This window comes from Physeter macrocephalus, unplaced genomic scaffold, assembly GCF_002837175.3.
Source record: "Physeter macrocephalus isolate SW-GA unplaced genomic scaffold, ASM283717v5 random_297, whole genome shotgun sequence".
Lineage (NCBI taxonomy): Eukaryota > Metazoa > Chordata > Mammalia > Artiodactyla > Physeteridae > Physeter > Physeter macrocephalus.
Window position 1 is genome coordinate 1 of NW_021145587.1, and position 70,630 is coordinate 70,630.

Sequence of the window (70,630 nt, forward strand, 5' to 3'; positions counted from 1 at the left end):
AGTTTGGGCACACTGCCTAGGCCCTCATACAAAGGTACTGCATGAAGCCTTAAGTCAAAGTAATCAAACACCAGGGAACTGGGTGGGCCAGGACTGGCAGGTGACAGAGGTATTGCGGGGCAGGGAGTGGGGAACAATGGCCTTCTGGAGGAGGGGGTATCACAGTGTAGAGGTACTTGTTTCAAGACCCAAAACCACCTTGTAGTTGAGTATCGGGCTTGTGCTGCAGAAGTTCTGACTCTGCCTAGAATATAGCCTATGGAACAATGCAGGGCAGTACAGCTAGTCTCACAGGGGACACTGTGAGCACAGGATCCATTTCACTATTTCATATTATGTTATTTTCTTTTATCCCACCAGAACTCTGTAAGGCAGGCCTTATTATCCCCATTTACAGATGAAGAAACTGAGGCTCAGAAAATTTACTCTACCCAAGAGCACTCAGTTAGAATGTGGTTGAGCCGGGATTTGAACCCAGGTGCCATCTTACTCTGACGCCCTTCCTCTTTTCTCTGTACCTCCCTGCCCTTTGCCTCAAGTATAGTCCTTCTACCCGTGGCTCCTCCCTGTGATCCTGGAGGGCACTGTGAGGTGGCCGTGTGTGGCCTCAGGGTCTGTGGTCACGCTCCAGATGAGTTCTGAAAGGGCCATGTTCTCTGACTAGACAGTGGAAGTTGTCTCCACCATGGCCGGCCACAGGGCCTGGGATCCTCCCAGTCTGATTCATGGAAGACCCCTGGGTGGAAGTTAGGAGCCCTACATTCTCATCTCATCTTTGCTGCCAGCTAGCTCTGTGACCTTCCATCTCTGCTGTCTCTTGAAATAATGCCCACAGGTTTGTGGGTGCAGTCACACACATATGCACACGCATATACACACACATGCAGGACTTTTCCTCTGGGCAAGTTGGGGTTGTCATTTCTTTAGCTGCACACACTGGGATCCACTATGTGGCAAAGAAGTGGTCTTTGGCACCAAAGGACCCCTCCCAGATCCAGAAGTCTCAGCCCTGTGTGACTGCAGGTAGAGTGCACCCAGGGAAGGCCAAGGCCTGGGCCGGAGATTGTCACAGGTTCTGGAAAGTTCATGTCTCTCAAACCAGTCCTGAACAGCCAATCCTGAACCGGCGACCTTCACCTCTTTCCTTCCTTCGTGGACGATTTCCTGAGCATCTACTACACCCAAGGCTGCAGGAAGGCAGGCAGAGGAGCACAGTCAGGGCTCTGTCTCACGGGGGGAGTGGGAGCCACATCAGAGGAGTTGGGGCGGGGGGGCGGGTAGCCAGATCACCTCTTTAAAAAGGCTTTAAAGCCCAGCTTTGCAGGACCTGGGCAGATCACCTAACTCCACTGGGCTACAGTTTCCTCATCTGTGACACTAATACTAATATAATATTTACTTCATTTTAGATTTAAATGGTTTCGAAAGATGAAATGAGATAATGAACATAAAGTATTTTGCACCAGACTTGGTGCATAGTAAGGGGTCAATAAAAGTCGGTCATTAGTAGGTGATCACAGCTTATGAGCGGCCCTTTGCCCAGCCATGCCTCAGGGCCACCAGAGGCAGGGACAGGGCTGGAAGGACCCTGGTAACTGTGGTGTGCGCTGAGTCAGGCCCACCCCGTGGGGTATGCGGGGAAAGACACGGCCTGGGGATCCGGCCTGTCAGCCCACACTCCCTGAAGCACACGCTGATGTTCAGGTCCCCCATCTGGACCCACAGGCTCAGGCCCCAGAGCTCCCTGGGGCTCTCTCCGGGCTGCTTTCCCCTCAGGGGCACGCCTGGACCTCACCTCGCCAGACTCTTAGAGTGAGAGGCAGACACACACAAACAGGGCCTGCGCCCTGTGGAGAGGTGGGCCCTCATCTTGGCAGGTGTGTGCGCGGCCTCATCCATGGGATGGGGCAGATGCCAGGATGGTCATGGTGGAGGGTAAGAACACATTTCCAGACGGCGCTGCCAGCCTCACCATGTTCCAGCTTGTTGACACGGTGATGGCATAATTACAGTTTCAATCACAGATTAATAATAAGTCATTTTTGCAAATGAGGAGGCAGGTCTGCACTGGAAAGGGCCCCATAGGGCCTGTCGCCTCTGCTATCTGAGGCTGCTGGCCTCTCTTTGATGTTTTCTGCCGAGCTGAGACTTTTCTAAGGACGATCATAATAACAACAACCACCCAGGTAATAATATCCCTGCCTGCTCATTGGCCTCTGGATGGAAGGAGATGATAATGGAATTTGCTTTGGAAGAGGCATCTGCCTGTGTGTGTGTGTGTGCGTGTGTGTGCGTGCGTGTGTGTGCGTGTGTGTGTGTGTGTGTGTGTGAAGAGCTGGGGGTGAATGCTCATGGGTGCTGGTGTGTGTGTGTTGATGTGTCCGTGTGAGCATGTGTGTATATTTGGGAGTGTGTGTGTCCATGTGACATTAGCAGTGCCCAGAGGGACCAGTCCCCGCGCAGGCAGGCTGAGGCCCCTCTCGCCTCCCTCGTCCACCCACAGCAGGGCTGTGCAGAGGACTGGGAGGGACAGAGGAGGCTCTGGACCCCCCCAAGGTGCCCCCCCGGAGAGAGCTTTGGGTGTGGCAGGGCCCAGGCCAGTCTGACACCCCGTGGGGCTCCCAGGTAGGGCTGAGAAGCTGCTGGATGGCTCAGGGGCTGGCGAGGAGCTAATAATAACAACAGTGACAATAACAACCACTTATGTGTGTTCCGAGCTTTCTTCTCTTCTCTTCTGTTGTCTTTGTGATCTCATTTGATCCTCACGACCACCCTGAAGGGAAGGAGGACAAACCTCATGACTCCCACTGGCCCCAGTGGAAATGGGCTCAAGAAGAAGGAAGGCCTGCCCGGGTGACACAGTGGCGGGTGACAGAGCTGCAGACAGTTCTGTGTGCTGGGCTGGAATCCTGGCCTCCACCAGGCCCTCCACCCTCTCCGGGGCAGCTTGTGACCCGGGCCAAGGGGCAGGCAAGGTTCAGAAGCCCAATTCCCATTTGCCAAGTTCTCTTTGGAGGCAAAGGGATGCTGTGCCCCTGGGGATGACTCTGTGGACTGGGCTCCCGAGAGCGGAACAATCCGGGGCCGGCCTCGGGCCAGCCTCTGCGAGCCTGACTCTGCACCTGGCTGAGTCTCACACCAGCCCAGCTGTGCCACCTGAACCTGGCCCCTCACAGGACAGCGACATGGTGAGCTCATTCATTCCCCACGGCCAGGCGGGGCCCAGGTGGTTTTAACAACCCTGTGGGTGTGGCCCCGCCCAGGTGGCTGCCCCCCCTGGTGCCTTAGGCGAGAGCACAGCGCCCCAGAGGAGGCAGGGGCCAAAATGGAGGCACTCACACAGGCTTGGCTTCCTGCTGTCCAGCCCTGCCCACTCCCCAAGGGGCCCTTGGCTCTTCCTGGTGCCCCTAGTTCCCGTGTACCCCTGAAGGTCAGGCCTGGTGTCTGCTCCACTAGCAAATGTCGGACTGCCATGGAGTTCAAAGTGCTTGGAGGCAACATTCAGTTATGCTCAGGTGGAGGGAGGGTCCAGGGAGGCAGGTGGACACTTCCATTCCTCAGCCGGAGAGACAGGTGGAGCATCGCTCAGAGGCAGCGAATGAGTCAGGCCAGGGCCCAGCCTGGGCAGCCTGACGGGGCTCTGTTCAGGGCCATACCCTGGGGCTGGGGTAGGAGTGGGAATCCAAGCCCAAGCCCTGCCTGAAGGGCCCACCCCAGAGCCCCTGCCTGGGGAGGCCCGTGGGGCTGGGACATAACCAAGTCCCTTCTCTCCCAGGAGCAGACCTGGGGTTCCCCAGATCTCTGCCTCAAGGACTCCGGAATAAAGAGCTAGTGTGTCGCTACCCTGGTACTCAGGGCTCCTCACAAACTGATCCCCATCCACCCCTCTGACCACACGACGCTTCCAGAAATTCACCTTCTCAGGGCCTTTGCCTGATCAGCTCCTACCACCACCATCGCCCCATCCACGGTCAATAACATTCTTCCTCCTCCTCTCCTTCTGTGTGACTCTTGGCCAACTTTCAGACCACTGCTCAAATTCCCGCTTCCTTCCAATGTACCAGCACAGTGTCTGGCTCGGAGGGGCCTCAATGAGCATTTCCCAAATGAACCAATGAGTGAGTAGCCAGAGAACAAGAGCCTGGCCAGTCGGCCCTGGCGTTACCTGGTTGCTCTGTCCTCTGAACCCTTGAAGAGAAATGTAAAGTATCTGGACTATTACTCAGCCATAAAAAGAAATAAAATTGAGTTATTTGTAGTGAGGTGTCTGTCACACAGAGTGAAGTAAGTCGGAAAGAGAAAAAGAAATACCGTATGCTAACGCATATATATGGAATCTAAGAGAAAAAAAAAAAGGTCATGAAGAACCTAGGGGCAGGACAGGAATAAAGACGCAGACCTACTAGAGCATGGACTTGAGGATACGGGGAGGGGGAAGGGTAAGCTGGGACGAAGTGAGAGAGTGGCATGGACATATATACACTACCGAACGATGTATAACTGATTCACTTTGTTATAAAGCAGAGACTAACACACCATTGTAAAGCAATTATACTCCAATAAAGATGTTAAAAATAAATACATAAATAAATAAAAATAATAAAGTATCTGGGCTTTTCTCTGAGTGGAGTTAAGCCCCAGAAGCCAGGCGGGGCTGAGTCTCCCTCTCCCTGCGTCACTGGGGGCCCCAGCACACCCAGATCCAGATCCACATTCTGGTGAACGGACCCAGTAATGGGAGGAGCTGGGCAAGCCAATGGTGGAGTTTTTTAAAAAAATACAGTCTCTTCCCCTCTTCATCACAGGCACTACTCTCCAGTCACTAAGGGTATTAGATATGTTCTTCTGTGCTTGACTTCTGTTTTCTGTTTTCCATTTTGTTTTTGCCTCTGTTCCCTGCCTGTAATAATGACAGTAGATAAGCATTACTGAGTGATTCCTCTGGGCCAGGCACTGTTCTAAGAGCATCGTGTATATTAACTCACTTAAGTCCTATATAAGCCAGTAGTTCTCAATCGGGGTCGATTTTGCCCCCAGGCGACATGTGGCAACGTCTGGAGACATTTTTGGTTGTCATGACTGGGGGCAGCAAGTGCTAGCGGGACCCAGTGCTTAGGGGGATAACGGTGCACACAGGACAGCCTCTCACAGCAAAGAATCACCCCGCCCCAGATATCAACAGCATCGAGGCTGAGAAACCTTGCTCTAATCCTTAGAGTCTAAGATATCGTCTGTGATTATCATCTTATTTTCCCCCTGAGAAAACTGGGGCCCGGAGAAGTTAAGTAAATTTCCCAAGGTCAGTCAGCTAGTCAGCAGTTTGCTGTAACCCAAGCCGTCTGGGGCCACCGTCTTGGCCTCACTTTGTGGCATCTCACGTCTGCCCTGTGGCCAGGATCCCCTTCCTTGTGGGCAGCCCTATCTGCTCACCCACTGACACCACCTCTCAGTTAGAGGGAGGAACAGTCCCATCGGGGCCCGGCTGAGGGACCCAGAGTGTTTTGCCACATTCCACGACCCCTGAGAACCTGGGACGTCCTGTGTCAAGCCTGCCCCAGCCCCGCAGCCCACGCTGACCTCCCTTCTCTGAACTGGGTCACAGCCCCATGCATGATGCCTGGCCATCTTATGTGCAGGGATCTTACGGAGGCCAGAAAGATGCTGGGGGCAGAGACCACACCTCCTCCTGCATCCCCACGCCTCCAGGTGCAAGGCCCTGTGCCCACACTTGGGCCTTACTCAGCCCACCGTGGTTTGACATATGACATGAGGGTGTGGGTATGGAGGTTCCAGCACAGACGAGGATAGGGATGACTGGTGAACAGACGTGAGGGCATCCATCAGACCACCTCCAGGCGCCATGGGGCCTGGGCTGGAGAGGAAACGGCGGTTGAAATGAGGAACCTGCCAGGCCTTTCCAGACAGCAGGCAGGAGGAAGAGGCCCTGTGCAGAGGGAAGGAGAGGCCAGGACTGACACCATCCGTCTCAGGACGCAGGCCCCCGTTTGGCCAGGCCTCCAGCTACTCTCCCACTTGTGAGACAGTTGGCCAGGGTGAGGGGTGCAGGCTGCAGCTGCACACGGGAAGGAGCCAGCTGGTGTGGTGGGAAATCTCCCCAGTTGCTAGCCCATTGCTTCTGGGGGGGATGGCAGGGAGGGAGGCACCCTTCCTTCTCCCCACCCAACCTGATGGGCAGGACATTACACAATCCAAGTGCTCCCAGCAGATCCTGCGGCCCATCCCCTGCCTGCTAGAGAAACATCAGAGGAGACTCAGGCCAAAACCAAGAAAAGATCCTCAAGGGGATGTGAGAATGAGGGGAAGCCCACAAGATGAAAGATGAAAACCCCTAGAGGAGGAAGCCCAGCCCAGGTGTGGGAGTAAGTCGCTTCCTGCAGGAACCCCTTACAGGCAGCAAGGGCCTCTGCTGGGCCCCTCACCGTGGCTGCTCCCAGACCTCCCAAGGATGCCCATTTCCTGGGAGCAGCACCCTTGGCCTCCCTGGAGTCTTGCTGTGGCCTCACAGCCACCCAGGAGTGAGCAGGTCTTCTCCCCTTGTCAATGGTCAGGTCCTCCAGCTGCTCCCAGATACATCAGCTCTTCTCTTCCTGCAGTTTAACAGCTCCCTCCTGCCTCTGCAGGAGACCTTCTTAAGACATACTTAAAGAAAGGGGAGAGACAGGAAAAGCAATAATAAAAAGTACCTTAGGGCTTCCCTGGTGGCGCAGTGGTTGAGAGTCCGCCTGCCGATGCAGGGGACACAGATTCGTGCCCCGGTCCGGGAAGATCCCACATGCCGCGGAGCGGCTAGGCCCGTGAGCCACAACTACTGAGCCTGCGCGTCCGGAGCCTGTGCCCCGCAGAAGGAGAGGCCACAACAGTGAAAGGCCCGCGTACCGCAAAAGAAAAAAGAAAACAGTGCCATTTACGATAGCATCAAAAAGAATGAAATACTTAGAAATAAATTTAAGAAAAGAAGTACAACTTATACCCTGAAAATTACAAAACTTTAAAAGAAATGAAAGAGGATCTAGATAATTGGAAAAACATCCCACGTTTATGGATCAGGAGACTTAACAATGTTCAGATGGCACCACTCCTCAAATTGATCTACAGATGCAGTGCAATCCCAGCTGACGTCTTTGTGGAAACTGGAAAGCTGATTCTAAAATTCAGATAGAATTGCAAGAGACCCAGAATAGCCAAGATAATCCAGAAAAAGAAGAACAAAGTAGGAGGACTCACTCTTCCTGATTTATAAACTTACTACAAAACAGCTGTAATCAAGACAGTGTGGTACTGGCACAAAGAGAAACATATAAATCAATGGAATAGAATTGAGAGTCCAGAAATAAACCCATACATCTATAGTCAACTGATTTTCGACAAGGGTGCCAAGACCATCCAAGTGGGGGAAATAGTTTTTTCAACAGATAGTGCTGGGACAACTGGATTTCCACACACAAAAGAATAAAGTTGGACCCTTACCTCATACCATATATAAAAACTAAGTCAAAATGGATCAAAGACCTAATGTAAGAGTTAAAACTATGAAACTCTTAGGAGAAACATAGGGGTAAGCCTTCATGACCTTGGATCTGGCAAAGAATTCTTACATATGACACTAAAAGCATGAGCAACAAAAGAAAAAATAGATATGTTGGACTTCAACAGAATAAAAAACTTTTGTGCATCAAAGGACACCACCAAGAAACTGAAAAGACGACCCACAGAATCAGAGAAAATATTTGCAAACGATATATCTGATAAGAGACTTGCATCCAGAATATATAAAAACTCTTACAACTCAACAATAAAAGGACAAATAATCCAATTTAAAAATGGGCAAAGGAGATGAATAGACATTTCTCCAAGACACGCAAATGGCCAATAAGCACATAAGATATTTGACATCATTAGTCATCAGAGGAATGTAGATCAAAACCACTTCATACCCACTAGGATATCTAGACTCAAAAAGTCCGATAATAGCAATTATTGGCAAGAATGTGGAGAAATCAGAACTCTCATACATTGCTGGTGGGAATGTAAAATGGTGCAGCCACTTTGGAAATTAATCTGGGAACTCTTCAAAATATTAAAGATAGAGTTACCATATGACCCAGCAATTCCACTAGTAAGTATATACAGGCATACCTTGTTTTATCACACTTTGCCTCACTGGGCTTCACAGATATTGTGTTTTTTACAAGTCAAAGTTTTGTGGCAACCCTACATCGAGCAAGTCTATCAGCTCCGTTTTTCCAACTGCATTTGCTCATTTTGTGTCTCTGTGTCACATTTCGGTAATTCTCAAAATAGTTCAAACTTTTTCATTACTATTATATTTGTTATGGTGATCTGTGATCAGTGATCTTTGATGTTTACTACTGCAAAAAGATTACAACTCACTGAAGGCTCAGGTGATGGTTAGCATTTTTTAGCAATAAAGTGTTTTTTATTTAAGGTATGCACATTGTTTTTAGACATGATGCTGTTAAACAAGTAATAGACTACAGCATAGCATAAACATAACTTTTGTATGCACTGGGAAACAAAAAAATTGTGTGATTCGTTTTATTTCGATATTCACTTTAGTGCAACGCACTGGAACCGAACCCTCAATATCTCCAAGATAAGCCTATACCCAAGAGAAATGAAAACATATGGTCACACAGAAACTTGTACATGCATGTTTATAGCAGCATTATTCATAAGAAGGAAAAGGTAGAAACAACCCAAGTGCCCATCAACAAGTGAATGGATAAATAAAATGTGGTATATGCAGACAGTGGAATATTTTTCAGCCAAAATTAGCGAACCCTAATGGAAATTATGGACTTTGGTTGAGGATGATGTGCCAACATTGGTTCATTGATTGTAATAATTCGGTGTCACACTGTATCACATGGGACGTTTGGGATGGTAGGGGAGGCTGGGTTTGAGGGTAGGGGTATGTGGGAATTCTGTACTTTCAATTTTGCTGTGAACCTAAAATTGCTCTAAAAATAGTCTATTATTCTGAAAGTAAAAAAAAAGTGTTGCTACATGCTACAACATGGATGAAACTTAAAAACATGATTTTAAGCGAAAGAAGCCAGTCATGAAAGACCATAGTACATAATTCCATTTATATGAACTATCCAGAACAAAGGAAATCTATAAAGACAGAAAATAGATTAGTGATCACCTAGGGCTGGTTGGAGGGAGGGAGTTGGGGGAAGAAAGTGGGTGATAGCTAAAGCATACTGGATTTCTCTTTAGGATGATGAAAATGTTCTAAAATTGACAGTGGTGGTTGAACATATCTTTGAATATTCTAAAAACCATTGAACTGTACACTTTAAATGGGTGAATGGTGTGGTATATGAGCTATATTTCAAAATATAGTTGTTATTTTTAAAAGCTGTTAAGAAAAAGACGTTTTTTAGACAACTGAAACTAAATATAGACCGTGGATTAGAAAATTGGTCAATATTAAAGCTTTCTGACTTGGATAACTGAAAAAAAATTGATGGACAACTCTGTAAAGTAGGCACTATCATTATTCCCATTTTACAGATGCAGAAGCTGAGGCATGGAGACATCAAGTTACTTGCCAAGGATCACACAGCAGTTTAAGAACCCATAGTCTTTACCCTCTCCTTGTTTCTCCTGGTACCCTGATCTTTTCCTTTATAGCACTTGTCACAATTTGTAATTTTATATTTTTTGTTCTACCAGACAATAAGCTCCCCGAGGGCAGAGACAGGTCTCTTCTGTTCATCACTTCTCCACTTTTTTTTTTTTTTTTTTGTGGCTGTGCTGTGCAGCTTGTGGGATCTTAGTTCCCCGACTAGGGATTGAACCCAGGCCCCTGGCAGTGGAAGCACAGAGTCCTAACCACTGGACTGCCAGGGAATTCCCTCCATCAGTTTAAACAAACATTTATGGAGCTTATTTACTATATATAAGTGAAGCCTGTATGTGTAAGAGTCAGTGAAAATATTTAGTACAGGTCTTGGCTCATTGTGGGTGTTCAATAGATATTTGTAGTTTGGATGGATGGAAGGATGGGTGGATGGATGGATGGAGGGATGGATGGATGGATGAATAGATGGATGGATAGATGGGTGGGTGGATGGGTGGGTGGATGGATGGGTGGTTGGATGGGGAGATGGGTGTGTGGATGGGTAAATGTGTAAATGAATGGATGGATGGATGGATGGATGGATGGTTGGTTGGATGGATGGGGATGGATGGGTGTCTAGATGGGTGGAGAGGTGGGTTCTGGACAAAGGCTAACTGGGCCTGCCCAGGACCACTAGTTCCTGACCTTATGCTTCTCACATAGCTACCCTTTTCCTCCTACCCCGACCCTCTACGTCTGCCCCAGTCTTCAGACTCATCCCATCCAGAGACCCACACCAAGTGCACAGCCTCTCCTCTCTTCCTCGGTCAAGGTTATCCAAACCTTCCCCATTTTTCATGGCCTTGTCAGGCCCTACTTCCTCCAGGAAGTCTTCCTAGCCTGCCCCTTTCCTACACTCCTTCTAATGCATAATATTTGATGGACATCCCCTCTCATCCCTGGTCGTTCCCTGTAGATGTCCCTATCCTGAGATGCAGACCTGGAACTCGGGGAGGGTAGAGGCCTTGGCTCTCTCCTCCTCTGCTGTCCCAGGGGCTGGTCAGTGGCAGGCACTGGGTAAAGCCCCTGCATTGGCCACACAGGTAGGAGTCATGGCTTCTCCCTTGGTAGAGAGGGAGTTACTTGCCAAGGACTCCCTCTGGAGGGCGGGAGGAAGGCCCAGGCACTGGACGGAGGAAGGCCCTCAGCAGCACCAGCTCCACAGGGACAGCCAGGCCCAACCCAGGTGGAGGCTGGTCCAGAGCCTGACCCCTGGACCAAGCTGGGGCTGGGCTGGCAGGGGGACATAGGCGAGCTGGCCACAGCAGGGGCCAGGCGTGGGCGCCTGCCTCCCCACCCAAGCCTGAGCTGACCAGCCCCCAGGCAGGCTGGAGGCCTGTTTGCCTTGGCCCTGGGCCAGGGCCGCCCCGCCAATGAGTAATGCGTGAGGACTGCCTGGCTCCAGTTCAAGGGAAATGGGCTGGAGACAGGGCCTCCTCGGCCTGCGCAGGGCTAGGCTCTGGGGGCGGCTTCCCAGAAAGTGTCTGCTGAGGCTGCCTCAGGGCCACTGCTGGGCCTGACACTCCCCCTTCTCCCTCCCCCTCGTCCCCCACCTCCTCCAGAAAGACCACGGAGAGGCAGAGCTTGAGTTCCCAGGAAAAGATCCTTGAGCGTCCTCAAGGACCCCAGCAACCCACCCACCCACACCCCAACAGAGCTGGCCCTTCCCTGGTGCTGTCAGCCCACACTTTTAGAGCACCTACTGTGTGTATGGCAGGGACCTGCTGACAGGGAGTTCATGGGAGTTCAGCGGGTGGGGCAGGGGGCAGGAGGGGAGAGGAGGCCCCAGAGGCTGTGGGTGCCCATACCGGAAGCACGGGTACTAGGGGAGACCTCTCAGTTATCTGCCCGTATCCCAGGCTTCTGGGTGAGGACACTGACACTGAGGCCCAGAGAACAGGAGTGACTTACCCAAGCCACACAGGGAGTTAATTACAGCAAGATAAGAACCCAGGCCTCCTGACCATGGGTGCCCAGCCCCTGGCTGCTCTGAAGGGTGGCCCTGGCTTTAAAACTGCATGGCTCTCATGATGGGAGGGACACTGCCTAGGACATTTCTATTTCAAGGCTGGGTCCTCCTGGGGCTTTCCTAAGGGCTTCCGTAACCTTACAACTCTGCCCCTGCTGAGTGGCCTCTGCTTGCTTAGGATCCTAGGGACCACCCAGGTGGGGAGCGTGCCATGGCCCTCATCATCAGTGTCAGGAGGGGCAGAGATTCCCAGCTCTCCTGTCCCAGTGGGATGGCTTTGCAGCCAACCATGTCCTGTGCCCCTCGCGGCCTCTATCTATGGTCAGTCTTCGGAGCTGCAAACTACAGAAGATCATTCTAGCTGAGTTAAGCACGAACGAAAAGTCCTGACAGGATCCTGGTAGGTCACAGACTCAACAGTGGGCCAGAGAACTTCTCCATAGCAGGGAGGGCTGGCAAAACCCCACCACAGAGCTGCCTCTTGAGATTCCACTGGCCACCCTCACCCTACCCCCGGAGCCCCAGATGACTCTCCTCTCCCCACTGACATCTGCGCTGGACACCAGACACTGGACTGTGCTGTTCCCCAGAAATGGGATGTGGCCACTGCCCACCCCTAGAATCATCTCCTGCCTCCTGCTCCTCTGTTCCCTCATTCTGACCCCAGCACCAGAGCAGGGGCATCTGATTGGCCAATCCCAGGTCACTTGCCTATACTTGGCCACTAGGGATGCTGGGAAAGCAAGTATCTTGCTCTTTAGTCTCTCAAAGAATTTCCCAAGCCAGGTAGAGAGCCCAGGTGGCATACAGGCAAATCAATAACAGACGTCCTCTTGCTTGCATTCCCCCACCTCCCAGTCTTAGCTTATCCCACTCCCGCCCAGACTGTCAAAAGTGCACACAGGCACAGAAGGGTGTCGCTGAAGGGCTTTGAGTTCAGTGTGCAATTGTCTCATGTACGGAAAATTCTCAGCAGAGGGCGTGGCGCACGGTCCGTGTGGAATACAGTAGGGTTTTTCTCCCCAGGGAGTGTGCAGATGTAGGAGCTGAGGGAAGGTGACCTGTGGTTCAGCTAGCTGGTGTTAGGATCTGGCCCAAGGCAGACAAGGATGGGGCTTATAAGAAAGTGTCATATAAAGTGCTGCAGAATCTGGTTCGTGCCAACAGAAGAGACTGGAAGGCTTCTTGGAGGAGGAGATATTTGAGCTGGACATTGAAAGAAGAGAGTTCATCAGCTAGAGAAGGGTGGAAAGACATTCCAGGCCAAGAGTCTGTGGGAAAGTGTGGAAACGTGAAAGTGCATGGCTTTTACAAATAAAACTCAGATCTGGGTTTACAGAATGCCCTCTGCCATAACCAGGAGTATCGACCAGCAGGGCGACAAGCATGGGTACAGGGAGAACGGCTAGGAGGCCTCTGAATTACTCAGGCCAGAGGCCAGGAGTGCCTAAGTTGAGGTAGTGGCAGGGAAAAGAAAACGATTTGATATCCAGAAACTTCCAGGGAATTCCCTGGCAGCCCAGTGTTTAGGAACCCGCGCTTTCACTGCCAAGGGCGTGGGTTCGATCCCTGGTCAGGGAACTAAGATCCCGCAAGCCGTGCGGCCAAAAACAAACAAACAAAAAACCCAACAAACAAAACAACAACAACAAAAAAAGCAGAAACTTCCAATCCAGGGCAAGAGAAAAACAGATGGGGAGGAGCAGAGGGAAAGGGGAATGAGGTGACGCTGCTTTCTGGCAGGTGGATCTTAGGTCTGAATTCTGCATTCAGGGCCCCTTTATAGGATGGGCTCGAGACAACAGAGCAAAGGCTAAGGCTGCCAGGGAGCCCTTCCCTTTCCTTCTGCCATAGAGTCCTCAGGCATGCTTAGAAGGAGGATGAGGGGAAGAGGAAAGGAAGGGAGGGAGGGAGGGAGGAAAGAAAGAAGGAAAACATGGTACAAACAGTTTTCAAAGAAAATTGGCACCAAAATGAGGGACTAAAGCAAGGAAGATGAACTCATGGGATCCAGGGAACGAGAGACTCAAGCCAACAAAGGGGTGGAGGGAGGCTTCGGGGTGACTGTCCTGCATCAATAAGGTCCATGACGCAACCCGTCCAGAAGTAGCAGAAGGATGGATACTTGAGGAGGAAAAACATTGAACTGACAAATTGTCTGATAGGTTTGACCTTAAGGAAAAGTCAAGAAGTGTTTGAAGTATATTGAGAAGTGCCTGAAGTATATGGAAAGCAAACTACAACTACTAAGGCAATGAAAAGAAGAACCTAGGCAAGTCTTAACTCCAGGAATACCAGAGTGGTGTAAGGAAAGACAGGCAATCATAGCCCACTCCATGGCTCAGCAGTGAACAAGATTGGCATAGTTCCAATAGTGTAAGTATTGGCTCTTGATGAGAAGGGAAGTAGTACGAAGATTCAAGACAGTGATCCCTAACTAGAAAGTTAACCGATAATATTTAAAATTAATGCATTAAGAAATATCAGAGGGGCTCCCCTGGTGGCGCAGTGGCTAAGAGTCCGCGTGCCAGTGCGGGGACGCGGGTTCGTGCCCCGGTCCGGGAGGATCCCACCTGCCGCGGAGCAACTGGGCCCGTGAGCCACGGCTACTGAGCCTGCGCGTCTGGGGCCTGTGCTCCGCAACGCGAGAGGCCGCGACAGCGAGAGGCCCACGCACCGCGATGAAGAGTGGCCCCCGCTCGCCGCAACTGGAGAAAGCCCACGCACAGAAACGAAGACCCAACGCAGCCATAAATAAATAAATAAAATTTAAAAAAAAAAGAAATATCAGAATATTATTTAGAAATATGGTGATATAATCACAGCTGTAATGTAAATTACCCCTGAAAAGTAGCACTGAAGAAATTGAGAAGGGTTTATTAACATTTTTTCTTAACACACTTTTGTAGCTTTTGAATATTTGATAGTGAATATATATTACTTTTACAACATTTTAAACCAATAAAATATGGTTAAATACTAAAGAAAAAAAGGGATATGGTGATAAATACCCAAAGAAACAGCTGGAAGAGTTGAAAAGGTTATTTCTGGGAAACTCAGGGGAAGAAAGAAAGGACAGGGGACTGCTGTATTTCATTGTAACGCTTTCATTTACCTGCTTTTTTTTAAAAATTTTATTTATTTATTTTATTTTTGGCCGCGTTGGGTCTTCGTTGCTGCACACGGGCTTTCTCTAGTTGCAGCGAGCGGGGACTATTCGTTGCAGTGCACGGGCTTCTCACTGCGGTGGCTTCTCTTGTTGAAGAGCACGGGCTCTAGGCGCGTGGGCTTCAGTAGTTGCAGCACACGGGCTCGGAAGGGAAGCCCTTCAATTACCTTTGACTTTTAAAATTTTGTGCATGAACTTGAAAAAAGTTTTTAATTCCTTAAAAATAAATGGCCACGAAAAGAATAACAAATCGAGAGAAAAAATAGGCAAAAGATATAAAGAAATTCACGAAAGAAATGCAAATGTCCCCCAAATACATGGAAAAAAAATTACATCCACACACACCATTCCACTCCCTAATGATGAAAAAAAACATCAGAAGGGGCTTCCCTGGTGCCGCAGTGGTTGAGAGTCCGCCTGCCGATGCAGGGGACACGGGTTCGTGCCCCGGCCCGGGAAGATCCCACGTGCCGCGGAGCGGCTGGGCCCGTGAGCCGTGGCCGCTGAGCCTGCGCGTCCGGAGCCTGTGCTCCGCAACGGGAGAGGCCACAACAGTGAGAGGCCGGAGTACCGCAAAAAAAAAAAACCACATCAGAAGTAGCTGTGCATTCATGGACCTGAAACATGATCTCATTAGATTATTAAGTGTCTGGAGGACAGTACAGTTTACAAAACAATATTATAGTGTCATTTTTATAACAATTTAACAACTTTTCTTCAAGCACCTACTACTAACTATGGTAGGCACATAAGAATGTATTTTTTAAAAAGTCTAAAAGGGATGTGCTCAGATGTCAGCAGGTTCAATGTGATTGTGGAACTAAAGGTAATTTTTAAAGTTATTTTCCCTTTTTCTTAATTTAGTCTAATTTTTAGTGAAGCGAGCTTGCTAAGTTTTGCTGAACAACAAAACAAATGAAATTTTATTTATCCATTTACCTATTTGGGGCACCCTAAAATATGAAATAAAACAATGAACATTGGTTTGGATAAGCACCCAATTACTAACCCGCTCAGACACTGCAGAGAGTGTATCATGCCAATTTGTACACCTCAGGGCTCAGTAGAGTCTGGCACATAGCAGGTCCTCAAACGAACAACTAGACAATCAAAATTAAGCAGGGGCTGGTGGGATATTGTAGGCAGGGGGCTTACTGTACATATGTGAGCCTCCAACATGTATGTGGAACACAAATAACTACATGCTAAAAGGATTAAAAGGAGGGATGTATATAAAACACTTAGCATATAGCACCTGGCGCTTTGTAAGTGCTCAAGAAATATTAGCTGCTATTTGTAATAATAGTTGTAGTAGTAGTTATCATTGTTCTGACAGTACCTAGGACTCCAGAAATTCCACCACTCATGCAGCTGCCCAGCCACAAGGCTCTTTGTCGGAGCCCTAAGCAGTCATGAGGACAGGAACCCCTTTACCTCCTCCCACCACTCTCCCTCCTCCTTCTCCTCCCCCTGCTGCCCACTGCCCACCGCAAGCCTGGGGGGCAGTGCAGCCTGAGTGCTCCCCCCAGGCTGGCCACCGGGTCCCAGGGATCCCACAGCCAGAATGTCCGGCTCATTCTCTCCCTGCCCCACAGGACCAATGAAGACATGCCACACCTGCTGTGTGCCCTCCTTAGGTCCTGGAAGAGAGAGAGAAAGGGACAAACCTAGGGGAAACAGGACTGATTCGGGGGGAAGGGATTGCATGCCATTGATCCTCTTTTTAGAAAATAGACTCTAACTGAAGTATAATACATACAGAAAAGTGCACAAATCGTAAGTGTACAGCTCAATGAATTTCCACAAACGGAACGTCCCATGTAAAGAGCCAGGTGATTAAGAAACACATCATCAGCCCCCAGAAGCTCCTCTCATGCCCCTTCCTGACATCTAACACCGTAGACCCATTTTGACTGACATGGAACTTGATACAAGTGGGATCATACTTGTGTGGGTTTTGTGTGTCTGGCTCCTTCAGTTCAGCACGACGCCTGTGACTTTCGCTCTCTCGTTGTGCGCAGTTGTAGTTCTTTCCTTCCCATGCTGTATGACATCCACTGTATAAATAAACCACATTTTTAAAAAATCCATTCTACTTTTGATGGACATTTGAGTTGTTGCCAGTTTGTGGCTATTCGAACAGTGCTGCAATGAATATTCTAATATTCAAAAGGCTCAGGCGTTTTGGTGAATGTACATATGCATTTCTGATGTGAGTATGATTAGCTTCAGTAGATACTGAGAAGCAGTTTTCCAAAAATGGTTAAACCAATTGATACTCCCACCATCCTCACGAGAGAGTTCCAGTTGCTCCACACCTTCGCTCCTGTTCAGTATCAAGAGGTATATCTTTTAAATGAATACTAGCATCCTTTAAGTTCAGCTCCAATACTAGACCAGCATGAAGATGAATGATCTACAGAAATGTCTGTGATGTATCATTAAGTGACAGAAGCAGGTTGCGGGCCAATATGCATACCTTGACTCCATTCATGACAATTGTGTATGTGCATAGGCAGAAGCAGAGGCCAGGTTCAGAAGGGGATGAAACACAGCCTCCTGTGATCATGATCATTTCTGGGGAGTGGCGCTGGAAGGCATAATTTTAAAGGTTGAGATTGAGGATAATTTTTACTTTTGTGTTTTTCAGTATTTTTGAAGTTTGGAAAAAAAGCTGCATAAATAAAATAAAATTCTCCATCCCCCATGCCCCATGCCCATGACACACCATTCCATTACCTAAGACTGGCAGCCTGACCCTGTCTTTCTTGTTATTCCCAGCATTCTCTCCTGCTCTGGAATTACCCTGGGCAGGGACTCTGGGACAAGTCTCCTGGGCACTGTTATTTCTCAGGCTGCAGTGTGTCATTAGAAGATCTGGTGCTGGTGACATGAGGCCTGGACGCAGCAAAGATTCCAGACCCTGATGGGACAGGACAGCCCAACCACAGAGCAAGTCTCCTGGCAGAGATACCCCTGGAGTCTTGAGCTGCCTCAACAGAACCTGGGCCTCAGGATGTATCTTAACCTCGGAGAAAGAGACCAGAAAAACTGCTCTTTCGAAGCTGCAGCCTCCCATGGGGGCTCAGGACTCAGAACAAGAGCTGTGGAATTAGGCAGACCTGGGTTCCTGCTCTACTCCTCCCTGGGCCTCCATTTCCTCACCTGTAAAATGGGCTAATGAAAAAAAAAAGGGCTAATGACCACCCTTACCTTTGAGACAACACCAGGTGCCTTGCTGGGAGTGCCTGGCACAAACTTTGCCTTCAATAAACACAGGCTGCTGTTATTATTATGATTGCGGTGGCAGCTGTTACCATCACCCCAAGAGGCAAAGTTTTGCACATACCTTTTGGGGGAAAAAATATAAGAATGCACTCTTTCTTTTCACAAATATTATAAAACAAATACAAACCTACTTTTCTCGGGGAAAAACTAAATTCATCTGAAACTTGAATGCATTTATTTCAGTTGGAAAGTTGAGTAGTCATTCAACACTGATTCATCCAAGGAATATTTGTCAAGTGCCTACTATGTCCCAGGCACTGTCCTAGATACTGGGGATATGGCAGTGACCAGCGCTTCCCATCTATCAGGGGAGTCAGACAATAACCAAATCAATAAACAGATTATAATAAAATGCTAAACATGTATATAATACAGTACAAATAATGCCGACCAGTGCTATGGAGAAAAGTAAAGCAGGATAAGAGGAGCTATGTGCTGGGAATGCTATCTGATGTGTTCGGCTGAGCCACGACTCTGCTCTGGAAATTTCTCTCTCCTTGGCTGAGTGAGGAAGCCCAGGAGGCACTGGTCTTGGCCGGGTCTCCACTGACACTGGCCTGGCCTGAAACTGTCTCTTGTCCCTGGGGAGTTGGGTGGGGTTTGAGGAGGAGGGTGAGAGGGGCTGCCAATGGCTTTTAGGAGGTGAAGCTCCAGCAAGGGGGTATTTCCATGTAGCATTGGACCACATGGGGAGACTGTGCCCTTAGAGGGCAACCAGCAGTCCCTCCAGGGACACCAGTGGGGGAGGCCCCTCAGATCGTGTCAACCACAGCAGGTAATTACTAAGCACCTACTATGAGCCCAGAGCTGGGCTTGGTGTGATGAAAGATGTGATTCAAGTAAGTATGCGAAAAAAACAAAACAAAACAAACAAAAAAAGTAAGTAGGCGAGCTGGTGCCTGACCTCAAGGAGCTTCAGTCCTGCTGGAGATACAAGACCGATCTCCACAAAAAGAAGAAAGCAAGACAGATTGGGTCGAGTATGGCAAATCACCCAATCTCAGTCCGTGGCACAATAGAGTTGTACACTCACACAGTCTGCTGCAGGCCCAGTGGCTTTCCAGGGCAGCGATTCAGGGATCCAGGCTGTTCTCATCTCATGCCTCCATCTTCCAGTTCCCTGCAGCAGAGGGAGAGAGGGAGAGCTGGATCACCTCTCACCAGTTCTTTACGAGGCCCCTCCACCTGCAGCCCATCGGCCGGAACTAGTCACATGACCCCAGACAAACTGCAAGGGAGGCTGGGAAATGGGGGCCACATAGCTATGGATGAAATGTCTGAGAATGAAATGTCTCTGGCACAGCTGTTTATTGCTACCAGGACCCAGCAAGCTGGGTGAAGGAAAAGGAGTTTGAAAAGGGCATTGCACAGAGCAGGTGAGTGCCATGCTCCAGGAAAAAAAAAAAAAAAAAGTCTGGGAGAGACTTCAGGAGAACTGCCAGGCGTGACCTTGCCCTTGCCACCTCTTGGCTGGGTCCCGAAGAACTCACCGATCTCTTCCATCCTCAGTTCCTTCTTCTTTTTTTTTTTTTTTGCGGTATGCGGGCCTCTCACTGTTGTGGCCTCTCCGTTACGGAGCACAGGCTCCGGACGCGCAGGCTCAGCGGCCATGGCTCACGGGCCCAGCCGCTCTGAGGCATGTGGGATCCTCCCGGACAGGGGCACGAGCCCGTGTCCCCTGCATTGGCAGGCAGACTCTCAACCACTGCGCCATCAGGGAAGCCCCTCAGTTCCTTCTTCTAAAAGGTCCCATCTGGAATCTTTAAGAGAATGTGTGTGAAGGGCTCTCTGCACTGTTGAGAGCAAATGGAATATCGTTATCTACAAATTAGCCATATTTTCTTTCAGGTTCAGTGCAGCCCTAAGAGACACATTCTGTTTCTACCTCCAGGGCCTCTGTGTCCTGCCTGTAAATCCAGGGCATAGATTCCATCTCATACTTTTCCACCAAACGCCCCGCCTGGGTCTGGGACCACGCCGAAAGCAATACTGGGAGCAAGGACACATCCTCCAAGTGTCTCGTTGTCTCATTCAATAATTCACGTCAAGTTTGCATTCTAGTGCATAACACACATGGGCTTGTCTTAAGATAAGACAATCATATTCTTTCTCCCCCGAAGCTCCTTAAAAAGGCAGCTCCAGGAAAGTCTCCCAGGTTTATTTATCAGCTTCACCCGGCCTGGGGTACGTGTGTCTATGGGATGACCTCGGAGCTGGGGTCTGAGATCCTGCGGCTCTCAAATCCCAAGGAAGTCCCATCATACAGGCTCCCTAGAAAGACGGCCCCAGCTCTCCTCGTCTCTGTGGCTCTAGTGGGCACTAAATAGACCCCAGAGTGAGCCCAGCCTGGCACCCAGGCCAGGCACCCTCGCCCACCCCTCACCCCCAGCCATGAATCGTTCCTGATTAGTCAAAGCACTTGCATTGGTCCGAACTCACCAAGGGCCTCCTGCAGCGGCCACTTCGTGTTCGCTAGATTAATTGCAGCCGGGGGAGGGGAGGGAATCCATTTTTAGAAAATCATTACTTTCAGAAAGAGAGGGGGGCGCTTCTGGTTGGGGAAAACTGCTGAGCTGGCAACTCGGGCCTGCTGCTTCAGCGCCAGGCAACCTGGGGCCGTGCAGGCTGCTCTGCTTGGTGGGCACCGTCCGGGGCCCATGCCCCCTCCTCCCGAGGCCGGGCATCCCAGCCCTCCTGCCCTGGCTCCCACCGGCCTTCGCTTCCTGCTCTGGCCTGGACTCGGCAGTTTGCTGGCGTTCCGAGCAGCAGGGAATCACCCCAATATTGACCACCCGCCCACTGCCTTCTCTCAGCCCCCTTGCCACACAGCCCCTGTCTGTGGCCCCAAGGGAAAAAGAAGGCTGGGGACCCCTAATCACCACCGCCTTGAATTGAGCATCTAGTAGATTAAATGGCATGAAATGGCCATTTTTGTAGGTCTAAACAGTCAGATAGTAGCAACCCCACGTGGTTCAGCCTAACCATGCTGTGCCTGGCTCTTCAATGCATTTCCTCACTAATCCCCCTTTTGGCCCCATGAGGCAGGTATAATGCGCATTTGATGTTTCAGAAATTGAGGTTCAGAGAGGTTAAGTGACTTACCCAAGTGAGCTCTCCAACCTTGGTCTCTCTGACTCCAAAACCCAGCAGGCTGAGTCATATCCCCTGAGTCACCCACCTGCCCCGGCACTCGGCTCTCGAGTGACTAGAGCTGTGCTTCCACGCGGTTGCGTTGACAGCACGCAGACGGACAGAAAGCTCCTGGGGAGGGTGAGTGTGCAGGCCTCACCGTCAGGAAGTCTGTTTGCTGTGGGCTTGGGTGCAATTCCATCCTTCCCTCCTCCAGGCTGTATGTGGGTGTCCTGGGCAAATCACTCACCTGTGGGAGGGCCTCCTCTTCCGGAACTGGCCAAGGCCTGCCTGTGTGGTGCCGCAGTGTGGGCCTGTGGTGGGCATGCGCTGGGAAGACCCTTGGTGCACACAAATCTGTACAAACCTCAGGCGCTGTTTCTACTGTTCAGCAGTCGGATCAGCCTGGTCCTTTCAAACCAGAACTTGTTTTAGAAAGAACATATGCCCGACTCAGTCACCCTTGACCTAGGCCTGCCCATAGAGATGAGATAGCACAGAGGTGATGAAATCTGACACTACCACTTACCAGCGGGGGGGACCTTGGGCAACTCTCTAACCTCAGTTTCTTCATCTGTAGAATGGGGCTCATGATAATGCATCTACTTTTAGGCTAGCTTTAAGGATCATACGGCACAATCCCAATGTAAAATGCTTGGAACACTGCTACCACACAGTCAGAATACAATCAGTGCCGGCCATTATTATTATTATTATTTCCATCGCAAAGCACAATTCTGCATCTCCCTCCCTCATCAGGACAAGCCCTGTCCGAACACTGTACCAGAAATGTTTAAGGTAGTGGATCCTAAGAGGGATCCCAGAGTGCCGAAAGCTTACTGTTCAGTGGGGAAGAGAGAATCCTATACCACTGTTGTCCCTTTAGAGCGGAAATTTTTGAGAGGCTTCCTGGAGGAGGTGTGGTCTGAGTTGCATCCTGAAGGATGAGAAGAAGACAGCCAGTTGAAGAAGGAGCTGGAAAGCGCTTGCTTGGAAACACATAAGCAAGGTGTGTTTGACGAATTGCAAGTTACCCTGCATGCTGGGGACCAAGGTGGGGTGTGTGTGTGTGTGTGTGTGTTGGGGGGTGAGGGGTTAAGGCATGAGGCTGGTGGAGGCAGATGCTGAAAGGCCACCTGGAGTAGCGGAAGGAGGCTCTAGAAGGTCCCAAACTAAATAGTACTAGTGGGGATAGAGCAAGGGAACATACGTGAGAACTGTTTGCATTTTTTACCTATGGATGGAACGAGGCAGGGAGGACAGGATCTGGCTGTTTTTATTTCATGTCGGGGGACAGGGCAGGGGAGATGGGAGAACCCAGGTTTCTGGCTGGGGCAGCTGAGGCACTGCAGGTGAGGAGAGATGAAGGCACCGGAGTGACGTTGCCACCCGGGGACAAGGTGTGGCCCAAGAAGAGAGGGGAGGACAGAACCCTGTGACACACCCCAAAATCTGACTGGTGAGCTGAGAGAGGAAGGAGAACCAGGTGACAGGAAAGGGATGCTCCCTTCCCTCCAAGGGGGCATCTTCTCCTCCTCTCCACGAATCCAAACTCCTTGGCTGGAGGTCCTTGCTCCTCACTCAACACATTCTGCCTGGGCTGCTGGCCACCCTCAGGCGTGGGCGTCTTGTCCTCCAGCACCAGGGAGGACACGTGTCCCCTGCAGCAGTCCTAGCACATGAGAGGCGCCCAGGGGATGTCTGTGGTGATGGCAGCTTTGTGCAGTGTACTGTAAACATGGGGCTTCCCCTAAATGTCTTTCTTTCCCTGACCCAGGGTCAGCCACCTCACGGGGGGTCCACACACCCACAGCCCAGTTCCAACCTTGTGGGGCTGAGAGTCAAGTCCAGGTGGCAGAGGAGGGTATGAAGGTGCTGCTGCCACAGCCCCTGCCTCCTGGACCCGGAGGCCCTGCCCACGTAGCTCACCGGGCAAGCAGCTCGGGGCCCACCTTCCCGCTGATTTGAGGTGGTGGGACTGGAGCCCCAACAGACTCCACCAAATAACATCTCTACAGGGTTTGGACCAAGGAGTAAGGCCAGAGTCAGCCCCTGAACACCACCACCCCCAGCACTTCCTCGCCGAGGGACCTTGGGCAAGTCCTTTAACCTCTCAAAGCCTCCAGTTTTGCAGGGGGTCCTAGGGAGGATTAAATAATTCCCTTAAATGCTTAACATCACGCCTGGCAACTAGCTTAAGCATTCAATAAATGGTAGCTATTATTATTATTAAAGAGCTTCCTGGCATGCTGATGCAAGTTAGAGCAAACGAAAATGCCTTTGACAGCTCCCTAATGTAACACCTTCCACCCCACCCCTCCTCCACCACTACCACCTGGGAATTAATTATAGCCCTCCTTGGGTGTTTTCCAGACGTGGATTTTACACTTATTCTAGGTTGCAGAACTAGAATAAATGGAGGCAGGTTTCAGTTCAACTGATAAAAAGCTGCCTCAAGTGGTAGTGAGCTCCCCATCACCTCATGTGAACAAGCTAGCCCAGATGACCGTTTGGCACTAAAGCTCTAAGTTAACATTCCTTGCTATACAAATGTATTATAATTCCCTCGCATTAGACAGTGGTGCCAATAAGCTGTAATGCTTTGTGTCATTTGGCAAAATGAAAAATTGGCAATCCTACTTTGGCCCTCCAAAAAATTTTTTCTGAAATTGTACCAGTTTGTGATATCTAAAATCTTAACTCCCGCTTCAAAGAGACCCCCTTCCTGGGTCTAAAATTTAAGACCCCCTGACATAAGACACCTAAACAGCCCCATTTGGTGCCCGATTTGAACCTATTTCTTGCGCAAGAGGTCTTGAATCTAAAACGTGGCTCAGGGGGCTTCCCTGGTGGCGCAGTGGTTGCGCGTCCGCCTGCCGATGCAGGGGAGCCGGGTTCGCGCCCCGGTCCGGGAGGATCCCACATGCCGCGGAGCGGCCGGGCCCGTGAGCCATGGCCGCTGAGCCTGCGCGTCCGGAGCCTGTGCTCCGCAACGGGAGAGGCCGCAGCAGAGGGAGGCCCGCATACCAAAAATAAAAATAAAAAATAAAAAATAAAACGTGGCGCAGGGACTTCCCTGGTGGCGCAGTGGTTAAGAATCCGCCTACCGATGCAGGGGACAGGGGTTCGATCCCTGGTCCGGGAAGATCCCACATGCTGCAGAGCAACTAAGCCTGTGCACAACTACTGAGCCTAGAGCCCACGTGCTGCAACTACTGAAGCCTGTGCCCCCTAGAGCCCGTGCTCCGCAACAAGAGAAGCGCCCGCTACCAGCAACTAGGCAAAGCCCGTGTGCAGCAACGAAGACCCAACACAGCCCAAAATTAATTAATTAATTGAAAAACAATAAAATAAAACATGGCTCAGATCAGTGAAAATCCCAGGTGTGGCACCAACAAGTGCCACTGGGGCTAAGCTGGGCGGGGCCAAGGGAATAGAGAACTGGAAGAGTGTTAAGCAGATGCAGAGTAGGATCTGCCCAGACTCCTTTCAGCCTCCTCCGCCTCCCAGAGTGCTCAGTACAGAACTTAGCGGACCCAGATCCCTCCCTCCCACCATCGACACTCAGCCCCAGCCTCATCCCTACTCCAGGGCTTCAGCCCTCAGGGAATCTCTCCTGGAACCCTGTGTGGCAGTGACCTTCCTCTGGGAAAGGTGCAGTCGCCTCAGGACTTAATGTAAAGCAAGGAGTCAGCAAGCAGGAACTGGATGGACCCCAAGTTCTTGGGACTCTACCCTCCCATCCTGTCTCCCAGTGCAACCTCCTTCCCACTCATTCAGAATGATAGTCCCTTTTTTCAACTTTTCAGGCTTTGAAAAATCAGCTGCCTTTGTAACTCAGGGCTCCCCGAGGTTGACCCATTACAAATTCAGGACGCCCACCAGCTGCACCCTAAGGTTCCTGCCTAACAAGAAAGGTGGTATCTGTGTAGGTACGGGTCTTTCTTGGATGCAAGGAAGAGCAAGCTCTTCTGGATGTCTCCCCCTTTTGCGGTCCCACCAACCAGGCTTCCTCCCCAACCAAGCTCTGGGAGACGCCAACTGTCCCGGATTCTGATGGCTACATCCCCGCTGCCCACCCAGCAGAAGAAAAAGGAGGTGGAGGACAACATGGAATCAAGTATACATTTTAAAAATTGTTTAATGGAACATAAACTCCTTTAGAAAAACATTCAGCTAGGTGATAACACCCATAGAAAAAAACACCAATCTTGTGTTTATCTTTTTTAATTTGGCATTTGTTATTTGCATTTATATTAAAGCAAAGTGCATCTTCTTTATTTTTGTTTATACACATTGCACAATACATAAATAATGATGCTTATAAAACGTCTTTATATTTACAAGTAATAATATATTTATATATAACATAAAATACATTTTTTCTTTAATAAATCTCAGGGTTTCTTTTTCAGGAGTCCTTTTTCTCTCAAAGCACTACAATGCTAAATTTCCAATGAGAATGCTTCTCTTGTTCATTTAAACCTTTGTAGTTAGAAAAATAGCTTATGTTAAAGTCTAAACATGCTCATTGAGCTAAGAGCAGTGTCAACGTATCATACGAGTGTATGAGTTGTAGAAGAAACGGAAGAGTTAGGTGTCAGCTCAGGATGGTACCTTGGGTTAAGATGGACCGAATCCTTCTTGGTGGGGAGGGGGGCGGCTCCCCTCGCTGGTCTAACAGCAGAGCTCAACACACAGGCTGCAGAGGGGAGGAAAGTGCTGAGCTGGTTTTCTGAGTCCAGGAATAACCTGATGTAACCAGGGCAGGGGAGAGGCGGAGGGGCCTGAGAGGGCACTGGGTGAGCAATACTGTGACGGGGGCTGCCCCGGCAGCCCTCGGGAAGCCCATCTCAGAGGTATCCAGGAGCAGATGGCCAAAAAGGAAAGACACGACAACGGCAGCAGGGTGGCCGGAGGGGAGTGAGACAGCATGGAAAAACAGGTTCTGGTTCAGCCTCTGGCAGGGTGGCTTCTAAGAAGCCTGCGGACAGGCCAATGTCCTAGAAGGGGAGAGGCGGGATGGGGGCTTCCCCAGGCTGGGGGACAGAGCCTTGCTGCTGGCCGCTGCTGGGACACCCGCTGCCCCACTGTGCAAGTCCAAGGAGCACGAGGGACACGGCCTGGGAGCGCAAACCTCTCGGCGGTCAACATGTAGGAAACACACAGAGCACACCGCTTGCCCCATCTGCGTACACACACACGCGCTCTCTCTCTCTCTCTCTCTCTCGTACACCCTGACGAGGGCAACGAGGACCCCGAAGTCGAGGCCTGCCCCCCATTTATACTGTGTTCTGTGCTACTGATTTTTGCTTCCCCTTTTCATGCCTCGGTGTTCTGCCAACCATACCACCCGCCCCTGCCAAAACCCCGACAATTCTTTTCATAAGCTATTTCTCAAAGAACAAAACAGAACATAAACAAGAACGAAGGGAAGGAGGGGAGAGGGAAAAAAAAAAAAGAAGAAGAAGAAGAAGAAAAAAAAAAAAACGACCAAAGAGTTTGCATGAAAAGCAAGCACTCAGGAGGAAAATATTAGCAGCAAAGTAGTTTGGACTGGGCCCGCTCGGCTCCCGCTCTGTCCTCTCCCCACGTGGCTACCGGCTGTTGAAGATGACCTCCAGCCAGCACGGGCAGCTGCTGATGAACTGGCGGGTGTAGCACTGGCCCCAGCCCTTCACGAAGCTGATCTGCACGGTGAAGCCAGTCCACGGCTGCTGCATGAACTCGTGGTCGTTGGGCCGCTGCAGGCTGTACGCTTTCTCGTAGTCAAAAGCCTTGATGGAGAAACCGGGGAACACTTTGTGTACCAACAGTGTCCTGGAGTCCGGGTTGTCCAGTGTGGCTGACTTGATGAAGATGGGGTAACTGCTGCGGTTATACACCCACACGCCATCCACTTCCCGCGTGAGCTGGATGCCACAGCCGATTTTGCTCCGTACTTTCTGCACCAGCTGACTCTTGTTGTCCGAATTGAGCTGTCCGAGGCAAAAGCCATTCCCCTGAGGTAGATCATAAAAGATATCCAGGGAGGGCTCCTGGACACAGTAGAGCCTCCCCACTCTCGTCTTCTCCTCCCAGTATGCCACCACGCACCAGTGTGACCGATCCCCAGGCTCCAGAAGAAGTTGGGAATCTAGAAAACAAAATGGCGGACAGGGTTGGTGGTGATGGAGACCGGCCTTTTCCTCTTCCTCCCGAAATCAAGATCACACACACCCCCATGAACAGCCTGTCTCTCAGGGCAAGACAGGAGGGGATGGGGTGCTGGATGTGTTGCAGGCCGAACAGTCCTCCTACTGGGGCCTGGAAATCTTGACCCAGTGATGGAAGAGCCTTGCCTCCAAGCATGGGGCTTGCTGGGGAGACTCTTCCTTCCACTCCCCACACCCTGTCAGAGACCCAGGATACCAGCACGTGTGCCCACCTGGCCAAAGGAAAGCCCCGTCGCTGCAGAGCTCAGAAGCCAAGACCACTTAGTAACTTGGCTGGTCCTGGTTTTAGGCCTAGACAAGGCCTTACAGTTGGATGGTCTAGAATTACAGTTCTTTAAACTGGATGGAACCTTGAAGGCCAGCTGCTCATCCTCATGAGAAAACCTGGACTCAGAAAGCTTGTTGCTCAGGCCCCAGGGATGATGGAACCAGACCTAGACCCCAGGACCACCTGCTAAGCAGTCTTTGGGCTTGTTGTCTCCCAGTTCTCAGATCAGTGCCTTGGTCATAAGGAGGCGCTATCTGGCGGGGGGGGGGGGATTTTTTTTTTTTTTTTAAAAGAGGAGCCACTGCAGAGTTTATTCCCCGCCACAAATATTTATTTACTTATTTATTTATTTGGCTGTGCTGGATCTTAGTTGCAGCATGCGGGATCTTCGTTGCTGCGTGTGAACTCTTAGTTGTGACACGTGGGATCCAGTTCCCTGACCAAGGATCGAACCCTGGCTCCCTGCCGCGCTGGGAGTGTGGAGTCAGCCACTGGACCACCAGGAAGTCCCACATCCAGGAAAAATTTTGATGGACGTGGTTTGGGGTAAAAATATCTATCTTCCTAATAGAAAAATAACTCTCAGTGTGTCTGTCAGCGGCAGCTCTGTACACGTGAGTTCAGGTAAAAATGCCAAATCACAACCTGCAAGTTGGTGTCAGCCCAGACTACCTTACCCTCCTCCAGCCCAGACAGAAGACGATGTGTTTAAAGTGGGTACCGCCATGCTTGCAGGGCCCTGCGTGCGCCATCTTCCTCTTCCCCTTCTCTCCCTAGAAGCATCTAAAGTCGCCGCCCTGGAGGGCCCACCCCGGCTTTCCTAAACATGCTACTTCCCACGGGCAGCAGGGGAGACTGGGGTGATTCTGGTAAGGTGACTCCCCAACAGGTGCTCAGAGATCTTTAAAAGGGGGGAGTATATGAAAGGAAAGGGGGCCCTGGAGGCTGGCATTCCGACTCCTCCAACTCCTCCTTTAAGCTGGAGCCGGCGGGGCAGGACTCAGACTGGGAACCTTAAGTCTCCCCAGCCCAGCCGGACTGCGGGAACACTGTGGTTTGTGGTGGCAGGGCGGAGACCGGAAGTCTTGTATTTGTTAACGAAAATGGGGAGAGACAGGGGGAAGGCCTGGCAGGCAGCAGACGCGGCCTCCTGCCCTCCCTGTGTCCCTGCTTCTCGCTTACTGGGGTGGGGGGCTTGGGGCATGAAGCTGGGGGTGGTGTGTGATGTCTTTGGGTTTGACTGGCCTTTCTGATTTTGGAACCACTGGGTTTAGAGCCTGGATGATGATGGGTTATATACAGCACAGCAGCTGGGGGTAAAGGAGGGCTCGGGTCCCTGTCCTGCTGCCCCTCAACCACCACCCCACCAACAATCAACACCAGAAACCTGGCCCATCACCCCTGACCCCAACATTCATCTCTAAAGCACACGTGTGAAAGAGGCTGTGTGCACGGATACGAGCACACTTCGAGTGTGTGTCATGTGAACGTGTGTTTGCGTGCGCATACACGGGAACATATGGAAAAACAGGAGGGGGACAAGAGCTCCAAGCAGAGAGTGAGTCATCAGGCATTAACTTGTTTCTGCAAAGTATCCATCAACTGCTAATAAACTCGTGAGCGCTTGGCAGTCTTTTGAACCCTCTTGCCGAGGGAGTTCAGCTCTGAAGGCTATACCAAAGACCCATAACATCCACGTAAATGAAAATGCTCTGAAGTCCAAGTTTGCCGGGTTGGAGAAAGCCCTCTTCTGGAAGGCACAGGGCGCCCACCTGCCTGCTTGTCTGAGGGGGGAGAGCGTTTCGAAACGTAAGAAGTTCTCACTTATTATCCCAACTCAGGACAACAAACCGGCCTGGAAAGGAAGGCTCAGGAGTCGCTGGGAGGGAGGTTCAGGAGACCCTCAGCGGAGCCTCACAATACTTTGTTTCATGGAGCCCGGCTCCCCTGAAACCTGGCACCCGCCAGAGTATGGGGGTTGGGGGAGGGAGGGGGAGGGGAGGGGAGGAGGAGGAGGAGGAGGAGGAGGAGGAGGAGGGTGGGAGCCTGAAGATCGAGTTGCCCCTGTGCCAGGCCCACCGGCAAGGGGTGGGGGGCCTTGTCTGCCTGGCGGGCTTCAGGGGGCAGAGGAAGCTGGGCGGGGGCTGGGGCCTGAGGTTGGCCAGTAGAGAGGAGGGGGAATGGGGCGGGGGGGCGGGGGGGCGTTCTGGCGGGTTTCTCTTTCATCTGTGCGGCCCGACAATGCGCCCAGCAATTTGCTGCCAGACATCCCCTGGAAAAAGAAAAAGCCTTTTTCTGTTGAGGTTAATGGCCCGGCCCAGATAAATGGCAGCGTGTGGGTGTCCCTGGATGTGAACAAGGCCCCTGAGAGCCCACTAGGTGCCCTAACCTGGGGCAGCAGGGCCCCCACGTGTCCCCCGCAACCATGTCACCCTGCAGTCCCCTAGTGCCCTGATACCTCTTCTCCTTGCTGCTCCTGAACTACACAGCTCTGAGCCCAGAAACAGGCTGTCAGGCAAAGCCATCACTAGAGCGAAGGCCCCTTTCACACAGCACGCTTCTGGGGGCCCAGTACAATGCCCCCAAACTGCCAGTTCAGACTCCGCTCCTCAGCCCTGAAGTACCCGCCATCTGGGCTCATTTCTAGGAAGCGCTCAGGATCATCTTCAGAGAAGCACAGTTCCTGGAATTGGGCCCACAGCCCACAAGCATCTCCCCACAAAGGTCAGGGCAGACGCTTAGCTCCGGGGGGCTTCCCAGGCCTCCAAGTGAGGAGCTGGGAGGACCCTGCACAGAAAAAAAAAAAGGCCCCCTCGTTACAAGGACTGAGGAAGGGTCTTAGTATCCTGGTTGCCGATACTTAACCTCCGAAGGCAAAACTCGCAGTCCCTTGTGAATTTCCCTCAGCTTTTATACCCTTTTCCGGTATTTTCAACTTCTCCCTCCTCAGAAAACTGCACGGGGGCCTGTTTTAAAACTGTATTTGTTCGTTTCAAAGCATCCAAAAGAAAAGCTGTGTCGTCAAAAGCTACCTAATCAGATGCCTGCTCACAATTTTTTCTTTTTATTACAGTTGAGGGAATTTGTGGAGCAACCCCAGAAAAGTGCTGAATCGGCCTAAAATTCCTTTAAGGTTGTTTTTCCCCCCTCCCCTTCCCAATTTCCCTTAAAGCATAAAATCTACCCTTTAAAAGCAAAGCGGGAGGCCGTGTGGAAAAGGAGAAGGATTCTGCCTCGTGTTTGCACTTGCATTAGGGAAGACCACTTAACAAGGAGCTCCCTGCCTCGTACAAAGAGTTATTTAATTACCCTGGTCGTGAATGAACAGACCGGACCCTTCTAGAAGACCAGAGGCTCATGAATGAATCTCATGCCTGGGATCGCAATGGCACAGGGTGACCAGACTCTCAAGGCCACATCCTAGGTAAGAGAGGAATTTCCCCCTTTTAAAATTTTTGATAAAAACTGGAGGGAGGGAGGAAAGGCCAAGTTCAGTGCCTCGATGGTACCATGTCCAGTCTCCAATTTAGGAAGCTGACCATGAGGCCAGAGAGGCAGAACTGTTCCAAAACACCCAGTGGGATTCTGAGAATGCTTGAAGTGAGGCCATCTCACCCTAGCTGTGTCCACACACAGAGGCGGTGCTTATGGGACAGGGGTGGGGAGTCCCCAAGATTCTGACTTTTCAGGACAGGGACATACTTGGGAAACGGAGCAGCACAGAGAAAGCCACAGAAGCAGGCACCCGCTGAGTCCAACGTGCCCACTGCCAGGGCACCAGGGGGCTGGAATAAAAGGCGGGTGGGCGGGGGGCGGGGGGGTGTCTCAACCCACCCTCACTTGGATTATAAAGGGATTATTTCTCTTATTCAACATTCCGGTTATCCCACGGTGGGATGGGTCTGCGAGCCCCCTCCCCAGTGGTCCAGCAGAGCACACAGCTGGGGATGGAACCTGGGCAGAAATGGCTGCCTCACGCGGGCTGAGGAGGGCAAGCAAACGAAGGGCACACATGCAGACCCAGAAGTAAACCCGGCAACGCTAGAACGCAAACGTGGCCACGCCTCACCCTCTCAGGTCCAGGGTCCTCCCTCCTCGGGACTCCGGCGCCACCAAGGGTTGCCTCATCCTGTCCTTCCCCCTACACATCAGTCACCCCAAAGGTTAACAGCTTCATGGGCCCGGCTCCCCACCCTGGTCAGGAAACTGTTCAGAGAGCAAACAGCCCATTTCAGGGACAAGGACTGAGATAAAAGGGGACGTGGTGCCAACCCGGCCCATCCACTCTCGTCCCAAACACAATTAACCAAGTCTCTCGCGGGTCTCTAGTTTTCAGGAAACACATAAAAACTTGCTGCGGTGTCTGGGCTCAGTCTGGGTTCTGGGGTCAGCTCTCATCAGCCATGCTTACAACCTCACCCAGGACACAAAAGATGACGCCAGAGCTGCCCCCTCGGATTCTTGGGGCAGCAAAGACAGCTCTGGGGTTTAGAGCAAGCTACCGTGGAGGTTGAAACGAACTCAAAACGTTTCAGGTTAACTCTCAGTTACCCAGAAAATGCTCAGACCCAACCCATCACCACTACCCCAAGCTCCTACACCAAATGGATCAGAGAATGAACTCTGGCTGGTAGAAGGCAGGATGGAAAAGTTGGATTTTTTTTCAGAGCTCTGCAACGAGGTTCTCCACTGAGGCGGCTGGACCGGGGAAGGGGCGGGGAGGCAGGGGGTGCCACAAGCTCTCCTTCAAAGGCCAGGGTGCTTCTTCAGGTCCCTGGGCCCAACCTCACTCCTCAGCAAGTTCTACCCGCCACGAGCTGACCAGCTATGGAGTCAGACACTCCCCCTTCAATCTGCCTCCCACGTCACCTTGGTGCTGACTTGAGCTCATCTCTAAAATGGAGCTCCCAGTACTGGCCACACTGGCATCGTGACAATTTGATAAATAGCAGCCAGAGGTCAGGGCCTGGCCAGAAGCCACAGCGGAGGGTCTCAGCTCTTAGGGGCACATTATCTCTTAGGTTCTCCAGATGCTCGGAAAATGCTGACAACTCTTAGCACCCCTCGCACCCCCCACAAGGTGGGAGAACAGTTCTGGGCTGATACCTTCACCTAACGAGCATTTAGTATTTATAGTTCTGTTGAAAGGGGCTCACAGAAAGGGGACCCTGTGAGGCTGCACGGTATTACCATCCCTGTGTTAAAGGGGGGGCAACGAGACACACATCACCTGCTGAAAAGCAGAGCTGGGTTCAAGGCCGGAGTATTGGCTGGTGTGAGCTGTGTGTAGGCGGCTACCTCAGGCCTCGAAAGCCACCAGTCCACTCCAAACACTAGAGGGAAAAAAACAAGCGTCCTTCACAGCCCACTGTGGAAATGCTATGCCCACCGTGGCCCCCGAGTATGGGGTCCAGCTCCCTCGCACCAAGCAAGCCAGGAGCGAAACGGCTTCTTTGCCAGCAAGCTGCTGCTCTGTGACCTTGGCCAAGCGGCTCTGCCCCCTCGGAGTCTCAGTCTGACCAGCCCACGGCTGGGGCAAAACAGCCCCATGGGCCCCCTTCTGGCTCTGATGGTCTCTGGCTACACTCTGGGTTTCAGTATTCAACAACACAGGTTCCATTTATTTTTACTACCTTCTGGAGAGTAAGAAAATCACTTTGGGGAGCAGGGCACATTTTTGCATTTCATTTGCAACCATAAAACAAAACAAAATCAAAAGGGAAAGGAGATTTGAGTCAGATTTGGCCGTGTCCATCTCTAAACCAACTTTTTTTTTCATTGCAAAGAGTTACAAACTCGTGTTCTTTCTGTGTCGTCATTCATGGCCCCCAGGAAAAGGTGAGTCCCCAGGGAAGGGTCTCCTGTATCACCATCTTATTTCCAATGCCCACCCACGCTCAGCGCCCTGAAGCTTCTCACCCATCATCACCCTCTTTCCTCTTGCAAACTCCCCTGGGCTGACATATTTGGCAGGTCCTGCTAGTCTAGAAGACTGATTCGTGACTGTGCCTTACAAACTGTGATGAGTAATCAGTTACTAGAGCTAAAATGTACTTACTTCCCTACTCCCCCAGCGGGTCCCAGCCCCACCTCCTAAAGCCCCTCAAACGGCCCAAGTCGGAGGCCCCCGGCCCAGGGGTCCCTCCTAAGAGCAGTGTTTTGCCATCAGAGAATATAATTGAGGGTAGCGCCGGGGAAGGGGGGAAGCCACACAAATCAAAAGCTCCCATCTGTCTCGCCAGCCGGGCTGACGCGGCTTCCTGTGCCCCAGCCTTCAGCCATGCAAATTATAGCGTGTACCCGGCTGCCTGCCTTCTGAGGAGGCCAGCTCTGCCCAACTCCGAGAGGCCTCAGAGGAAGGGTGGGGACTCCCAGCCCAGCCAACTCCATTCATAATATTTACAGTAAATGGGCCTCCCTGGCTGTTGGTTAGTGTGTATCCAGCCTCATCCTTTTCAAGTCTGAATCTCAAGTCTCTTCCACCCCAGGGTGCATCACCAAGTTCCCACCGTCGTGTCCCCCCCCCCCAACTTAACTCAGCAGCTGCCTTCAGAAAGAGGGGTCACACACTTGCACACAGAGCCCCCCAGACCTTCATGCACGGGCATTATCTGCTCACCTGCCTGCCCCCTGGGTAGGATCCTGGCCACTCCCGGGAAGACATAGCAAGGAGGGGAACATCCCACAACAGAAGGGCATGCGAGTCACATCTCTAACCCACCCACCCCCAACCCGGAGGGAGTCCAGAAATCCCCCCAACTTCCACACGTGGATTCCCAACTGGCGGTGCGCGCCTCCCCTCGAAAACACAGATCCAACAAAGGCACCTACTCTTAAGCCACCAGGAAGTCCCTCATTTTCTTCTTTTTACCGATCACTTGTAAGTACGCTGGCTACGCGTTAAACAATCTTAATAAACACAGATGCACAATCAGCCAGCTTTCCGAAAGGACACAACCCCCAGAGGTGCAGGACAGTTTTTGCCTGGTTCTGCAGGTCTGGGGGCTCTGCGGGAGCAGCTCTTGCTGTGGGTCTCAATTTAATAAAGCCCTCGAGAGCTGCACGGACCCTCCAAGCTCCCTGCAAGGTATTCCAGCCCCAGGCGCGGGCCCTGCCCCACCCCGTCCTTCACACAGCTCCAGCTCAACTCTCGTTTTTCCGGAGGGTAGAGAAACCGTCCGAGGAAGAGGAAAAATCCAGTGAGAAACAAAAGTCCTTTTCAACCCTCCCCTCCCCCAGCTCCCCTTGTTCCATAACAATTATGAAAACTGTTGGATGGTATGGCATTTTGAACATTTACTGCATTCCGGCCAATAAATTCCAACGCTGGATCTGATGGAAAAGCCTTCCCTCTCCGGCCAGCTCCCTGGCTCCCCGCCCCCTGTCACTCCCAGCCCTCATTCCTTCTTTCTTTACAACCCAACACCAGGGCCTGGCCAGGGCCGCACTGTACTTACAGGGAAAAACAACAGTACGACAGAGTGGAGACAGTGTGCAGACTGGAAAAGTTAATCATTACTTCTGTCTGCCTCCGTAATCTAATCTCCCTGGCTTTGACACACTCACTGCTCAGCCATCCCAGCCCTTTCACCCCCAAAGCACCCAGGACCTCCTAGGCGCGAGGCCCCCCCCTCTCACGGGCCCTCCCACCCCTTAGCCTCCGGTGAGGAGGCCAGGGGAATGAAAGTCCCCCTACCCTGGACCACCGTCACAAGGCCACCGCTGCTCAGTGCTGTGTGCTCCGCGTTTCAGAGGACTCTGGGCCTCACATAAACGCGGGCTCCAATCTGGCCTGTATTCCTGCAGAGAGCCAGGCCACCCCTCCTCCGCTGTCCTCCTCCCCCCACCCTCAAGTCCACCCAGTTGCCCCATGTGATCTGTGATCCATCTATGCAGACACTCAAGTCAGGATGGCCCTGCCTCAAAAAACTCAACACAGAATTACCACGACCCGGCAATTCCACTTCTGGGTATACACCCAGGAGAACTGAAGCAGGGTCTTGAAGAGATACCTGTTCACCCATGTTCACAGCAGCATTATTCACAACAGCCAAAAGGTGGAAGCAACCCAAGTGTCCACTGAAGGATGAACAGATATCTATACACATTTAAAAAGAAAGGCAAGTCTGACACGTACTACAAAATGGATGAATCTTGAAGGCCTTACACTGAGTGAAATAAACCAAATACAAAAGGACAAAATACTGTATGAATCCACTCATATGAGGTACACCTGGAACAGTCAAATTCATGCCAGGAGCTGGGAGGAAGGGGGACTGCGAAACTAGTGTCTAATGCGCACAGAGTTTCAGTTTCGAAAGGTGAAAAAGTTCTGGGGGTGGATACTGGTAATGTTTGCACAACCACGGGATGGCCTTAATGCCATTGAACGGTACACTTAAGAAGGACTAGAACGGGAAACGTTATGTATATTTTACCACAGAAAGAAAAAGGCCCTGCCTCTCCTAATGCTCTCGTGCACACCCTGCCTCTTGAGTACAAGGGATTCCATGGGATGGGGCTAAAGGACCCCTGGAAATGTATGCAAATATTGGTATGCACGTGCATTTTTCTGGGGAAAGATCTTTCAACTTTCACTCCTTCTTGGAAGAGTCTGCAAACCCAAAAACTTGAAGAACTACGGTCTTTTTCTTCGCCAGTGGAAGAGGCCATTAGCTACCCACCACCTCCGCAAAAGGGGTCTTATTCTCACACACCTTCAAATCCAAGAACCAAAGATCACAGATCACAGGATTTCATTCAGTACTGCAAGGGACTTGGAGACCAGGTCCAACTGCTTATTTTGTAGATGAAAAAACTGAGGGCCAGGACACAAAAATGGCTCAGTGAAGGCCATGCAGCCAGCTGATGACTGTGCCCTCATCCTCAGCCCAGGAAATCAGGCCAGCCCCAGGGGACTGAAACTTGGAGGGTGGGCGCTTTCCCTCCCATTGTCATTCTCTCCAAGCCCCCTCCTCGGGCATCCGAGGACAAACACTTGAAATGGGGGTCTGCTTCTGAATCTTTGCAAGCCCCCCCAAATCCAGGCCTTTTCCCAGGAAATACCGCCCCCGCCCCCCATCCACAGCGGGCCTTTAACGGTGATCCCACTGAGCTGGAGATGAGGCCCATCTGTTTTTAAGAACTGTATACTGTGCACCCAGATGGCAGGAAGAACTCAACTCCTGCTTTTCCCTCTTGGTTACTGATTAATGAGGGGGAGGGGCCGTGCTGGCTACGAGGCTGCCCTGGGGCTGGCAAGGTCCCCAGGCGCTTTCTGAGCAGGGCGGCTCTTCCTGACCCTCTCTAGCCTCAGAAGCTCACTGGGGAAGGAGACCTGCCAACTTCAGCCACAAGGTGGGAAAGGGTGACTGGAGATGGTAATTTAACCCTCCAGGTGGCAAATGCAGAAAGGTGAGTTTACTGACAGTACAGTCTTTTCTTGGCATTGTCTTTTTTTGTTTCTGTTGAACGTCCACCCCAAGTTAAAAAGTAAAAAGGCAACACAGAAATGAGCAAACACGAGAGACACCAACAGTCCCTGGCCTGGTGATCTGAGTGCTCGCGTCTGAATGACAGAAACTCCCCATTTTGCAAGAGGAAAACTGGAGGTGATTGAACTCAGTTCTTCCCTTACTGCCCTGGATCAAACCAAAGGCCAAAAGAGCTCTCCCGACTCCACAGAGGAGCAAGGACGATTAATTAAATTAGTGAGCTCCGAATGAACAGAGCCACCAGCAGGCCTCGGGGGAACAGCCAGGGGCAGGATGCGCAGTGAAAATGAAACCCCTTGGTAACTGGGTATTAGATTACCTCGCATAAACCCACCCACAGGCGGGCCAGAGCTTCACACACTGGCTGGGACCTCAGAAATGAACTTGACCATCAGATTTTAAATTTAAAAGCAAGTGTTGCATCCCCAGATGGTCCTCATGGGAATCAAGCCCACCGGAATTACAAAAGAAAAGTCCAAGTCCTGGGCTTTGAAAATGTCCCACCTCCTCTGTGGCTGTAAAGACATAAATGCTAACATTCCAGATGCCCACCCCACCCCCGCCCTGCACCTGGCTGGTCACCTCCACTCCGCTGGGCTCCCAGGTACCACCAGGGTCTGGATTATAACCCTACCTCCTGCTGTTGCAGCTCTTATCTCACAATCAACAAGTGGGGGGGGCGGGGGGGGGGTGGTGCGGAATAGAAACAGAACCGGAGGAGGCAGACCGCTGTTTATCCACAAGCTTTGCTTTATCTCAACTCTCAACAGACCACACAACCGAAGCAGAGAAGCTGTGCTGGCCCCGCGTGCTCAAACAATCTCCCCAGGGGCCCATCCCTGCACCTCTGCCCTGCCTTACAACACCTCACCCCATGGCTGAGAAGCTGCCCCCTGCCTGACTCCAGACAGAGCCAAATCCTGTTCAAGGACCCTCCATCTCACTGACCCCATAGCACCTTCAGACAGACCATTACATCTGCACAGAGTCCAAGAACTACATCCTCCGTGCCTGGCAAAGCGTGGCACATAGTAGGTGCTCAATAAATAATCGCTAAATGATTGGACCACAGGGACATGCTGGCTTCTCCCAAAGCAGCCGCACCACCGCCGCCCCCCAGGCCCCAGCTTTACACCTGGCAGAGCGAGGCCCGTGTGAACCCACCTGGGAGCGGAGCGTGCCTTCCAGGCAGGGGTCAGCCAGGAAGGCCTAGGCCCGGCCCCACGCTCCCCGTGGAGGCGGGAAAAGAGCCCCTGTCCTCAGCTACTTCCCAGCCAGCTGCGGCTGATCCCGGGAGGTGTTTCCAAGCCAGGCGCCGGCCAGGCAACCTCTGTGGGCTCACCACCTGCCCACAGCATTCTGCCTTGGCGTCCTGCTCTGTTTGGACAAGTTACCCTCACCGAATGTTCAACAATGCTTTTACACACCCCAGGGCTCTTGTTGTGTTATGAAAACAAAACAAAGCCCACTAAGGAAAAAAGCTGGGGGCTGGGGGGAAATGGGGAGCAAGCCAGCCACACACAGATCTCCTTCTTTCTGGTCTCCATCCTAAAGATGGCTCCTTGGCAGCCCGGGTCGGGGCACTGTCCCATGTTATGAGAACAATGACATCTTCCAAGAGGGGACTTAGAAACCCAGAGATGAATAAATGAAAACTGTTTTCACACCCAGCACAGTACCACCTTCTGCACATCACTGTGGGGCTGCACAAGCCCTCTTTCTAAAGGGGGAAGCTTCTGGGTGACTGAGGGCTGAGTTACCCCCATCCCCCAGGGCAAAGCACAGCTGTACCAGGGGAGCTGTCTTCTGTCACCTCTTTACTGCTCACCAGAGTCCTAGCGATAGGCAGTCAGGAAGCTAAAGGAGGGACTCCTTGGGCAAAATGAGGCCCAGTGCTTGTAAATAAAGGCAGCCCCAGCCTGCCAAATGCCAGGCACCTTGATTAGGGGAAGGTCATGCTGGGGTGAAACAGGCTAAGGGTACCAGTAAATTCCCACCCACCCCCTCCCCCAAAAAATGAGATTTTTTTTTTTTTTTTTTGCAAGTTAAAACTGCGCTAATGACACTGGGTGGGGCTCAGTGTCGAAGACGGTGCAGCCAAACCAAAATTCACTTCCAGCCAAGAGCTGCTTGGCCTCACCATTTGGGGAAGGAAGCTGAAACACTCATGAAAGATTCTTTAGTATACTGGGAAATAAGGCTGCAGTTAACATTTCAACTGAATGTGACCCTTCTGGTACAATATTTTTTTAAATAATAAAAATAACATAAAGTTCTCAAACAGCCTCTTTCTTAAAGAAAATGGCCCCAAAGTTCTCATGAGAGTGGAAGGAAAGAAGGGGGAAAAAAACAAAACAAAACCGGGCCGGCCTCCTCTCAGCCACTACCTTTCACGAACAAACTTTTTTTCTGGAGTTCTTCTCATAAAAGGAATGATGCAATTTCCTGTCTTGTCCCAATACTTCCTGTTCACTTACAAGGTGAAAGTTATCACCCTGTTTTAAACAGCTGTCCTGAACTCCACAGAAAGTTCCTTTTTCCATTCAGTGCCCCATCCCTGTCACAAAATCTCCCCGTTTTAGAATATAAACGCTATCATCGTCTACACCTTTAAGGAGTTGGCTTTAAGAAAAAGCCTCGTTCTCTCTATGGTAGATACTGAATCTTCAGTAGCAGCCGCCCCAGAAAGTGGGCTAGGGGCACAGACCCCCATGGGGAGAAGCGAAGGGGGCTGGGGACATCATCCCCAATAAGCCACCGTGTTTAGGTAGAGTTGCCGCCACCAAGGGAATGTTCCTTTCTTGGTGTGTTAGCCACTAAATTGAGAACTGTGCCTCAGCAGTTAATAATATCTTCCCGCTGAAAATAGCCCGGAGAGGAAGCCTGTCTGTGACAGTAGGCACACAGCCAGACTGGGCTAGCCATTCAGTACTGAGCGAGAGAGATGGTAGGGCCAGTGGTGACCTCCCAGTGGCCACGCTGTACAGTATCCTTTCACAAGGCTCCTGCAAAGGGAGGGCTCCCGGGCGAGTCACCAGCCTCCTCTGCTATGCAGCCCTATAACATCGGTGAAGCTGTCACATGAACCAGGGTCTTGGGCAGCAAGACCAGAGGAGGGGGCCGATCATTCAGCAGGGGGTCAGGAGGACCCCAGGCTTTGGGAGACAGCCCCTACATGCCTGGTTACCAGTCCCCGGGCTGCCCAGAGGAAAATAGCATCTGGGGCAGAGAAGGGCGCTCACTTCCCCTGCAGAAAGGTCAGCCTCGGAAAATGAGCCACAGGGAACTTTCCTGTCTCTCCTTTCTGCAACCAGGATGGAAAGGGAAAGGTTGCAAAATCACGGAGACAGGCCCGTGACTGTGGGCCCACCCCTGGAGACCTCAGAGGTGCTCTGGAAACAAGCGTCTATCTACAGATCTCAGGCACGCAACTGAAGTCTCCATTTTCACTCTCCAGAGCCAGTGTTTTTTATTGAATATCTAAATACCTGCACGCATTTAAAAGCTACCACAGGTCACTACTTTTTAAAACTGTGGCAAGATATGCATAACACAACATTTACCATTAGTGAGCATTGAGAGCATTCGCAGAGCTGAGCAACCATCACCACTACCTAGTTCCGGAACATCTTCATCACCCTGAAAGGAAACCCTGGTCCCATGGGTCACTTTTACCGTGTCATCCGCTACGACAAAGCCAATGGGAGGAAGAGGCAGAGTTAACACACCTTGTCAAGTTTCTACAATCGAGTGAAAGTCTTAGTTGAGAAGAGGCTCAACAAAGCAAGGTACTCGAATTCTTCCCTATAGAAGCACCTGCACAGCCACCAAGAGAAGCCACCAAAGACACCCCCCGACACACACACAAAAAGATACTCCCCTGCAGGAACACAGACCCTTTTACCCCCTACACCAGGGGCTCCCCAACTTGTCTTCACCTTGAAATCATCTGGGAAGCCTCAAAAAATACTGATGCTGGGATCCTGCCAACAGACTGTGATTTGGAAGCTCCCAGGGGTCCCGATGCGCAGACAAGGCTGGGGGCCACCACCCTGCACCTTTTTTTTTCTCCCACCAGGTTAAGACACCTGCTGTGAAGTGGCCTGGCGATCACAGCACTGCAGGAGCAGTATCACGGGACAGTAACAGCAGCAATAAAGAAGCAAAGGGAGCCAAACTTCATCATGAATCCTTTGGCATTTCCTCCCTTTTCACTGCCCCCCTAGCTCTGGGCCACAGGTCCAGAAGTCCACACAGCTACTGCTGGGCTCCGCTAAGAAAAAGCCTCCCTGGAGAGAGGGTGTTAGCGCCCCAAGACAGTGGCCAAGAGCTACACCGGAACCTGGCCCTCACCTGGCCCCTCCCCCTTTGCAGGCCAGCCCTGCACTGCTTCAGGGAACGGGGTGCATGAAGCAGTGGCCCATCTAGTCTGGCTGGCAGAGCAGCCCCAATTTGCTCCAGAGACTTTAAACGCTGTCACCCTGCATTTAACCCCTGCCTGACGGCCCCATTCTTTCCAGGACAAAAGGGGTTGTAACAGTGAGCCCTTCTCCAGGGTTGAGTGCATGACCTCAAGCCTTGCAGAAGAGGCAAACAGCCTGAGCTGCCGTCCTTGACTGGTCTTCACTGGGGAGTGGGTGTGCACCAGGTGAGCCGGCCGGGGGGGTTGAGTCATCAGCCTGGCATTTAGGGATATATGGGTCCCTAGAGATTCAGACTGTCACTCCTCACAGTGGCCTGAAGGAAGGGGAGAGGATAGGTAAGGAGCTCGCTCATGGTTACATGCGCTGGTCCTTCTGACTCCCCCCAAGCCCATGCTCAAGGCCACCTGGATGAACTCAATCCACCCCCACACCACCCCCCATGGCATTAGAGACTCCAGAGAAACCACAATCTGCTTGTTCCCAGGCACGGGAAGGAGATATAAAAACACAGCAATAGGCACCCGAGGAGAGAGTCCCAGTTTGCCATCACCATTCCCAACCAGACAACAAAGGCAGCTGAATAACTTTCCTTGAAAACAGGATGGAGCACTCTTTCCTAAGCTACTTGGTTTGAGCCCAAGTTGACTGTGGCCTGAGCCAGGACCACATTTTCAGATTATGTAGGTGTTTCTAAAGACTCTCCTCCGAGGCTCTCATAGACACCAGCAGGAATCAAAGAAGAGGAAAGAACCTTTCCTGGAATGGATGCTGACCTAAGGACATTCCCATCACCCAGGAGCTAGAAGCGAGACACGGATCTGAAGACCTTAGCAAAGGAGCTGGCCTCCTTTGGGTTGGTGGGACGGTGTCTCTCCAATAAGCATGATTTTGTACAGCCAAGAGATGGGTTCCTCAACACACTCCCCCAGACACATCGGTACTACACCTCCACTGCCTCCCACCTCCCTCCCCGAAATCCAGGGTGGCACCTCTTTTGAAGTTTAAATGACTACAAATAGGGGCTTCCCTGGTGGTGCAGTGGATAAGAATCTGCCTGCCAATGCAGAGGACACAGGTTCGATCCCTGGTCCGGGAGGATCCCACATGCCGCGGAGCAACTAAGCCCATGTGCCACAACTACTGAGCCTGTGCTCTAGAGCCCGTGAGCCACAACTACTGAGCCCGCGTGCCACAACTACTGAAGCCTGCACGCCTAGAGCCTGTGCTCTGCAACAAGAGAAGCCACTGCAATGAGAAGCCCACACACCACAACAAAGAGTAGCCCCCCCCTCGCCACAACTAGAGAAAGCCTGCGTGCAGCAACGAAGACCCAACACAGCCAAAAATAAATAAATAATTTTTTAAAAAATGACTACAAATGATGCTGGCCTCTAATCCCTGCCCTAACCAGCGAGGCCCGTATGTCTGAGACCCAACCAGCTTTAGACGCCAATATACAAAGGAGGAGGCTGGGTCTGCAGCTGAATAACCTGGAACTCACAAGTGAGGTGGTATTTCTTCAAACCCCTCCCACCCCACCCCACCCCCCCAAATCAGGACAGCAGACAAGCTAAATGAAAGCTCCCCCCTAGAAACTCCAGATGGAGGCTGCAAAGATGACAGCTTCGAACACATGCTTTTAATTACCAGTGACACAGTGAAAGCTCTGGGAGCACATCCTTTCCACTTCCACCACCGAGCTGAACCTAGAAGCTTCCCATCTACGTAAGACCTCCCCCAGGTGGGTATTCTTGAGCCAGGATACATGCCAGCAACAAGGGTTTGTCCTACACGCCTTTCCAAAAGCACCATACCCAGATCACGATTCAGAACCAATCCAAACACTCCCCGGGCCCAGAGCACATATCCTCATGGAGAAACCGTGTCTGAGGTCCACCTACCCCATGTGAGAGGGACCCAGGCCTATCCCAGCGCCTGCCCACTCATGTGTCTGGTGCACGTGTCTATCTGTAGGTCTGCAGCACGCATACACGTGCGCGCGCACACACACACGCACAACCAGGCACCGAGCAATCCATCTGTCTCCGAGAGCCGGCTGTCAGAAATGAAAGTACAATCTCCTGGAACCGAGTCACAGCCTTCTAAAAATGTGCCGTTTTCCCAGACTGAGGAAACTTGCAGGGGTGGGGTCTGTTTCACTGTGAGTCCCAGAGGCCTGGCCTGTCGTCTCCCCGTCCAGCCCTGCGCTGCAAGGCTGGAATTCCAACCTGCAGCCAGCGGGCCGGCTCCCAGTGCTCCTACCCGCCCACTCCCCTTCCTCGCAGGAAAGGGAAGGGCCAGCCTTGGAGTCACCCCGGCATCTCGGGAGGGGCGAGGGGCGTGCCTTCGAGCACACCCTCACCCCCACCCCCAGGCACCACATTTTCACATTCGGCTGTTTTTTTCTTTCCCTTCTTCCCGTGCCAAGAGAATCAAGCCCTGCCTCCGCAGCCCACCTTCCTCCCACCCTGAACTGAGCCCCATTCATTAAGCGCGATCCCGGCCAGGACAGGAAGGAAAACAGCACACAGGGCCCGTGAAAGAGACACTCAGAGAGGTGACTTCCAGGGGGGAGGCGGGGGCAGAGCCCTGTGGGCACCTTCCCCGCTCCCCGCCGTGATGCCCACTTGGCCTGGCGCTCCCCACAGCAGGTTCCCCGCTCCAGCCTCCTTCTCCTCCCTGGCCCAGCCCCCTTCGGCCACCACAGCCCCCCACCGGCTGCCTCATCCTCCGCCAGGCAGACACACCCCGCCTCGGCCACCTCCACCCCCCACCCCGGAAAGATCAACTTCTTGGAAAGGAGGTTTGGGCTTTCTCCATTTGCAAAACCCTCCGCCCTGGACTCGAGCCACTACCATCATCTTTTGGGGGGGCATTCTCGCGGCAGAGGGTGGAGCCCTGGGTTTTCTCAGGGCCTATCGCCTCCCCTCCAGACACCCCCAAACCACTGGCACCAACCCAAGAAACAGTTTCTTCAACTTCCCCCCACGGCACATTATTAATAAACTACTCCAACTCTGAACGGAAAGAAGAAAGAGTTGAAACTTTGAAGCCTTGGGAATTAGTAAATCAAGAGCTAAAATTCAAAACAAATGCTCTTTCATGTGGAGCCCCCCGTCACGTTTTTTTCTTCTTGCAGTTTTGTTGAACTACGCTATCCCTTCAGAGACAAGCACTCCTTCCTAGCAGCTCCTCATTCATCGAAATGGCTGCAGTTACTTTGGGGGTAGGGGAGGAGTTCATCATTGCTTTACCCCCAGTTTCTTTCTAGGACTAGAAAAACTCTTGGAAGCCCACCCGTGTCAGAAGGGGCTGCACTGTCACACTGTTTGGCTCCGGGGGCCGGGTAAGGAGGCTGGTGGCTCAGGCGGGTATCGTTACTTCCTCCAGCAGAGGAGACAGACAAGATGTTATCAATAAGACAAACCTTCCGAAAAGCCCCCTTTCAAAAGCTACCACTTCCCTTGCTTGTTTCATGTGGTTCAGAGGGGCTGGGACTCCTCCCTGCACATTCAGAATTTAAAAAATAAAACCCTCTAACAACATCCTGAGTGTGCTATTTTGCCCAGACCCTTTCCTCTCCTTGGCTTTCTTTCTTTCCGGAACTCTCTCAGCCTTAGAAAGCAGAAATGACACAGCTCCCATGTCCCGGTATGTTCTTCCCTCCTCCACCGCCATGGTCCACTCCCATCCTCACCCCAAGCCCCTGCCCTTTCTGGGTCCCTCTTTTTTCCTGCTCAGCTCTCATTAGGAGCTTTGAGTAAACAATATCCTCTGTCTCAGATAACAGCCAGAGTATATACTGCACTGAAATCAAAACAAACAAGGGTCTCCCTGAAGACATTCTCAGCAAGCTCAATTCCTGCAGAGGGAACTGGCTAGGATGAACCGAGCTGAGCCTGAGCGACACCTGACCGGTTAAAAGTTACAAAAGAGGGTGCACCGTGGTCCCCCCAAAGACAGTTTTATACCTTCCATCTGAGCTGCCATGATCCTACACCAATGTCTCAAGGGCAAATGCCCAGAACTCTGCTGGATTTTATTTTTTTTCCTGGATTACTTTCCCTCTTGTTTAACTAGTTCTTAGAAAATCCAGTGATGGCATACTGGGGTGGGAAAAACAGGTGGAAAACAGGACATATTTAGAACAAAATGGAAATGTCTCCCACTTACATTGCTAATGAGTTTCTCCAAGTTTATCATTCTCTTCTCCTGTCTCTCAGCGACAATGATGTTTAGGCTCCCCAGGGCCCCTCATCCAATTCCATAACTCTCCAGCCTGGGGAGTCCAGGCCCCTGCTCACACCTGTGGGCCCTGACGGACACCTTCTCTGCTGGGTAAGAGTATTAGCACCTACTGTCTGCAGTGTCCCCACCCTGGCCCTCCCATCCCCACCATGCACTGCAGACTCCTGCACGAAGCTGGACTGGGAAGCAGGACTTGCAAAGAAGCATCGAGGCCATCTACTCTAAACTCCCACCCTACACTTGAGATCTGTCTTCTACAAGTCCCCAAAGGGTGGATCCATTCCCTTCAAGGCATCCGATGCACTGAGAGTGAGAGCAAAAAAGGGCTTAAACCCGTGAACTAATGACACCAAAGCCACCAAGTGGAAGCCCCTCAAGTCGGGAGCTGCTTAACAATAACCACGAAACATGGCCCAACACCAGCCCACCGGCTGGCCCACACTTCCAGATCTATGGCTCAGAAGGACGAGCTGAAGGGCAACAGAGTCATCACGGATACATCCAGTTTCATGCACATAAAAGTGAGAATTAATTCCAGACCAGCTGGGGTGGCAGAAGGCCACCTCCATTCCTCCAGTCTCCAGTCATTTCAGGAGGTCTTCGAATTGCCAAGAAAGTAAGAGAAAGCAGCTCACCTGAAAGCCCCCCAGGGGCCAGATAATTCGTTCCCCCTGTTTCAGCGGAGGAAGGCACAGCATCTGGACAGTCTGCTGTGGATATGAAATGAAGAGAGAAATAAATAAATAAAAACACCAAGATTAATTTTTAAGCACATTCTAAACAGCATTAAAGAGAAACCACACATTCCAAACGGGTGACTCCCGGCCGCGATGCTGATTATTAATGGGCTGCTCAGGCTTCGCTACCCATCATAAGACAGACCACAGCACCTTGTCACCCGTCTGGGCTCCGGGAGGCCAGTTAATCATTAGTCAAGACAGACTGGCTGGAATTTCTCTTTTATTGCAAGTCCCCCATTGAGGAAACCAGGTAGTTCGCAAGGTCAAAGGATGCCCGGTTCTCCTCTCTCATCCAAGGGTGCTGTCTCCCCACCATCTTTCCCATCTTTCCCCAAAGCATGGCCTCTTTGCTTGGATCCAGTGGCCTCGCTGCCACTCTCACCTTTTTTTTTTTTTTTTTTTTTTTGCGGTACACGGGCCCTCTCACTGTTGCGGCGTCTCCCGCTGCGGAGCACAGGCTCCGGACAGGCAGGCTCACGGGCCCAGCCGCTCCGCGGCATGTGGGATCTTCCCGGACCGGGGCACGAACCCGTGTCCCCTGCATCGGCAGGCGGACTCTCAACCACTACGCCACCAGGGAAGCCCCACTCTCATCTTTTTAAAGACAGACTTACTTCCCAGTTCTTTAGGAAGAACTGGTGTTGGGCTGAAGGGACTTCTTCCTTTTTAACTGAGGTATAATAAGTATTAAAAAAATACAAATCTCAAGTAACTCCATGAAATGAATTTTACTCATGTACACACCTGTGTGAACAACCCCTCACACCACATCAGGACAACAGAGAACATTTCCAGCAAGGTTCCCTAATCCAAACTCCCCATCTCTGGAAACCTTCCCAGGCAACCCCAGGCCTGCATGGCTCCCTGCCTCAGTTCCTATAAAATCTTTCTGGCACCCAGTACTTGGAATTTCCTTCTGCTGTCTTTATTGATCTTCTACCTTCAGATCCTGTCTGCCTGAACTAGACTATAACCTTCTCTTCAACATCTTTGTCACCCTCAGGTGCTCCAGCACAGTGACCTAAATGTTCATGAGGATAATGACAATTACAGATGAGAAACAGACAGACTTGACAACCTCCCTCCAAGCAATTAAAACAAAAAATAATGGCCACGAACCACAACGAATTAGTCCCATGAAACAAAAATACACAAGACCCCATAAGCATATCACGCACCATCGCCAATGCCAAACTTACAGAAATCCATAGAGAAAGGCCGGCTCAGGAAAGGAGCGTCGCGTCACAGCAGGTCAGATGGTGCAAATTCCAGTCCCTCCACCCCAGGCCACTAGGCAGGATGTCCCTGGGGGGTGCGTTACCAGTTTCCCCCTGGAAACACTTGGCCGAGAGGGCAAATAGGAAGCCAAGTGAAAGAGCAGCCCAGGGGCAGGTAGCCACAGAGCTCTCTAGGGGCCCAGCAGCTGTCTCCAGTGCCTGGTAAAAGCGGGGAGGGGCTGGGCCACTCAACTCTGAGGTCCTCTCTCTAATCCCTCTCTTGCATTCTCTCTCAGGCTGGAATAACAACTTTTCAAGAATTCTTCTAAACAGGGAAGGAGGAAGCAGAGGAGTGGCAGTGGCCGGCAGCGGAGAGAGAAAAGACTGTGTGGGTAATTTCACTGTATCAGGGTAAAGTTTTAATTCCTAACAGGAATATACAGTTTCACAGGATACACTTAATCAAATGGAAAACAATAGGGGCAGGCAGGAAATGGAGTTGCTGGTTAAAGAGTGTATAGCCTGCACTTTCTAAACGACTTCGATGGCCTTCACTATGTTGGAGATTGGCTTCTACCTACCCCCCAAAGGGAAGACACCCCCATGATGACTTATCCATGGCCACTCCCTCCCTGCCCCACCAGCTTTGGCTGGCTGAATCCCAGGGACAAGGTGTGTTTCAAAGGAAGAGCCCACGTCTCGGGCAGAGCTGGGACCACATTCAGGGCTGCCAGCCTGTCTCAGATCAAAGGTTAAGCCAGCTCCACACTGGCAACCACAAGCATGTCTATGAAATGGTGCTCTGCCCTTTGTGCAGCGCCTTTGATCTCAGAAGGGATTTACAGACATTAATTAGGTCTCCCTACCACCCCTGTGAGGTAGCAAGTTATACCTGTTTGACAGGTACTCAGGTAAACTGAGGCATCACTGAGTAGCCCAAGGGGCCACCCAGTGAGCTGGACCATACCCAAGGGTTCAGCCCTCTCCCTCCCAAGGTAGGCCACATCCTCACTCTCTTCCCTGCAAGTAGCCGGGCTGAGACAGTCTTCAGCGTCCAGACTGGCCTCAAGCCCCTGACAAGTTAGGATAGGTCAAAGGGGCCACAGCTCCGTCTCTCTCACCCACAAAAAAGCTCTGCTGAGGCAGCTCTCCGAAGGCAGGGTTCTCAGCTACTGCCTTGTCGCCTGCTCCCCAGAGCCCAGGCTGGTACACTCAGAAACTCTAGGCTACTCCTGGCTCTTCTCCACCGCTAAACACTACCAAACACCCAGTGAGTGCTGGATTTTGTGGGAGCCTCATTCCCCTCTCCCAGCAGTAAGAGAGCTTTCAAAGATGCATGCCTGAGAGCAGCCAAGGAATGAGCTGCTGCAAGGGGTACAAGGTGACAGAGCTGGGGACCCCACTTCTCTCATTCAGAGAATAGTTTCCAGACAGCCAGGATATTCTTGTCAACTTAGTTCTGAGCTACCTAAGTACCTACCGTCTGGCACAGAGGAGCCTCCACCACCACCATTATGCCCCAGCTCTGCCCCAATCCACCACCCAGGTTACAGAAGCACCATCCAATGCATTGGAATCTTCACCGCATTTTAGGCAGGCACATCAGGTATGTAGAATGACTGAGTGAGTGAGCCAATAAGTGAGTGAATGAATGAATCATCTAACCTAACTCCTTGATCACGTGGGTTTAAAACCAGCCCTGGAAAAGTTAAGAGTAGCCTGAGTTAAGAGGTAAATGCAGGGCTAGGTCCCAGACTTCTCAACTAGGATTTGGAGGCTCGATCTGGCAATGGTCACCTGGATCCCCAGCCCAAGCAAGTAGGTGTACCTAGCAACATCCCCTCCCCGCCAAGCCATTCTTCAAATCTTTCAGACCTTCAGATACAGAGGACACAGGAAGCACAGCCTACAGAGCAATCCCTCCCAGCATCCTCACTCCATAAACTGAGATCTCATTCTAACAGCCTGCTCTTACTCCTGGTGTGATGGGGTTGGGGGTAGGAGGGGTGTCCTGACTTCTGAGAGCCTCAAGTCACAGCCACCCTACTCCTCCATCCAGCCATGTCTAACACTCCTTCCCAGAAGATCCTGCTGACTTCGAACCACAGAGTACCCAGGCCTACCTAAGTCAGGCCATGCCAGAGGCTGCAGTGGAACGGCTTGAACCATAGCAAAATGGAGCTCCCAACTTTCAGCCCTAGCATTCCTCCAAGGCTGCAGGGGAACCCGGCCCCAGCCTCTTCCCACCGCCTCTGCCCAAGGTGGAGACTTCACAGAAGAGATTCCCTTAGTTGTGCAACTGGTTAGAATTTTAAGAGCTGTCCACTGTAAACCTTATGGCTAGTTCTCACCTAGTAACCCAAAATTAAAAATGCAACCTACGACTCAGAAACTTAAGAATGTAAGCAGCTGATCTAAGTTCCCCAGACAAATACTCTCCCCCGTGTGCAAGACAAAGAGAAAAACCTGGGGCAGCATCCCATCTGTGTGTCTGACCTCAACATCTCTGGCTACAGCAGCCAGCAAAACCAGGCCCAGCCCAGGCTGCACTCCAGTGCCAGGAGATTCTCACCACAGGGGCTTCACCGGTTAGCACCCTCACATCCTTACACAAAGGTGATGTTTTTCATTCCTTTTTTGTTGTTGTTTTGGGGTTTTCTGGTTTGGCGGGGGAGGCGGAGGGGACTTAGTTTTTTGCTTTGGAGTGTTTTGGGGGGTTTGTGTTTTTTTTTTTGGTTTTGTTTTACAGAAACGTTTTGGGTGAGTAACCAAGCTGTTTGAGTTTCCGATTGGCAGGTTAATCACTTCCTATTGGCTGATCTGGACAACTTTTCTCTCCCTTGGAAATGGCACATTCCTGTCTTTGTGGCTTCTGTTTGCACACATTTTGCTACCTCATGTCAACACTTGCTAATGAATAAATATATCACTCCACTCACTGAAAATGAGGTCCTGGCCTGAGAGGGTGACTGCTTGAATCCGGTGAACAGATCTGTCCAGGTATCTCTGCAGGAAACCCAAGAGAATGTGGTCCTTCTTTCCTACGATTTCAGGAAATTGCTCAGAACATTTTCCCCTAGTCTTCTTTACCCCTGGGGCCAAGGTAACTGGCCTCCCTCTTTCTCACTTTTAAGGAAAACCTCCAAATTTGAAAACTATGGAAGGGAAAACAAAAACAGGACAGAGATAGCCCCTTGGAGAGCTAAGCTCATAAAAGAATTCTTAAGTATTGATGCCAAAAACCCAGTCAACTTACATTCTTGGAGAAAACAGAGCTTGGTGATTCCAGTTAACATTTGTTACAAATACAGAGCTGCTTATCTCCTCATTAATGACTATTTATCTGGTGTTTTGTAAATCGAAAGCAAAATATCACATGCTTTGCAGGCCACTTAACTAGACAGGCACCAGGCAAGCAGCAACGCCTTCCGACTGGAGGGAGCGGGGAGCTGGGGAGGGCGGGCTGGAGAGCATGGGCTTCTCTTACACCGTTCATTCAAGTATTTAATTCTGGACAACGCCCCAGCAAGACTTTTAATTAGTGGGGGAAAGGCCCAACAGCCAAAACTCATGAGGCGGAAGGACTTGTATAATTCCAAGAGGGAAATGGGGCCCAACCCTTCACTTTTCCTTCTCCCAGAACCTTGGCAAAATAAAAATGTCAAAAGCGTTGCATTTGTCAGGCACAAGTGTAGACCAAAGTCACAATCCGTACTTTCAAGCAAACGAACCTCCCGCTCTAAGAAGGGGCTCCAGGAAACAAGGGCCCATCAAAGTTGTCACCCTCGAGTCCCCGTTTTTCAGACCCTCCTCCCCTGGCACTGTCAACCTCTGCACTGCCAGCCAGAAGTTGAATGCAGACAAGCGCAACTGAGGTAGTGCCAGTCTCAAGTGGGGCTTCTGCCCTGGCCCCGTGCCAGCCTGTGACAAAGCACCAGGCAGGCAGAGCTCTGCTAGAAACTTTTATAGCCCTCACCAGGAACTCCGAGAAAACCAGGAGGGGGCTGTTGACTTTACTTCTTAAATTTTCTAATCTCTTGCTCCAAACCAAGGTCCGTCTCTGCACTTTTTTAAACTGTCTTCCCTCCCCAGTCGGGTTATCCATTCTTCCCACTGAGATACTTCTGGCACTCACAAAGTCTCCGACGTTGCCCATCAACCTGTCCTATTTGGCTCCCGAGATGCTTCGGCGTGGATCAAATTCCACGTGTTAAAAGCTGAGCCAACTTGGGTTATGGAGTGCAAATACATGAAAAAAGGAACAAAATGGAAATATCTAGGAAACAAACATCTTTGCAAAAAGATATATATGTATACATACACACACACACACACACATTATCGCCAGCTCCAGTCACAACAAAAACAGAACAAAATCCACCAAACTTCAACATCGGCAACCTATAACAACCTCGGGGCAAGTCCAGCGTCTCCCACGCCGCTGCCTAGGCATACAAATCCGCGTTCTAGAGACTCCATTTCTAACTTAAGATAGGAAGGATATTTTTAAAATCATCTACTCACCAGTTGGTTTGAGAAAATCCATCGGGTATCTGGAGTAAGGAGGAGGGGGAGACTCTGGAATTAAAAAAGAAAGAGAAAATAAAGGCCGAGCCATGAGAAAGAGATAGAAACTTATGATAACAGAGGCATTCTTTTAGCCCAACTGTTTGTCTTAGCTGTGGGGGTTGGAGGCAGGGCCGCGAGGCGGTGATTGCCTTGATATTTAGCTGTCAGATAAACAAAAGAGGCCGCCTGGCGCCAGCCTCGGCGCTCCGCTCCTCCACGTCTGCGGCCGCCGCCGCCGCCGCCGCCGCCGCCGCCGCCGCGCTCGGCCGGCCGGGCTGGAAACCACCGGCTCGGCCGGAGCTCGGCCGAGGCCGCTCACTTCACAGGGCTGCAGGGCCACAAAGCCCCCTCCCCGTCTCAGAACTTCACACCCCACTCCCACCGCCCCACCCCACCCCCGCCCCGACCCGTCCCCCAGGGGTGCAATTCACCTCCGCCACCGCTGCTCCGCTCCGCACCCGCGCGGGGAACACGGGCTTCCCCTTTGCCAGCCCACCCGGGAGGTGCACCCCAAGAGCGCTGGTGAACTTGGATTTGTGGGTGCCCGAGGTGCACCCCGCCCCCGCACAAAGACGTAGAGAAAAGGGAATCAATGGAGGAGGCCGGGAGGATAAAGAGGAGGAGGCTGGGGTCTCAACTGAGAAGAAGCCCAGGCCCCAGGGGCAGCATCCTCACGGAGGCGCTGGGGGCAGACCATCCTACAGTCAGTAACTGTGCTTTCCTGTGCTGGAAGAAAGGAAAAAGCAGGGGGCACCCAACTTCTCCTGACTGCTTGTTCTCTTTCACCCTGCGGTGGCACAGTTTAGAGCAGATATCCAGGTCGACCTTCCATCCTAACTCTCTTTGCCTCAAAACCCAAAGCTGCGCCGGCCAGGGCAGTCCCCGGCCCCTTGTGCCCGACGTGACTCTCTTTATTTACTAAAGGAGAGCCTTACTCTCTAGCCTTTACAACTGCTTCTCCCAGCCTTCCTTGGCGACCTTGGACCGAATCCAACTCGGCCACACACCTCAACGCCTTTCCCAGAGCGGGGGAGGCGTGACCCCCACTTCTCTCTGTACCCCTTGGCTAATCCGGAAATGAGGGCATCTAATCTTTAACCCCCTGTGTGGAGAGTGTGTGCGTGAGCAATGGCCAAAGCCTCCCCCCCGCCCCGGGGCAACAGAGAAGAAAAAACTGGAAGGGAACCCCCAGGGAATACCTTTCCAGTTTCCCCTAGTCCCTTCTCGACCCTTGTCCCCCAAGTCTCTTCCCAGGAGATGTACACTCCCCTCCGGCGAGGTAGCTGCACAAACACACAGCCCAATGGGGCTTTTGTTGCACCACCTGAGCGCCAGGAGGAGGGGAGGGTGGGCGCAGAACAACTTCCTACCTAGTTCGCAGAGTCGGCTAAGGTGATGGGGGTTGCAGCACACCAGCTCGGGGTTGATCTTCCCGTAAGATTCACAGCAACACAGCCTCTTGACTTCCGAGGAATGCCTGAGATCCGGCCACCTGAACACTTTGCACAGCAGGAGGGGGAGCGAATAGGACGAGGGCGGCTGCGCGGGCTGCGAGCCGGAGGGCGCCCCCAGGCCCAGCCTGCAGTCCAGGCGGCCAGGCAGCAAGAGGCACGCGGTGCGCGTACCGCCGCGGGACTCCACGGCCTGGAGCAGCAGCTCCAGCTGCCGTTCCTTCAGTTTCTTCAGCACCGAGTGCGTGAGCGCCTTCAGATCCGCCTCGGCGCCCCCGGCCGCGCCGGAGCCCGCGGCTGGGGGGTGGGGATGGTGGTGACCTTTGGCACCTCGCACCGCTTTGCCCAGGCAGCAGCCAGCCCTGCCTGCGCCGCCGCCACCGGCCCCATGCGCCCGGCCGTCCGTCGCCCCTTCTCCCCGCAGGTCGCCTCCTCCTCCGCCTCCCCCCGCGCCCTCCTCCTCGTCCTCGCCGCCGGGCGCACGGCTCCTCCAGAGACGCCGGACGAGCGCAGATCGTTTGGTCCTGAACATGCGGGGCGAGGAGGCGAGGAGAAAAGTCGTTTGCCGGCTAAGGAGCGAACATGACCTCCGCACACCATGAAGAAGTCGGGTGCCGAGTTGGGGCAGCAGGCGCAGGCGACAGCAGCAGCAGCAGGGGCCCTGGCAGGAGCGGCGGCGGCCCGAGGGGCGCTCCGTGGCATGCGCCAGTCTCCCGGAGGCCGGGGCGCGCGCGGGGGCCCGGGGGCGCCCGCCGGGGCTCGGGGGCCTGCGCTCCGGCTGCCCCACCCCTCGCGGCCCGCGCCGTGCGCCGCTCTCGGGCCCCGGCGCACCCCGGAGGAACGCGGCCGCCGCTTCCCTGGGGGCGGCGAAGCCTACCCCGGTCGGCGCCTCCCCAAAAAGAGGCCCCCCCGCAGCGGCTCCCGAGTGTCGGGCTCGCCAGCCTCGGCTGCCTACATGGAAGATCCGCGAGGGCAAAAAACTAAAGGCGTTCGGCTGGGCTGCTGGAGGGAGGAAAAAGCCTCTTTCCCCCTTGCTAAGCAACTTAATTTGGGGGTGGGGAGAAGCTGGCAATTAAAAAAAAAAAAAAGCAGGCACGCGATTTATTTTTTTCCTCTATATCCTTAGTAACCGGATCGCCTTGAATTCCGTACACACGAAGACTCGGGGGAGGAGGCTGAGTGGACTTCACCCCGCATGAGATGTCTGGCGAAATAAGGAAGCTCTCTCAAAATCTAAGAACCAAACATGCAAAGCCCAAAATGAAAAACACCACCTCCTCGCACCCCGGAGGTCTGGGGGCGTCCGGCTGGACCTGGGGTTTAAAAAAAGAAAATGTTTACAAAGTAGAACTAGACGTTTGAGGGGTGGAAAAAACGTATCCACGAGTTACATCCCCCTTTTTTCCTTGCAGAGCCCCGCTGGTCTTCCTCTCCTTTTCTTCTGCCCAAAAAAAAAAAAAAATCGTATTTTTTTAATCCACAGAAAGGTTTGGCTAGGCTGCTTCAATCCTTCGCATCTGGGTGATTTAGGGTAGTCTCTGGTCTTTCCTCTTGCGCTCCCGGGGGCCCCAGTCCTCAGCGGGGACTTCCTCGGGGCTGGCGGGGGCGCAGGGGCAGAAGATGCTGCGGCGGCGGCTGCGCCCCGCGGGGCTGACAGCGCGGGGGAGGGCGGCGCGGCGGCCGCGGCGGGCCGCTGGCGGGTCGCGCGCTCTCGCCCTCTGCTCTCTAGTGCGGGAACCGCCGGCGCCCCCTCCCCTGGCCGCGGCCGGCCGTTGGGGCTCCCCGTATGGGCTGCTCGCCCCGACTCGGCTGCGGCGGCTGGAGGCCCCGGTGTCCCTCACGCCGCCTTCTCCTCCGAGACTCTCCTCGTCGCGGTCGGGAGCCTCCTTGTCCCCCGTCCGCCCTCTCCTGGCGCTCGGGTCCTTCTGCCGCCGCCGGGGGTTCGCCGCGCCACACTCCGGGGCTCCTGGGCCGTGCGCTCGGCAGCTCGGCGCCGGCGGGCTGGCTCTGTCTCGGGCAGCTCTCTCCGGCGCGGCGAGCGGACCGAGCACGGAGCCCGGCTGGCTCGGCTGGCGCGGCTCGAGGACAGGCTCCTCCGTGCGCCGAGCAGGCGAGCGAGTGTGCTCAAGGCTCGCAGCCTCCGGCAAGGCCTCCCGCCCCCGCCCCCTTCCCTCCCCCTTCCTCCCCCTTCCCTCCCCCGCCCCCAGCCGCCGCCGCCGCCACCGCCTCCTCCCCGCCCCCCCCCGCCCCCCCCAGCCCTCTGCTCTGCTGGTTCCACTGCGCAGTGGCGCGCCCGGCTCCGGCCTCGTCACGTGGCCGTCTAGACACCCTGTCGCTTTAAAAAAAAAAAAAAAAGCGATTGTGTTTCGCAAACAACAGATCGGGTTTCTAAAAGCTATTTCTCCACCCCGCCCCCCGCCACCGCCACCCCCTCCCGGGTCTGCAGGGGTGGGGGGGGACGAAAAGGGGGGGAACGAATAAAGGTGGGGAGCAGAGAAGCTCCCAGAATCGACTGAGACCTGGCGGAATCAGAAGAGAAATGGGAAGACCCAAGAGCACCAAACAGGCTTCGCCGGCGAGTTATGGAGCGAAGCGGGCGGGTCGGTGGCGGATTTAGACCCAGACCGCGGAGCTTCTCAGTGGCTGTCCCGCGCGCGCTCGCCCTAACGCTTCATTCATTCGTTTTGTTTTAAAGGCCCTGGCGACGGATCCCCTGGCCGCCGCGCGGGAGGGAAGGGGGAGGAGAGCGCTGTCTCCGTTTAAAAGACATTTACACCGGACTGGACCGAGGCCCTGGGAAGTGTGCGCTGGAGGGAACAGCCGGGCCGCCGAGGGCGGGGAGGCGGCGCGAATGTGACCTCAGCGGCGGCCGCGCGCTCCCTCCCGCCCTCTCCCGCTCCGGGCTCGGGTTTCTAGGACTGCCTGGAGAAGTGTGTCTTGTGCAAAGCTCTGGAATGCATTTGGCTGGCTGACGAGTTGCAAGGGGCAGCATCCTGGCGGGGGTGGGGGGGGGGGCTCGCCCGCCAGCCGCGTGCAGGTTTCCTCCGGAGCCCGGAAGACCTCCACCACCCCGCCTCCCAGCGCAGGAAGGTTACCTTCCGAGCCGACCTGCCTAGGGCATGCATATGCATGCAGGGCCTGTTTCTTCGCCCTCCTCGGCCCCTTAGCTTTCAAGGCGCTTAGAGTCAGAGAGTTTATCCCCTTACCCGAGGCTTTAGAGGAGCATAGACCCAGCAGGCAGACTATTGCATGGAAATGGGTAAAGCATTGGTGGGGCAAAGGAACAGATTACGTTTACTTCGTGAAAACTGTTGATAGTAGAAACGTAATGATTTAAATATATACGCATCATTATTGAGGAGGCCACTAGTTGGCATGGTGGTCTAACCTCGCATCTTATTCAGTGAAATAAGATTTTTTTAAAAAGCCATTTAGAATTGTGAGATCAGGACGACTATGAAACTCACTGGGGATTTTAATGAATCTTTAGAAAAGGTGAAAGAAACTATTTTCCCAGCTAAGTTATGCTCCTTTAAAAGGAAAAGGCACAAAAAAAATAATAATAAAGAAAAACCAAAAAAGGCAATAAAAGTAATAAAATAAAATAAATGGAAAAAGCACAGATGAATCTCAGCTTTATAGCTCAGCCCCTTCCCTTCCAGCAACTTAAAAGGTGTCTGTATGCCATAGGTGCTTAATACATATTTAGGAATCAACAGACTTGAATAGACTCATTTGGACCATTTCCCCCAAACCCACCAAGAGCACCTTTGGAGATATAAAAGTGAGAGAAAATCATGATCATCTCTAGGCAAAGGACCCTGAAGCTCACTGACTTAGAAGACCCAGAAATGCCAATCAGTGCAGAAACATGTAGGACAGGGCAGCAGCTGGCATTCTAAACCTTGTAAGCCACATAGGCTGCAATTGTGTAAGATCATAATTTTGTTACAAATAAAAATGTTGCATATTGAAAAGGGCATTGAAACTTCTGTGTGTGTGTGTGTGTGTGTGTGTGTGTGTGTGTGTGTGTGAAATTTTCTGAACAAGCAAGATGCAAAGACAGCAGGAGAGAAAGCCCAGGAGGAAATGGATTTGGGTGATCCCATCATCATAGGCAGGGAAAGACAAAACAGGCAGAAATGGGATTTTTGAGGTATCTGGGAAATGTATAATACACTCACCTCAGAAAGGCTTAGAAAGAATACCTGATTCCTGGATTGGACTCTGCCACTCACTGGTTAAGTAACACACTAGTGGTGATACTAGAGGAGCACTTGGCAGGGTTTAAAAAGCTTTCTGGGCAAGTTTCCTGCCCTCTCCGGGGTCTCATTCCCTCTCTCTGCTCTGGGCCTAGCTAGAAGATGTTCATTTTCCTGTCGAGGCTAGGCCAGACTGCAAAGTGACAGGAAGGACTTAAATAAGCAGTGAAAACAAAAGGCATAATTCTAATTAAGCTTCTTGGCTAAATGGAGAATCTGAAGACTGGGAAATCTGGCCAATGGTGCTAACACTATGGGATGAGAGGCCAGAGCACACACAGGGCAGGTAGATTTAGCGGGTGTTTTCAGGAGTTGAATCTGACGTCACAACTTGTCTGGGTGGAAGACGCATATTCTTGCAAAGATTTGTTACCATATAGTGTAATTGTGGGTGCTTTTAATTCAGGCGTCACCCCTGTCTCGCCCTCTCTACATGGCTTTCCTCCTCCATTTTACTGCCCTAGGTAGACAATGGGTGGGTTGCTGGGCAAGTACCTACAGTGGTTGGTGCTGCTTTATAGCTCCCTGGCATCCCCTGAATCAGTTAACATCCCAAGCCTTCCTGAGAGCCAGTCCCACCCCATTCATATTCTTATTCCTTTCCTTTCCAAGAAAGAAGCTGGACAATAGAAGAACTCCTGGTTGGCTGGTGTGCCTAGAAAAGGAGTTCCTTTCCTTTCCACAGCCACAAATGAGACTGACAGGCACCCCATTTCAAACTATTCTGATCCTTGAAAAAAAGTTTAGGAGTTCACCAAACTATTGTGAATGAGTTTGATTCTAATCATTTGCTGGCAGGGAATATGGAATAAAATATCTCATTTGCAGTTGTTTATTTCCTGTTGTGGCTTCTATTTTCATCTTTTAGTCACTTTAGTGATAGTAATCAAACCCTAATCATGGTGCAGCCACAAGTCACAGAGACCAAAATAACTTGCAGCAGAGTTATGACAAACAAGGATGGAGTCAGCTAAAGACCTGGCTACTTAATCACTGGCCCCTGGCACCCGAAGGACTGCGGGGGCCGCCATTTGACTGACGCTGGCTAAGCAGCTAGAGGAGAGAGGAAGCTGGAAGGAAATTGCTCCAAGGCCCCCGGTCTTGAGCAGTCAGGGCCCCAGGGTGCATGAGGAAGGAGGGCAGCAGAGTGCACAGGAAATGGAGGAGAAGCAGGTAAACCATCCACGACTGCTAGGGGGAAATTGACATGAAAGAGAAGGAGGAGGGCAGAAAAAGAGAACCTGAAAACCTCTCTAGGACTATAAGCAACTCTAAACAAAAGCTTAAATAAATAAATACATACATACATACATACATACATACATACATACCTCCTGTCTGGGGAAGACAGGATTCTTCCCTTCAGTACTTTTCTCATTTCCAGTGGTTCTTAGAAGAGAAGGGCAGAAAGAGGCCCCAAAGGACATGTGGGTGTGTTGATGCTGGGGGCCAAGGGCCCAAGCGAGGCAGGGGCAAGGATTTTTCCTTGCAGAAGCCAAAGAAGAAACAATCGAAGAGGCAAAAAAAGTGTTGGAAAATATCGACATTTCTTGCACAACCGTCCCTTGAAAAATGTGTGAGTGAGCCCTCAACCATCCTGAACTGGCAGCAATACAAATGGAAGTGATGGCTCATGGAAGGAAGACGGCATGAGTGAGGCTGATGTGACAATCAGCACTTCTTGGCTTATCTTAGAAGAAGGAGAACGTAGGTGAATGAAATGCATCTAATTCACAATCAAATAAAGATGCTATAAGCCCTGACTCATCAAATATTCTTGTATTACAGACATGCTGTCAACTGATCTGTAACATTTGCCAGGTGGCTCTCCAGGACACTCAACTAGGTACTGGGGGCTAGAGGGGGAGGGGCAGGATAAAATGAATGTTCTTATGAAGGAGACAAGAGAAAAACCCAGAAAAAGTAAAGATCTAGGACAACAGAGACATTCAAATATATAGTCATATAGATACAGTTTCCTCCAGGGAGGGACACTGGATGGCTGAAGAAAATGGCTAGGAGGGAAACGTCACTGTACATAACTTTTTGTACCTTTTCAACTTTGCACCATGTGAACTTGTTACTTATTCAAAAATATACAGATTTAAGGGTTTTTTTTAATCCCTGCCTGCTTTTCTCATTTCCTGAAATTGGCTGTTCTGATGTCCTTGTAGAAAAGGATGAGTTGGCGAGGTCCCATGTGGAAGTGAGGCTGCAGACAGCTTCTCTCTCTGTGGGGCAGTTACTACAGGAAGGCTGATGACAACAGAGGCCAATGTGTCACCCCAGACGGCAAGGGTGGAGGCCGCCTTTTCATGACCCTGGCAAGAGTCAGTGAGGAAACACGCCAGTCCTAATCAAAAGTCATTCTAGATATCAGTCAGGTGCAAGTCCTAACCCGGGGAGGACAGCCTCATACGCACTGGCGTCTCGACCACAGAGGCACAGGAAGGAGCCTGCCCCATCTGAGAAAATGAGAGCTGCGATTTTTGGAACAGAGCTGTGTTCACATGATTCTCAATCCATTTAGCCAGCATTGATTCAAGAGGTGGTGCCAGGTACCAGGCGTGACCTCTGAGACATATAAAGGTGTATTAAACAGCCTCTGCTCTCAAGAAATGCACAATCTAGGAGAGGGCTAGAAATATAAAAACAGCCAGCCCTCAAGAACGGAGCAAGAACAGGGCGAGCAAGAATGGAGGCCCCTGCTCAGGAGAACAGAAAGTCAAGGGATTTATTCTGTCTGGCAGGGGGTCTCAGAAAGTTTCCCAAAGGAAGAAATATCTGGAACTAGACTGGCTGAGTTGACAGCCAGGCTGAGGTGCTCATGAGGTGAAAGATCCTATTCAAAAGGAAAGCACGGGCTTCCCTGGTGGCGCAGTGGTTGAGAATCCGCCTGCCGATGCAGGGGACACGGGTTTGTGAGCCATGGCCGCTGAGCCTGCGCGTCGGAAGCCTGTGCTCTGCAACGGGAGAGGCCACAACAGTGAGAGGCCCGCGTACCACAAAAAAAAAAAAAAAAAAAAGGAAAGCACGACAGAAAGAAACAATTGGTAGTTCGAGCTAAGTCTTCAAAACTCAAGCCACACTTGTCACTTTGAAACTATAACTTTATAAACACTCTTAAGCCTCAAGGGGTTTAGGGTTGGAGGTGAGGCCCCTGCAGTGGATGTTCAGGGAGATCACCTCCCTCAGCGTGAAGTTTTCTTTGTAGAAAGAAATTGCAGGCACAACACGACATCATCTATAACCGCAGAAAACTCTCTTCTCGAATAACTGGGAAAATCTCATGATCTCCACTCCTCAAATCAACAGTCAGGCCTCACTTGTGGCAAACTGCTTCATGTCAGGAGGCGATGCCAGTTTTAACACGAGGGAAGGGAAGAGCCTCCAGCGTGAAGCTGGCCTGTGTTGGCTCAGCAATGGGGGTGCTTAGGTAATGGCCTCAAATTCCAACCGTGAAAAACTAGGATTCGCCATTGCAGTATAGACAGAGACATACAGTTTGGCTGATTTCCACGGGCACTAAAAACACTGATTTTAAAGACGGCAAAGCAAGAAAATAAATGTTGAGCCTAATTCAGAGGCACTCCGATGAGCCCTGCTGTTATTCCTCACCACCCATGCTGCAGACAGGGTCTTCATTTGAAGTTCAAGACACAATCAAATGGACTTGAAGCTACCAAATTAGCCTTCACTGTTTTCTGATTTTTCCCCCTATTTTTATCTTTCCCATTCCCCTGTCAAAAGTCTTTAAACGATGACTTTGGTACTGAATTCTGCATAATAAGTGCCCGTTAGCATCTTAGTGACGAGACATCCTGTTAATGGTGAATCAGAACTGGGCAGCCTGCAGAAGGGGTGATGTTTTGTCTGTAGTAGAGCAAAGAGTCATAGGTGACCACACACGCTGCTCCTGACACGGCCTGGGACCCGCCAGAGCAGCCAGGCCCCATGAGTGACGGCCAAGGCATTTCCACTGTGCGGACCTGGGGGAGCAGACAGGACCCTCAGCCCAGTTTTCAGACCGAAAATACTTTTCTGCCATTACTAGCTGCAAGGCTTTGGGAGAGCTGTTTCCGTAGTCTGTCTGCCTTCCTCATACAACAAACACTGAATTAACAACGTCGTGTGTGTGCCAGACCCGGTGTGAGGCTCAAGGAACAAAGCCTTCCCCACGGGGTTGCTGGGACGCGGCGCGGGCACACCGGACACATCGCCAGCACAAGTGCTATGTAAACTAACTGGTATACACATGCTAATCATCATGATTATCATGGATTTGGAGGTAGGAGCCACCCAATAAACTAATTTTGCCTAACCTTCCAAGCCTAGGAAATGAATTTTTACAGAGATAAGTGTCCAAGTGATAGGGTAACGAAGAAGGAAGCCACTCTTTCTAGTGTCTGGGACTTTGTGTGGGTTTTCCTAGGACCAGTTGGGATGATGTCAAAGAAGCAAGTCCAGCATCAGAGTTTAAAAACAAACTAATAAGCCTGGGAAATCTTTTTCTCAGATTGAGAGAGGGGTAAGTGAGAACACAATAAAAAGTGTTTCTCATTCTTTGCTAGCATTACTGTGAGTCATGAATATTTTCCTATGTCCTAGAAATAACTTTCTGGTAATTATGACAAACAAGGAGGGAGTGGGACGGGGTCCACTTTTTCGGGGAAGGAGATACCCAGTGCAGTCTCCATCCCACCTTTCTCCATAAACGTTCATTTTGAAGCCTTTCAAGGTCTGTGGAATATGATGTTGGTTACATGGCTCAGGGTCCTTCTCCAGTCCAAACCCCAGAACCTGTCATCCATGGTCAAGTTTGCATAATATGTGTTTTCTCAAATGCTAAATTATTGGGTATTTTTAGTTTGCTTTTTCTATTTTATTGGTTTTTGAATAGGTAATATATGCACAGTGGTACGTAACTCAAAGAGGACAAAAGGGCATGAAGAGAAAAGTAAGGCTTCCTTTCACCCAGGCCCCCCGCCACCCGTTTCTCTCTCAGGAGGCAGCCCCATCGCAGCCAAACAGACAGAAAGTGAGTCATGTGAAAAGGCTCATCTCTGCTTTGAACTCCAGTCCCACGTAGCCACCTGCCTTTTTGACTCCTCCCTTTGGATGTCTCAAAGGCACCTTGAGCTGATTATGTCCCAAATAGGGCCTCTTCCTCCCAGAATCTGCTTCTCCTCCAGACCTCGGCCCTCAGAAAACTCACCCGCCTCCGTCCAGTGGTGGGAATCGAAACAGAGGACCAGCCCAGACAGCAAACTCTTTCTTCTTCATCCCGCATCCAAACCAGCCTCAACATCCTGTCAGTTTTACCTTTGAGACGCCTCTCAGCCCATCTACTCTTCTCCAGGTCCCCCCACTGCAGCAGCTGGACACAAGCCACCAGCATCTCCCTGGTGACTGATACGCACAGCGCTTTCCTCACTTCCGCTCTGGCCTCACTCGGACCCACCAACCCCCCTCTGCTGAGGTTGGTCTTGGTGCTGGCCTGACTGCACCACCACCCAACAGTCTTCCTATAGCCCTTGGAACAAAGTCCCTTCCTTGACCTACAAGCCCTGAGTGGCCTGGCACCCCCTCCCTCCCCTTGCTGTCACCTCAGGATCTTCCTCCCACCCCAGGGCCTGGGCAAGTGCTGTCTCTCAGCCTGAGATGCTCCTCTCTCCTCTCCAGGCTCCTAATCTTCGAGTTATGTCACCCCGCCCCTATCATTATGCACCCTCACAGCCTCAGGCATCTCCTTGTGTAGCATTTACTACACTGGAAATTTTACCTTTAATTCTGATTCCTTGATTAATGTCTCCCCCCCGCCCCACCTAGCCAAGTGTAAACTCCTTGAGGGCAGGAACCCCATATTACGGCACATCAAGCAATGTGACTGGTATAAAGAGAGCACTCAACCAATACTGGCTGAACAAGTGACTGTTTGACCAATAATGAAAGAATAAATCATTTCTTTTGAGATGATGTCCTTCTTAGTTTGAGGAATCAGTGCGCCCTACCTTTTATGAAATGGTGGTGATAATAGACAGTGTTTACTTATAGATTTACTTAGGAAAATGAAATGTTGGCAATTGGACTCAGGGTCCCTCAACTCAAAACCGACAAATTACTACTTAAAGCCCAAGGATAGAATCTCAGATCGAGAGACCCTGGAGGAGTCTAAGTACCTTCCTGAGGAATAAGTTGCGCCCAAGTTAAGGGGGCATAGTTAACACTCTCAATTACTTCCGATTCTGTGCCCGTCCCTCCTGTCTGAGGATCACCACCTGCATTCTCTCAGCCAGAGCTCCATGAAGATGGAGAGAAGATTCCCTAAAATCGCCCACCTGGTTAGCAGCACTTTCAGGTCCAGAACTTGCCTATCACTCCGTCAACATGTCTCTACACCCAGCAGTGTGCAGTGATCCCAAATGTCTAAAAGGCAGCATAGCAAATGCACAGGTGAAAAAGAAACAGAAAAAAAGCAGTCCAGTTCTCCCTGGCTGGCTCACCCTGGCTGTTTGCACAAAGTAGGTCCTATGTGAGTGAGCGAACGAATGAATGAATGATTGGTCATCCTTCTGGGACTACCTTCTTCCCTACCTTCTTCTGGGACTCATGATCTGAACCCTACAGTCACAGGATCATGTTGCACAGTCCCCAGAGCCCTGTCACCAGCTGTACCATGGGCTGGGCGAGCAGGAACCATTCCTCGGCTCTCCTGCATCCCAACTATGGGCCCAGCATTGCTCAATATTGTTGCTCCCATGGTGAGTTTGCTTTCTAGGGAGAGACAGAGAAGAACTAAGTAAACAAATACATTTTAAAAAAACATGATTTCACACAGTTATAAGACCTTTGGAAAACATGAAGTAGAGTGAGGGATGAGGGTTGGTGTGGGCTGAGAATGGCTGTTTCAGGTCTGTGATCAGGGAAGGCCTGTCTGGGGAGGAGCAAAGATCAGGTAAGACCCTTTCAGGAAAGAGAGACAGCCAGGGCCTGGACCCTGAGACAGGTGAGCTGGCAAGTTACAGGAATAGCTGGGAGGCCAGCGTGGCTGTCATGGTGACAGCATGGGGAGAAGGATCAGAATTGCAGAAGGAGAACTACTGGGGGAAGGGGGCTAGATCATGCAGAGGCCCCCAGGTGTTCATGTTTGTTGAATGAATGTGCCGACAAACCCAAGACAACGGAGACAATTATGGTATCAGGGGAAGCACAAAGCACCCCAGCACTGGAGCCAGAAATACTGTGCTCAAACATCAACTGTCACCATTAGCTGTGTCACCTAAGACCTTGAGTTCCCCATGGATAAATGGGGATAATAATACTTACCAACACAGAGCTGTCTCGAGATTAAATGAGATGATGTAACATACAATGGAATATTACTCAGCCATAAAAAAGAATGAAATAATGCCATTTGCAGCAACATGGATGGACCTAGAGATGATCATTCTAAGTGAAGTAAGTCAGACAAAGACAAATACCATATGATATCACTTATACGTGGACTCTAAAAAATGATACAAATGAACGTATTTACAAAAGAGAAACAGTCTTGCAGACTTAGAGAACAGACTTTTGGTTACCAAAGGGGAGAGGTGGGGGGGGTGGAATAAATTAGGTGGTTGGGATTAACATATGCACACTACTATATATAAAATAGATAATCAACAAGGACCTCCTGTATAGCACAGAGAACTCCACCCAGTACTCTGTAATAACCTATAAGGGAAAAGAATCTGAAAAAGAATATATATATATGACTGAATCACTTTTCTGTACACCTGAAACTAACACAACATTGTAAATCAACTATACTCCAACGTAAAATAAAAATAAAAAATAAGATGATGTATGTCAAAGAATATTGTAGAGATGAAGCTACAGAATCATGTAGCTTCACCATTTAGGCATTTCTGAACCTAGCATAGAATAATTTTGTGGTATCTAGGCCCTAAGAGTGTCCACTTATACAGGTTGATTGACCAGTAAATGTTCCGTTTGTGGAATCACTGGTGAAGGCATCTGTATATAGTAAATTTGTTATCATGTCATAGCAATATATATATATATATATATATATATATATACACTTACACACACACACACAAATATATAGCTCGTGTCCATTCCTCTTTTTCTTCTTGATTAACAGGAGTATATTAAGTACAATTTGTTGATGAAGATGCTGAGGAAACTCTCTGACACCAAAACCATCTGAAATTGACCATTTGCTTAAAATTGCACAAACTCACAAATTTTACTTTTAAGAAAACAAAAGAAAAACTTCCCAAAGAGGCCTAGGAAAGCAGATATAAGCTCACTCGTAAACACCCCATGTTTAGGGTCCTAAACTATGAGCTGGGTTCTGGCCTTTCCAGAAGAGCCCCATGTTCCTTGCATGTGCTTTTGCATCTAACAGATCCTGAGCAAAGAGAGGGTGGTCGCAGGCACCAGGTGGGGTTAGAGGTCCCCACCTCCCCTTATGGTCCTCCCCGGGATGAGGAAGGACGCCTTCTCCTGGCACATCAGCCATCTGGGCAACAGCCCTTCCTCAGAGTGGCTCCCCAAGGGTTCCCTACCCAGCCTCTGCCTCACTCATTCCCAGCCCAGCTGTCCCCTCTCCCGGACCCTGGGCTTCAGGGAACACCAGCTCTGCCTTCTGGGAGCCACCGTGGGCTCAGACCAGGGGAGAGGCTCCAGCTATTGCCTCTGTGCCCAGAACTGCTGATCTAAATAGACTTCTGCTGGTTCCCTGTCAAGCCAGAGACACTTAACCACCTACATCCCTCAGGATGACAGAGGAGGGAGGCACACCCATTGCATTTCTCACCTATCCATCCCCCTCCACACCCCACAAGTTACACTCGTCCTTAACCCCAGCCAGCTGTCTCCCAGCATCTCCCACTGGCTTGAGACAGACATAGAGGTAGAGGAGGAACAGAGTAAATCCCACCCAGCTAGGAAACTACAGGTCCCAGAAGGCTCTGAACAAATGTGAGTTCCCTTCCTCCTTCTCTCCAGGTGATGGACAGGGGCCCCCAGGGGGTATTTTCCTCTTCCAAGAGAATATGCTCCCTTTGTCCAGGGTATCACTACCCTCTCTGCCTCCACACAGCCTTCCAGCCCAACACTCAATCCCTCATGGAATATTCTTGACACTTTAAAGGATCTGGCCGGCATGAAAGCCAATGTGGCTGCATTCTTTAATTAATATTTATTGAGTGTCCCTATTAGGTACATGGCAAGCACACTGTGTTGTGTGTGGCTAAAATATCTATTCCCTTTCCTCTCCAAGAAAGTACATTCCTGGACAACCTAGGAACGTTGACATGCCAAGTAAAGGAACAGCACACTCTAGCAACAGCAAGAGTGAGTTGGGAATTAGTGAGAGGACAGAGGCAGTACAGGAATCTGGAGATGGGAACTTGAGTCCCAAACTGGCTGTGTAAGTTCCAGCAGATAGCATCACTTTTCTGAACCTGTGTCTACACAAATGTGATTAACAATATCACCCTGCCTTCCTCCTGGGGCTGAGGATGTTGTAGAAACCAGGTGAGATCACGTATGTGACGCCCTTTGAAAAGTTTAATATGCCATACGAACGCCAGATGTTTCCTCCCAAATAAAATCTTTGGTGCCTTTCTGGGAAGGCACAAAAATTGAATGAGATTTAAAAGAATGGAACTCTGGGAGGTCAAAATCTGACAAATGCCATATGGCATGAGTTTAGATTCCGAGGCTCTGATCCAAACTGTAGACGAGCTCCTTTACCCTTTGATAAATGCTAAGTACATTCATCTCCAGCTATATGTATGTATATGTGTATCACACACACACATGTACACACACACAAACACTAGGAAGGAAGAGAGTCCTTTTTTTTTTTTTTTTTTTTTTTTTTTGCGGTACGCGGGCCTCTCACTGCTGTGGCCTCTCCCCTTGCGGAGCACAGGCTTCGGACGTGCAGACTCAGCGGCCATGGCTCACGGGCCCAGCTGCTCCGCGGCATGTGTGATCTTCCCGGACCGGGGCACGAACCCGCGTCGCCTGCATTGGCAGGCGGACTCTCAACCACTGCGCCACCAGGGAAGCCCAGGCAGGGAGTCCTTTGAGGGTCCCTTTGCAATAACTTGGGGCTGCATATCGGCACATGGGGAAAACCCTATGCAGGCATGATATGAGTAAATTAGACCATGGTTACTACAATACAGTGTTAAGTGCGTAAACTTTAGAATTACAATTTCGTGCATTCCTGGCATAAATTGGTGTGATCTTTCTGGAAAGTAGCAGACAATCTGATCAAGACAAAATGTTCCTCTCGATAAACAAAATGTGGTATATACAATGGAATATTATTCAGCCTTGAAAAGGAAGTTCTGGGCTTCCCTGGTGGCGCAGTGGTTGCGCGTCCGCCTGCCAATGCAGGGGAACCGGGCTCGCGCCCCGGTCTGGGAGGATCCCACATGCCGCGGAGCGGCTGGGCCCGTGAGCCATGGCCGCTGAGCCTGCGCGTCCGGAGCCTGTGCTCCACAACGGGAGAGGCCACAACAGTGTGAGGCCCGCGTACCACAAAAAAAAAAAAAAAAAAAAAAGAAAAAAAAAAAGAAAAGGAAGTTCTGACACATTCTACAACATGGATGAATCTCGAAGACATGCTAAGCGAGATAAAATCGTCAAAAAAGAACAAATACTGTATGATTTCACTTACATGAGGTATCTAGAGTACTCAGATTCATAGAGACAGAAAGTAAAATAGAGGTTACCAGGGGCTGGGGGGAGGGGGGCACGTGGAGCCAGTGTTTAATGCGTATGGAGTTTCAATTTTGCAAGGTGAAAAAAGTTCTGGAGATGGATTGTGGTGATGGTTGCACAACAATGTGAATGTACTTAAGGCCACTGAACAGTACATTCTAAAATGGTTTAAACTGTAAGTTTTTTGTTATGTGTTTTACCACAAGTTTTTAAAAATGTTTCCATTTCTGACCCAGTAATTCATCTAGGAATGTATTCAAAGGACATAATCAGAGAAGAGGGCAAAGATGTTTGTATCATCTTTGACTTAAGTCTTATTTTGGAAAAACTGGAAGAAATCCAAAGGTGAAATAATAGTAGAATGAGTAAATAGATTATAAAACATCTGTGTTAGGAAACACCATGCCACCAATAAAAAGCTTGCTTTTGAAGAATATATAATGACATGGCAAAACATTCATGAGAAACAGGATTCAAAACCGTCTGTCCAGAATGATCTCAATCTTGGAATATGTACACCAGTATATGCATAAGGAAGAAAGGTCATAAAGAAACAAACCATTGGTTATCTCTGGGTGGTAGGGATTAGAGATTATATATAGGGATATATTATATCTTTATGATTTTTATGTTCTTCTTCATGTTTCCTAGTGTTCTATGATGAGTATGTATTAATTTTATATCAGAAAAATGATAAATCATTATTAAAAGGACTGTAGAGCTTGCAGATGTGTCTCCAGATCCCCTATGGATCTGGGTACCCTCAGGAAGTGAGTGGCACAGGCAGTGTTCCATAGGGTATGCTTCCAATAAGCTCTCCTGAGGATGAATCAGATCTGTAATGTACATTGTCTAGGGCACAATGGAGACACCTGTGATAAATATTTATGATGAGGTAACTGTGGTCCAAAATACTTTATAGTGCTTTGGGGCGTCTGTAGCAGTTTTCTTGAAACTTTGGGGATATACATAGCAGTTGCCTAAAGATTATATGTCAGAAGTACGAAAGAAACATGAGGTCGGATGTGTATGTCATGTTTGAAGAGGATATGATTCACATGGGTTTAGCTGAAATGTCCAAAATACAATCTTCGTTATATGTTAAACAGAGGTATTAGAAGTTGCCCAACTGAAAGGACAAAATATAACTGAAGAAAAGCTCCCATGATCAGCTCAGTGCTGTGTGACCACCTAGAGGGGTGGGATTGGGAGGGTGGGAGGGAGATACAAGAGGGAGGGGATATGGGGATATATGTATACATATCGCTGATTCACTTTGTTATACAGCAGAAACTAACAAAAAATTGTAAAGCAATTATACTCCAATAAAGGTGTTAAAAAAAAAAGAAAGAAAAGCTCCCATTTTCAATTCAAACCAAAAAAATTAAATACTTAGGGAAATTATTCCAAAAATAATGCATGATCTAAATGAAGGCATTTTTCAAACACTAAGGAAGACTTGAATGAATGAAAAGATGTACCCTGTTCTTGGATAGGAAAACTCAGTGTTACAAAAATGTCAATCCTCTTCAAATTAATGTCTAATTTAACTTGATTCCAATAGAAATGTCAATAGCGTTTAAGCAAGGGATGCACAGGGGAACTGGCCAAGGTGATAAACTAAGATTGAAATTCAAATGAAAAGCAAATGCTAGGTAAAATTTGAAAAAGAAGAGCAATAGGGACTAGCCCAACCAAATATTAAAAAGACACTCTAGGGGCTTCCCTGGTGGCGCAGTGGTTGCGCGTCCGCCTGCCGATGCAG

At 50.9% G+C, this 70,630-nt stretch overlaps 1 protein-coding gene across 3 annotated transcripts; it reads right to left on the reverse strand.

Annotated features, from left to right (window-relative positions):
- Nucleotides 1–25,348: 25,348 nt before the first annotated feature.
- Nucleotides 25,349–55,956, reverse strand: SMAD7 (SMAD family member 7). Of its 3 annotated transcripts, XM_007126358.4 has the most exons (5): nucleotides 53,771–55,956; nucleotides 52,356–52,409; nucleotides 50,771–50,872; nucleotides 46,510–46,584; nucleotides 25,349–27,361 (listed from the first exon to the last, which is right to left on the reverse strand). In XM_007126358.4, exons 1-5 carry the CDS (start codon nucleotides 54,381–54,383, stop codon nucleotides 26,823–26,825), a joined length of 1,383 nt encoding a protein of 460 aa, XP_007126420.2. In that variant the 5' UTR covers nucleotides 54,384–55,956; the 3' UTR covers nucleotides 25,349–26,822. The 3 variants fall into 3 exon arrangements, with proteins under 3 accessions (XP_007126420.2, XP_023988073.1, XP_007126421.2); XM_024132305.3 differs by lacking the exon at nucleotides 50,771–50,872 and having other exon boundaries at nucleotides 46,510–46,581; XM_007126359.4 differs by lacking the exon at nucleotides 50,771–50,872.
- Between the last annotated feature and the right edge of the window lie 14,674 nt (nucleotides 55,957–70,630).

Bases quoted from the DNA above. Each gene is read 5' to 3' on its own strand.
- SMAD7 (XM_007126358.4), bottom strand. From the start codon at position 54,383: ATGTTCAGGACCAAACGATCTGCGCTCGTCCGGCGTCTCTGGAGGAGC. The intron at 50,873-52,355 runs GTGAGTAGATGA...CTGAAATCGTAG, and splicing joins GGATTTTCTCAAACCAACTG to GAAAGAAGGACCACATTCTC. The intron at 27,362-46,509 runs GTGAGCTGCTTT...TTTGTTTTCTAG, and splicing joins GGCCCCTGGGGGGCTTTCAG to ATTCCCAACTTCTTCTGGAG.